The sequence below is a fragment of the Melopsittacus undulatus genome, chromosome 8, assembly GCF_012275295.1.
Source record: "Melopsittacus undulatus isolate bMelUnd1 chromosome 8, bMelUnd1.mat.Z, whole genome shotgun sequence".
Taxonomy (NCBI): domain Eukaryota; kingdom Metazoa; phylum Chordata; class Aves; order Psittaciformes; family Psittaculidae; genus Melopsittacus; species Melopsittacus undulatus.
In genome coordinates, this window is record NC_047534.1 from 9,036,510 (window position 1) to 9,106,965 (window position 70,456).

The 70,456-nt window shown below is 47.8% G+C and overlaps 2 protein-coding genes across 2 annotated transcripts; both read left to right on the top strand.

Moving 5' to 3' along the window:
* Positions 1–491: 491 nt before the first annotated feature.
* Positions 492–39,567, top strand: SYT17 (synaptotagmin 17). The gene is made up of 8 exons (XM_034065568.1): positions 492–537; positions 3,638–3,655; positions 5,047–5,195; positions 10,634–10,782; positions 11,188–11,807; positions 22,561–22,681; positions 23,472–23,627; positions 38,836–39,567. Exons 1-8 carry the CDS (start codon positions 523–525, stop codon positions 39,030–39,032), a joined length of 1,425 nt encoding a protein of 474 aa, XP_033921459.1. The 5' UTR covers positions 492–522; the 3' UTR covers positions 39,033–39,567.
* Positions 39,568–43,862: 4,295 nt separating this feature from the next.
* CLEC19A (C-type lectin domain containing 19A) lies at positions 43,863–52,112 on the top strand. The gene is made up of 5 exons (XM_005143424.3): positions 43,863–44,002; positions 49,193–49,358; positions 49,849–49,942; positions 50,693–50,825; positions 51,558–52,112. The coding sequence occupies exons 1-5, from the start codon at positions 43,912–43,914 to the stop codon at positions 51,635–51,637; spliced, it is 564 nt and encodes a 187-aa protein (XP_005143481.1). The 5' UTR covers positions 43,863–43,911; the 3' UTR covers positions 51,638–52,112.
* Positions 52,113–70,456: the final 18,344 nt, after the last annotated feature.

The window sequence follows — 70,456 nt, forward strand, 5'->3', positions numbered from 1 at the left end:
TATGAAGCTCAGGTGTGTTCATAGCATCTTCTCACAGACAAACTCTTTAGAGGAGAACACCGCTATAGAAACTGCTCTATCAGACAAGGCCACCGCTCCACACGTACGAGCCTCCGCTTCCATCGGCACCTCCCGCGTCCCCCGGGGGCCAGGAGGGGTTTCCAGCCCTGAATTTCCGCGCCGGGCCCTCTGGAGGTCAGTGTTCGCCCGCGCTGCAGCGGACCTGTTGCAGCCCCGCGGAGGCTCCGCGGGCAGGGGCGGGCCGGGCGGCAGCCTGTCCGCTCGCCTGCCCTCGGAGCGCCGGCCCCGCGGCGCCTTCCCAGACCCGACCGGCCGCGGGGGGCGGCGGGACCCCCGCGGTGCCTGCGCGGCCGCGGAGCCGCTCGCTCTCTCTCTCTCACACACACACACACACACACACCCCGCCCGGGGCGGTGCCGCACCGCGGGGCGTACTGCGGCGCGGGCGGGGTGGGGCGGTTCGGGAGGCGCCGTGCGCACCCCGCGGAGCGCCCCGCGGAAGATGGCGTACATCCAGGTGGGTGCGGAGCGGCGGAGCATCCGTGTCCTAGGGAGGGATGAGTGTCACGTCTGGGGCGTGTGCAGGGGGATCCCTGCTCCGTCTGCGGGATGGGTGTCGGTGCCATGGTGGCCCCTTCCCTCCCCGTGCTTCTGGCCCGGGGCGGGTGCGCAACTTCGGGTTAACTTCTGGGGAGGAGTTCCCGGCGGCGGCAGCCCCCGGCGAGAGGGGCAGGCGGGGCCGGGGCAGGAGCGCGGTGGGAGCGGGTTCCCGCTGGTGACGGGGAGCAGCGGTCGGGCCGGGGGGGAGCGGGGTGGTCCCGGGTGCGGGCGAGCCCTGCCCGAGCCCGCACTAGGACTTGGTGGAGGGAGGAGGATGCGAAACCCCCCGGGCAGACCGGGCAGTGCTGGGGGTGAATCGTCTCCCCAAGCCTGAAGGGTCGAGGGGCCCCAGTCTTCTGCTGCCGGACGGGACCCCCGGCAGTGTGAGGCTGAACTGAATTTTGAGCTGGTTTATACCCCGAGCGGTTTCCCCCCCGGCCTCGGCCCTGCAGTTCCCGGCTGCCTGTGCCCATCTGTAGCTCCCGAGGCTGCCGCCCCGTTTTCAGATAAACCCGAGCGGAGCATTGGCAGTGCGGGCACTGGTAGATACCCGCTATCACCGCCACCCGTGACTTGCCATCCCGCGGGGCCGCGTCCACCTCCAGCCACCCCGCTATATCCCCGCGACCGCCTCCCACCGGGACTGAGCCGCCGCGGGTGTGTGCGGGGCACCGGGACCCTCGGCTCTGCGGGGATCTCGAGTGGGGCCGGGAGGGTTCCACGGCAGCGCTGCCGTCGGGGCCCGCTGTGCGAGGCAGGAGTGCCCGGATGGGAGGAGGGCAGCGGGGACACACAGTGTTATCCCCATACTGTGGTGTTAATCACGTTGGGGTGGGGTGGGACACTCTTCCTAGGCTGTGGTGACTGCTGTGGTGGGGCTTGTGAGCCTTCCCTGGGGATGTCACAGCGGGGACCCCACCCTGCTGCAGCATCCCCCTGCAGGGACATGGCCACAGTGGGTTGCTGTAACTGGTCTGTTGACCTGGTTGTGATGGCAGCTGTGCTGACTCGGTGCAGGGGGACCCCTCATGGGCTGGGCAGACTCGGGGATAGGGCTCTGCATCAAGGTGTGGAGATGAAGTTCTGCCTTGCACCCAGAGCTGGGTGAGGGGATCCATCCAGGGCACTCATGGTTGGCCTTCAGTAAGGCTTCACTCATGCTCCCAGCAGGGTTGTTTTCTGCTTGGCTGGTTTGAGAAGACATGGCAGGGCATGATGGTGCCTCCCTGACCCCAAGGGCTGAGCCCTTCTTCCGAAGGTGTTGAGCACATCACAGTGACTTTGGGCCCTGAGATCCTGCTGCACCTGCTTGCCAGTGCATCCTTCCCTAAACCTCTGCCTGTCAGCCCTGACCCTCCTGCCTGGCATGACATGAGCAAGGTGGCTGAACGTGGCTGGCTGTGTTTGTGTTCCTTTCATGGACCCCTGCATTGGAGTTGCTGGTTACTTGTTTACCTCTTCTGCACTACAGTACTTAGTTCCTGTTTCTGCCATCCCATTTCCTGGTGGACATCTGTGGCTGGTCATGGATTCACTCTGTCACGGTGCCCACAGGACCACTGTGCTCTTTGGGCTGGTAGCACACAGGCATGGCTTCATGTTGCTACTGGCTGACTGGGACCAGAAGGGCTGTTTGACACCGTGCGTCCCCATGGACCACTCTGAAATGCCACTTCCTTCCCACAGCACGTGCTACGGCATTCCATCGTGTGGCACGGATCCAGCCTCTTCGTTTCAGAGTGATTTAAATATTCTTGTTGCAGCTTTGCTAAACCACTGTAGCCTTGGCTGCAACTTAGTGTTAATGAGGAATGATAAAGCCCTTTAAACCGTTTAGAGTTTTCTTAAACAGTTGGTCCATGGCTAATCACTGTCTTGTCATACAGCACTGCAGCCTCTTACTTCATACTTCTAACAAGCCTTTTCATCAAGCACTGGCTTCCAGGAATTTTAAAGGGGAGGCTTGCATCAAAACGTGGCCCATGGGAGAGTTCTTGGAAATAAAGCCACCTTTTGTGACCTGATTGCTTTATAAAACACTGCTCTTGTCCTTGTCATGAGCATAAAGCTAGAAGCCAATATCTACACTTGGAAGAGTAGTGTGTAGTGTTTTGTTTTGTGGTTTTGTCTTGGTTTGATTTTGGGGGTTTTGTAAGGATTCCCCCTATGGAAACACAGCCAGGACAGTTGGGAAACTCTTTAGACATTATCAAGGGAGAGTGATAGGAAAGATGTTTCAAGAGGCATCTGAAATGCTACTGAGTCTCCAGTTGTAAATGAAGTGGGTCAAGTATAATATTCTAAAAGCAGTTTTGTGAACAAAACACTGCCTTGCAAGGATTTAGTCCTTTGCTGTAGATTTTCTCTGTGGCTTGGGGGAAATGACTACAAACTGGAGTTTGTGGCTCAAGGTTTAAGCACTTCTATTTTTTGTATTCTTCAAGCCACATCTGAGGATGAGACTGAAGATGCCCAGCTACCTCAAGTGATGTGTACTTAATGGAGAGTATGCTGCATCTCCACTCCTTCCTAGAAATGTTGCTTTTAATGACTTGGCATCAAAACTATGGTTATGTGGGCTGAATCAGGAGGAAAGCTTTTTTCCCAATGTGGCATCTAACTGGAAAAATTTGGGTATCATTTGCTGTCAGCAGCAAGTAGTTGCTGCAGCTAGAGACACGATGTTAGAGAGGAAAGTAAGCGATTGCGTGTGATACCCTGATTGTAAGGGGCAGTGAGGAGGATTTTCATTGCTCTACGATGGGTTTGGGAATTTCAGTCCTGGGGAAGGAGGATCAGAGGGAGCTTGGTGGGGAAGGACTGGAAACAGAGGCTGATGGCTGGTGAGGAGACCTCTCCTTCCTCTAACATCTACAAGGTGCTGTCTGAAATTCAGGCTTATCACAGGCCAGGCCATGTCATGGCAGAAAATTTAAAGTTATTTGAGCATTACTAACCTGCTTTTGTCTTTTTAATTTTGTTCCCCTTTGCTTCATCCTGGATGTCTAAAAGGACAGTTGGAACCAATAAATGAGGTGAGTTAATCTGATGATTCACTCTCCGCTCTGTCTCCTCGCTCCATCCTGAGGGGATTGTCTCGTCTTTTCTGACTCTTTACTGATGTCCTAGATATAAGTGATGCACTGCATTTTGGGCTGGTAATTTTTATTTTTTTTTTCCCCTTCTCCCCCAGTGTTTGGATTTTGTTTATGGAAAAAGCATGTCCTTTACTGGAGCAAAAAGAAATGTTCCTGTGGCATCTTCTCTACAGATCTGTGTTTCTCAGAGGAATCCCCTTTGTGTGGAGTGATAGTGCCCCTGTGTCTGCACACTTGTGAATACTGCAATGTCTCAAGTATTTTTGGGGAGATATCTATGGAGAAGATCTCACATGCTTTATTTCTTCAGCTTCATAGGAACATTTCAAGGTCACATACCATCATAAAGCAATTTAACCCTGTATGTGCACATGCTGTGCTCTTGCAGCTGTGTGTCTACCCCCATTACTATAGTGTGATGCCCTTTATCAGCAGGGCCCTTGTGTTGGCTAAGCAAGCTTTCTCATGACCTGCAGAAGTTGGAGCTGGTGTGGGTGGGAGATGGGCTGAAGTTTGGCTTTCTGCTCCTCTTGAAGCAAGCAGAGCTTTGAAGTGGAGGGAAGGCTGTAGAGATGGAAGTGGGGCAGCAGCCTGCTGCCCTCTAATGGGGTGCACCTCGTGGTTGTAATGTCGTGAAGGAGCACTGCTACAGATGATGCTGTCAGTACCACCATGGAAAACTAAAGAATAAAATACTTTTCTGGGTCAAGTAGCTTCTATACAAAAATACCACTGAAGGTTCTTCATGAAATTAATCATAATTGCAGAGGAAGGCATGTAGACACAGTGCCTTTGCTAATCCATTTTAGTGGCAAGCTTGTTGGGCTGTAATGCTGTATGTGTATGGATCATACGAATACTATGTACTAATGGATCTACAGGGACGGAATGTGTTCACATTGCTGTGTTAATTAAATAGACCCTTGTTGGGTTGAATTGGAGCTTTCACTTACCTTCTCCTTTAAATTCCTTCTGCTGTACATTTGCCGATCTATTAGTTTGTTGATGTCCATGAAAGAATAAGCATGTTTCCACTCTAGCATATTGCTATGCCATAGTGTTTTGTAAATCACCCTCTTGCCAACCTACATAATAATACATTGCTACTAGAGGGAAAATACCTGCGGTGAATGCTTATTTTTCTGCCTTGTTGTGGCATCAGTGAAGTTGGGCTGGTAACTGCATAGCACTTGTCTGTTGATATAGATGGAATAAATATAGTTCTTAATGTTCTGTTGCAGAAACACAAACATAAATACAGCTGAATGTTATTTCCCAATAGCTATTGATGGGTTGTAATCTTGTACTTTGGTTTCCAATGGCTTCAGGGTCTGCTCGCTAGAATCTCGGATCTCTTGCTGTGCCGGTGGACTTGTAGAAATTGTTGTCAGAAGTGTTTCGACTGTAGCTGTTGTCAAACAAATGAAGATGAAGTTGAAATCCTGGGACCTTTTCCTGCTCAAACTCCAGCCTGGCTGTAAGTTTAGATGCACAATTTCCTAGCTTTAACTGAGGAGTAGGGCTGCTTGGCTGTGATGAGAGTATTCATGTGAAATGATGACAGGACGTTCAGAGGATGCCACTTAAAAAGGAGGAACCTTCTGCTGAGGCTGGGAATGTAGGCTACTCAATGGCAAGGTGAAAAAGGGCAGCCCTATTAGCTCAGATAGTAAGGTTAGATGGGTAAGATGGAAGTTATTTAGCAACAAGCTGACAACTGGTTTAGCAGTGCACCCTTTTCTAAAGATGCTTTTCATCTTCAGACTTCCTTCCTTTTCAAATGGACCAGCCATTTGGAGCACTTCAACTTAGCTTAAATGCTGATGAGGCTGTTTTGAAATGTTTTCTTACCCAGCATGAAGGTGATTATTACATAGGCAGATGAAAGGTGTACCTTGTACATGCTCTAAAAAGGAAACGAATTTAAAATTTCATTTAGCAAGACTTGATCTCCTGTGTCATCTCAGTACTCTTCAAGATTTCCTCTTGAACCATTAAAGAACAACAGTGGCAGTGCCAGGTTTTATCTGGAGCTTTGATTAGTGTATTTACAAATCTATTACTAAGAAAGTCAGTTAAGTTGTGCTTGTTTTAATCCCTCTCTTTTGAAAGTCTGCAGCACAAAGGTGACCCTGAGGAGACATTAGTGAAACCAAGAAGGGAGCAGAGGTCTCCTGTCTTTTAGTAGCTGCTCTGTCAGCTGGGCTGAGCTGTCTTCTTTGAAAGCAGATTGTTTGATGGACACAGCTTCAGTGCGTCCAGAAGCTGTGGCGCAGGAGATACCTGTTCAGTGCATCGTTTGATGCTCAGAAGTTCATCCCTAGGCCCTGAGACACTTGATTGATTTTATCTGCTCCTGTGAGTAACTGGTTATTCTGTCAGGTCTGGAAGGTCCGTATCTTGGTGCTGCATAATATAATTTATCTCATGTTTGAATCTTGTCTATATGCTCTTCTGAATCCAGGTAGAACAGGATGGTAATTAATACTAAGCAATAAAAATAGAGATGCTCAACATATGTTAGAGCGGTTTTTAAATGTGGAATAGCATATTTAAGAGTCTGATATATGCCCAGAAATGGATTCACCTGCAGTTAACGGGAAATGGAAGCAAAATCAATGCTAAATAGGAAAGCACTGTGCACAGAACAGAGTGATAAGGGTGCAGTATGGGACATAGAAAGATTGCTGCAGGAACAATTACATACTTGGGAAGAAGTAGCTAGGCTTGTTGTGAGAGGTTGTTTTAGGGTTTCTCTGGTGTGCTGAGAAGCACAAGGGACATTATATGTGTTTGAGGGTGTGCGGTCGTTGTCCTGTGATGTTGGTTTTCACTGCTGGATTCTGTCTGACTAAAGGGGCATTTTAAACATTGAAGCTCTATTCTTCATTTGGTCTCAAAACAAGGATGTATGGTGACTTTGCAGATGAGCTGGACTTTGCCACAGGCAGAGAACATGGAGACCTTTGGACTCATAAAATGCTCTCTTCAGCCTGTATTGTTTTCCCCCAGTCCTGCCCCATCTGAAAGCCTCTACAATTAACTTAGTGGAATGGTCACAAGCAGAAGACAATGTGCTCTGAAAAGAAAAAAACCCCAAGCCTAGTTCTTCACCCATGATGCAATTTATGTTGCAACTGCTCATGCTAGCAGCTCTGCGTAGGGTCCCTGGGACCCCAGCCTAGGTCATGTATTCATCTTTCCTTCCAGCCTCAGGTGATTTGGTGCCATTAGGGTCTCCCTGTTCCACTCTAGTGCTGAGAGAAGCTGAGTTCCCAAACGTAATGCCTGAGAGGGGCAGCAGGAACCAAAGAAGAGGACACACAAGACAAGTCGCCTTGCAAGGAGGCATGAATGCTGCCATGCCTTAGGATCACTGAAGTCACCATCTCCTCTGGCACTGTTGCAAAATCTTGTGATCTCTACGCATGCCTACCAGGCTTTGCTGGCTTGAAGAAGCTTTTGGCTTCTTGTCTTGAGCAGAGATGGACCCAGGGTGGTGCCAGGGTAGATGGTGATGCTTTGAGCTTCGAGGGTGACTTTGCTAGAAAATGGTGAGGGAACCCAGAAATTAGTCAAGTGAGAATCAAAGAATCATAGAATAGTTAGGGTTGGAAAGGACCTTAAGATCATCTAGTTCCAACCCCCCTACCATGGGCAGGGACACCTCACACTAAACCATATCACCCAAGGCTTCATCCAACCTGGCCTTGAACACTGCCAGGGATGGAGCATTCACAACTTCCCTGGGCAACCCATTCCAGTGCCTCACCACTCTAACAGTAAAGAATTTCTTCCTTATATCCAATCTAAACCTCTGCTGTTTAAGTTTCAACCCATTACCCCTTGCCTGTCACTACAGTCCCTAATGAATAGTCCCTCACCAGCATCCCTGTAGGCAAAGAGAGCAGAAGAGATTGAGAGGGAAAGGAGCTGAGGGGATGTGATTGAGAGGAGAGGAGGAAAAAATGAGCCCATAGAGGAAGGAGAGTCTGGAAGATGAAGGGGACAGGAGAGTAAAAGGCAGGAGACAGAAATGATGTCTTTTATTTGTTGATTGATAGGAGTGCCATGCTTTTTGTGTGTGCAGGTTTAAGGTGGAAATGATCCCATGCAGCCTCTGCTGGCTCAGAATTCAGGAGCCCAAGATTTCTACTTTCACTGTGTTGATTTTAAACTCTTAAATCTCTGTATGTGTATTTGGAGGTAGAATATTGCCTGGAGTTAGATGTGTGATCAGAATAAGAGTTTGGAGTTGGTCTAGGAATTAGGTGTTTAATGGGTATATTTTTAAGTGCTCATAAATCTGTGTGTGTCAGTTGACTCTTCATCCTTTTTTTTTTTCTTTTATTTTTTAAAATGGGGCTTTTGGATTCCTAAAATGGAAGATGGATTTGACACCACCATATTCTGCATTTAGATGCATGCGTTAGAAATACGAACAAATCAATTTACTGTATTCTATACTCACGGCCTAAAAGTGTTTCAAAAATAGACCTAGATTTTTAGCTGAGATCTCTCCATCTTGCCACTTCTTTACAGGCCCAGGATGCTGGCATAATGCAGGATGCAATTTGCTCCTTTCTTAACTCCCCACCTAATTCCCAGGGGGAAACTGCTTCTGGGGTTGTCATTGGCCTACAAGCAAACATCTGAACCCCATGCTTAATAATCCATCGTTTATTTCTTGCCTATAAGTTTTCCCTTTGGCAGCTCTGACACACCTCGCTGTCCTGGAAACTCAGGATGGGATGTTAAAGCTGCATGTTTAAGCCCTTCCTCTTGGGAGTCTGTTGAATTTTATCACTTCCTGATTTTTTTACAGTGGTAACTTGGGGGGAAAAAGTTCTTACAAAAGTTAGTCTAATTATATTGATCTGAATGTGTAGTTGCTTCTTGTTATTCCCTGAGGAGCATTTGCATCCTGGTCCTTGCAGCAACGGGCTGGGAATGAGCGTGTATGGTGGAGCTGCCTGTTATGGAGTATTCTACAGAAACCCCGAAGATAAATGGATAAATGGTGCACACTCTGTGAGACTGAATGGCAGTCGGGATGCAGCTCCTCTTCCCAAAGGGTTGGATTAAACAGAAACAGAGCTGCTTTAACCAGAGCCAAAGTTTATTTGAGGAAAATTATTGTGGCTCAGTAGCAATTTCCTTACTAAAGGTCATCTGTATGTTATTAACTCACTATTACGTTTACCCGTTGTAGAACATCCCTAATGCTTTTCTTCCTGATTTCCTTTATACCCTGCCTTCTCCTTGTTTTGTGCATTTTCTTCTCAAACACAAGTATAGCCAAACGCTGCCTATGATTGTGTAGACCTGCACTTAGGCATGAAAAAGCTATTTGTGTTCCAGGTACTGATTATATGTCAAACCATAGGATTTGGACTGCATTTAATGGGCTGCAGAGTTGTGCAAATATTGCATGCCCCTCTTAGCATAACGTTTGGTTTTCATTATTAACAGACTTTGATGTGGATAAGTTGTGTGACTGAATTAGTGAGATTGGCATGGATTCTGCTGTGACCTTTGTGGGTTTGGAGAAGAATTTCCAGTTCAAATCTGTTTTAAATGGGGGTGGGGAGATGGGATGGATATGGCTTTTCTGCAGTTTTACTGCTTTTTGCAAAATATATTTATTGCTCTGCTCCAGTCATTGGTTACTAAAGCAAATGGTTAAAGATATTTCATTTATATCCAATTGTGCCATGCTTGTAGAAAGGGTGAATCAGGAGCAAAACTCACACAGTATTCCCCTTTGTTTTGCTCATTTCATGCTGATGCTTTCCTTGTGATCTGCTGCTATTTTCTTTTGAGTGCTCTGTCTCATGGATTAGCCAAGGCTTATTTTGCACGATGCACTACACGTCATGTACTGCTGAGTGATTTCATCTCCATTGGCAGCTGCTCCCCTCTGAACATGCAGTTGGGGACTTTATCTCCTGTAGTTGTTACTGGTTGCTCTTGCTCATCTTGCGGTCAAGGCTGGGAGGTCCTGATTGCTTTTGTGAGCCACTGTGGCTGTGACACAATGAGGGTTTTAACCAGAATGTTGTTATAAGATACATAATAGATGCTGCTTTCACATAAATTTTTTCTTTATACTTCATATTAGTATATTTGCATATGTATAATTTCATATATATCTATATAAATAAACCAAATTCGGAATTACACGTTAACTTCATTATGATGCCAGTCTTCTGTAGAGTCTTCTCAAAGATGTTACAACTCTCATCAAAACTCCCTTTGTTATTTAGATCCTTTCAACTTCCCTGCTCCTCCTGAGGCCCCAGGGCAGTAAAATTACTGTCTGGTGAGAATCACTTCTTGTTTATGGAAGTGGATAAAAAGCAGCCAGTTACTTAAATGCCCCTCTCCCAATGTCAATAAATAGCTCTTAATGAATGTATTTATAGGATCGAGTTTTGAAACCTTAGTGGCATACCTGCAAAGCAGTATTTTTCTGAGAGAGATGTGTTGTAGGTTTGAGATGTCTGAGCATGCTGGTTTCCCATGCTGGTTCATTCCTAGAGAAATCTGTGCTTCCAAAGTGTACCTGTGAGCTTACAGCAATAAGATACTTTTCAAGTTTTGTGATTTGTGTTTTTTTCTTTCTTGTTTTCCTAAAGACAAAGATAATACTTTTGATCAAGATCTGCCCCTGTGGCCTGTGTTGTGCTCTAATCCTGATACAACTCTGTTTGAAAGCCAGGCAGAAAGATAGAGTCTGTTTTTCACATAGGTCTGAAGTGAGTTGCTCAGCCCTTTGCTTGCCAGATAGATCAGGAGATACCCCACAGTATCCAGGGGTATGCACCTGAGATTAGACACAATACCAGGATGCATTTTTATTCTGTATACCCTTTTTACTGAGTTGAATCACGCAAAGGTCTCTTCTTATAACAGGATAAGCAGCCAAAATGAGGACAAAGATGGGGACTCTGATAATACAATCAGTGAGCTGCCTCCCACTCTTCAGGATGTTTCCCCTGACAGAAGGCGGTCGTCTTCAGATGCATCACGGTCCACTTACAGCCTCACGAGACGGATTTCAAGTAAGGTCGTCCTTCCAACATTAATGTAATTCTTGTGGGGAAGAAAATCAAACTGTAGTGTTTGTTCTTTCATCTTTTAGGCAGGGAATCAATTCAAGTTGAAGGTACATTGATTAAAATCTCATTCTGTTCTGCAGGAACATGGCTAGGTCTGTTTTCCTTGCTCAAACATATGTATGGTAATTGCATGTGAAAATGGACAAGGAACAAAAAGTGTGGGTGGGCTTGGACTTCAGTATAATTAAGGGTTCTACTAATCGTGGTGAAAAGTCCCACTGGGAGGCCTACTGTGCGAGGTGTTGCATAGAGACAATAGCTATATCCAAAGAAGCACAAGTTGACTTGCACCTTTAATGGCTTCAGTTGTGTTTCTAACAATTGCATTTTTGCATTTCTCTCCTTTAGATTTAGAGTCGAGGAGGCCAAGCTCTCCATTAATTGACATTAAACCTATCGAGTTTGGGATAATAGGAGCTAAGAAAGAAATAGTTCAGCCAACAATCCTGCGGAAAACCTACACCCCAGATGACTATTTTAGGAAATTTGAACCAAGACTCTACTCTCTTGACTCGAATAGCGATGATATGGACTCCTTGACAGACGAGGAGATCTTATCGAAGTACCAGCTGGGCATGCTTCATTTTAGCACACAGTATGATCTGTTGCATAACTACCTAATAGTGCGAGTCATTGAGGCTAAAGATCTGCCTCCTCCAATTTCTTATGATGGTTCAAGGCAAGACATGGCTCACTCCAACCCCTACGTGAAGATCTGCCTTCTTCCTGATCAGAAGAACTCCAAGCAGACCGGAGTGAAGCGCAAAACACAGAACCCGGTGTTTGAAGAGAGGTACACATTTGAAATCCCCTTTTTAGAAGCCCAGAGAAGAACTCTGCTTTTAACTGTAGTGGATTTTGACAAATTCTCTCGCCATTGTGTTATTGGCAAAGTGTCAATGCCCTTGAGCGATGTAGACCTTGTGAAAGGCGGACACTGGTGGAAAGCCCTTGTGCCTAGTTCTCAGGTAACACAATTTATCAGATTATTGACACAAATTCTCTTGCTGTTTTTTTTGTGTGGTTCCTCTGCTTGTTGGCAAGTAACGTGCTTTCCAATTAGTCATTGCCATCTTGTTAATACAGCATCTGCTTGGGTTGAAATGGTGTGGGCCTATAACTGGTCTTATAACTAAAACTATGAGGTAGAGGAGATGGCTTTCATGTTCAGAGGAGGTGGCATGATCCTATGTCAGCTTTAATGACAGTAACTCAAGACTGCTTTGGAAGTCTGCACGTTTTAGACAATCTTCCTTGTCACTGCAGTGACCTGCATCCATTCCCAGACACAGCAGTGACACTATCCCATGTGGGTCACTCCTGTGGTGGTTAGCGTGACTGTGCTTTGGGGACATGCCAGTTCGCTAATGATTTGATTCAGTAAAGTCCGAATCTCCACAGACTTTTGGCATAATGCATAAGCAAAAGATTGTAAAGCAGTAGTAGATTTCTTGTCATCATGTCCCTGAAGGAAATAAACTTGCCATGGATTTTGTCTAATGTACGTGGCACATTGCATACATGAAAGTTTGAATGTGTGTCTTGGACTACATTCAAACCTTTGGTGGGATGGGAAGATGCAGAGGGTCTGTGTGCTTCCACATCTGCTCTCAGGAAAGGGCCCTGATCAGTGCCACCTCCTTCCCATCCAGGAAAAGAGTTGTTCAGTCAGAAGGTCTGAGCTTTGCAGCCAGGAATGGCAGTTCGCTACCAGATTTGCTACTAGCAATACCACTTGTATAGCTAGAGTCACAGGACCCCATAGAAAGCCACGCTAAGAGCATAGCATGAGCAGCATCTCAAAATTGATATGAGAGGGTTGTATCTTCCTACTCCTTGCCAGCTCTGGGAATGCAGTTTCTATGTTTTAGAGCCTTTGCTGAATCAAAACCCTGGTTTACATTTTCTTTGATTTTTATGTGTTCACAGAATGATGGTATAGCCAGAGATATTAGATCAGATTAACAGTAAATCATTAACTTCACTGCTGATGTACAGTGTGGATCTGAAAGTCTGATTTGGAGTGGGAACTTGTGATGAGACACTTGTACAAGTAAAATCCACTGAACGGTGTTTATATGTGAAGCCAAATGGGACTTTGACTCTGCTTTGCTCCCTGTCTGTGTGCAGAGGGGCTGGGAGTGCCTTTACCTCTTGCTCAGACCTTCCGCTGGGTACAGGGGGGAAGAAGATCAAGACCTCTGGTAACTGCAAGAGAGCTAACTAAATTCACTGTAACAGAATTAGCAACATTATGGGATTAGCCTGAACAACATTCAGGCAAAATGGATAAGTTTTGAATGCTGTGCACAAGTCAAAATCATGGGGTCCCTGTGCATAGCTTTATGTAGGACATGTCTTTGTGTCATTGGATCTGCTTTGCTCAGTAGGGTGGGAGTGCAGGGTGAGGGCATGGCTGTGTTATGAAGCTGCTCATAAGGGGAATGAACAAGGACAGCTATTCCTGGGCTGCCTTTGCTGCCTGAACCTTCCCCCAAATGTTTACTTTAAAATGCCTGCAATAATTTCTATATATACACCTTTTTGTGTGTTAGGAGTTCATGGGCTCTGTGTTGAGCACAGAGCTCTCCTCTTTGCATCCCATTATCCTCCCGTGTTTCACACCATGCAGCCTCGCTCCGCCCTGCTCCCTCTGCTTTTGCATGATAGATACTTCTCTGTGTTATGTATCTCTGTGTTAGTAACATGGATTCATTCCACAGCTAATACAGACCCTGATTAGACAAGATCATCTCTGCCTTAGTGTGCCAAGCTTAGAGCCAGCCCTTCCTCTCTTCCTCTCTAAAGTTTCATTGAAAGCTGCTGATGTTTTCAGTAGTGCTGTCTGCTTCACTGAGATTCAAGATAAATTTATGCAGTAATCGGCATTTCTGATATTTATAAAAGGAAGGAGAAAAAGATAAAACTCAATTTGGATGGGCAGGCCTAACCTTACGAGACTTTTGCATTTATCTGCTTGCTATCATATGGAAAAACTTCATGTAAGCAGAAAGGTCCTCTGCACCTTGGTTAGTACAGTGCCTTGTTTTGGTCTTTTCATGCTTCCTTGTTCTTTTACCTTGACTGGTAGACTGCAACTGCAAAGGGAACAACAATACTTTTACTAGGACATCCAGAAGGGATGTTTGGTATGGTCTTCCCATGTTTCCTCAATGCTAAGATTTTTAAAGTTCATTCAATAAGACATATTGTATCTTCGTTGGTTAAAGTTAAATTAATTGATCAGAGGGTTAAAATAAAGCCTGGAAGAAGTAAAACAGTAAAGCTTAGACCTTTGAACAAACCTGCTTTTGAATGTCTTTCAGTAACAGTAATGCTTGAGCTAGGAATTTGTGAGGTGTTTTTGATTGCTGGTTGGAAGATTCTGCCTGCAGAATGATAGGCTTGACATGCTGACAGTATTTTTATACTTCTCTTTGCTTGATGATTTGAGGGACAGAAAACCTTTATTAGTTTCCTGCTGGATTGAACTGGAGCCTGTTGAAGTGTGCTTTGTGTTCTGAGCTCACGGTAGACAGGGACAAAAAAAGTCTGTGCCATAGCATTTTATTTTGCAGAAGGTGTCCTCAGACTCTGGAGAGCCACATGAAGCCAATGTGCTGCAGCTCTGATCATTAGCTGATGAAAATTTGCCAGGCTGGGTTGGCTGCCCTGGGCTCTGACATGGAGCAGCAGCTGGCAGCAGCACCCCCCCAGCGATAAGGATCGTGTTGGACACAGTCCTGAAGCAGGTGTTTGGAAAACCAGTAACAGGAGGGAGAGAAAAATAGACAGCCACAGACGTGGTATGTAAAGATGAAAGACACAAAATATGTGGGTTTTTTTACTGGCATATGTAGACAGAAACATCATGAGCTGGAGACATGGAGGAAAATGAATCCAGATGGGAGGAGCTATGGAGAAGGTTTTCTCTTTATACAGGTGGGAGTGGGTAGGGCAAGGTTTGTGGAAGAAAGTGGCCTAAATGGTATCACCCAGGATGAACATCTGTTTGCACTTGCTGTAGCCAGCTGGAAGCCATAGTGTGTGCTGATAAAGTCAGGTGTTGAGTCCTTGTCCCCCCAGCATGCTGAGCCCCATCAAGCCCAGAGCTGGGACACAGCCTCAGCACAGGACTGTGCCAGCACAAGTGAGTCCTGCTAAAAAAGATAGGGGAAGCCAGCAATCTTTTGGTGCTGCAGTGTTGACAGCTCTGGGTGGATTTCTCCCAGTCTGAGGCATGGTCCAGGTTCTGCAGCCAGCAGCTCCATTGACTCCACTAAAAGCTGGACCAGGATAAGATAAATCAGAGGAAGATGCTTAGAGGGCTGAAGGACCTCTCTGATGAAGAAGAAAGGCTGAGAGAGTTGAGGTTGTTCAGCTTGGATAAAAGAAGGCTCTGGGGAAATCTTAGAGCAGCATCCAGTGCCTAAAGGGGTTGTCAGAGAACCCAATATGGGTAAGCATCATGCTGTCCTCTCAGCCTTGAGAATCAGTGCAATAAACCGCTTGATGTAAGCTTCAGGCAAAAGGTTGCACCTATACATAAGTGCTTTTTAGTTTGGATCACTCGTTGAGCACATGGGGGATTGAGTCCAAAGTGGAGGCACAGGCAAGCTGCTGTCCAGTGTATCATCAGAGCCAGCAACTAAGCAGGACTTATTCCTTGTGGAAAATGTCAGTGCAGATATTGCCAAATCCTTTATCCTTGGTAGCTCTGGGAGGCTTTTTCTTGCAGGGTAATTAATATGTTTTCAAAGCACAGTAGGAGCAGCTCTTGGAGTAGCTCTTGAGTCCAGTCCCCATAGGAACACTCTGCTCTCCTTGAATATCCCCTTAAACGTGTGTGGCTTTGCTTAATTACCATGAATGAAGTTGGCAGGCCTTGCTGTAGCTGGGCTCATATTCGTGTATTTCACCACTCAGATTGATTCTGAAACACGTGTTTAGGACCCCAAGTTTTATTGACATATGATTCATTTCTCTTTCAGCAGATTTGAGTAGGCAGGAATAAATGCTGTATACCAGCAGTAATGAGAGCTTGGAGATCATTCCAGAAAAGAAAAAACAATTGCCTGGTCATGGAAACAAAATAGTGTAAAAATTCCTTCTCCTCTCGAATTAAGCCATTTTTGTAGTAGAGAGATTGTGTATCGGACTTGCTTTTTTGACTTTGTACTATGAATGCACTAGAAAGAGCTCTTTGCTTTTTACATTCAAAGTGTGGTATCTGCTCCACAAATGGAGTGGCTTTGTTATGGCAACTCTCTGCAATAGTAGATTCCTGTCTCAGGATAAGCCTACGAGTACTGTGCTGTTCTCACCATGCCGTGTTTGGGAAGGAAAAGGGGGAAGTGAGTTGGTAATCCAGGTAACGACTCATTTTGGCGCATTCCTCTTGGGTGCTATGTTAGTTCTCCCATGCAGCCAGGTGGTTATGGCATGGGCTTGGAGGCCTTCAGCTGTGCGTGTATCAGGTTTGTTCTTAGCACCCTTGTTCCCTGGTTTATCCAATTGCAGCCCTGAGAAGGAGCCATCCTTGGGGAATGTGGATGATGCCCTGTATTTGATAGCATGACATATTATTGAAAATAGTGCCTGCACTCATCTCTCATACAGGCATAAAGCATTGGTCATGCAGAGATTTGGTTCAGAGTATTGGCACAACAGTTGACTCAAGGCTGTGTGTGCCAGAGTGCAATGGGAGTGCAGTTAAATATGGGAAATGAAACCTGGAAGTGAATGGTGTCAGGGATTTTTCCTTTTCTTACTTTTTGCTCTTCTTTTTTATTTTTTTTCTTCTTTTGTCGTGCCCCAAAGCTCAGTGGCTGCTTAATTAAAGGAATAATGCATAATCACTGATGGTGCATGTGGATTGATTACTTAGGGCTATGCTCACTCATTAACGGGATGTTAAAATCAACCTGGCAGTTTGCTTGTGTCAGGCAGGAGAGATGTCCTGAGCAAAGCCTGTCTGGAGGTGGGATGCCACCACCCTGCAGGTCACTGGAGTTGAGGGAACTGTGATGGGATGCTGTGATAGACACTTGTCCTTCATGATGACATTTTTAGCTCCTAACCTGTGCCTTGTTGTCGTGTTTTGGTTTATGATATTCTACCATCTTTCTTTCTCTGTGTGTTTTTTGTTCCCCAGATCTGTTTGTGTTATTTTCCCCCCTTTCATTTTCCAGTGCTCCAGCATAAGAAATGCTTCTAGGTTATTTTCTCTTCATTCTTATCTGTCTCTTCTGCTTCCAGCTGTTGACCCAGTCACCTCATCCCTTCCTCTCTGTGCTGTTCACTCCTTGCCCCTTCTGTGTAAGACCGGGATGCTGTGGGGTGTATTTTACGGAGGAGCTGCCCAGAGGTGGGGCTTGTGGGCTGGGCCTCTCCATGGGAAATCTTCCCAATGTTTTTGCACAGGAGAGGTTTTCTCATGGCTGTTGAAACTGATGCAAAGCCAGTTAGGCTTTAGAAGGGATTTTGTGACTCTTCTCATCATACATCTAGCCAGCTTCTGTTACGCAAGTAACACTGTTCTTAGCCATTGGTAAGTACGTATTTGTTTTCAGGTCCTGGTCCTTAATAGCTCAGCCTTCCTGAAATGATTGCTGTGTGTTGCAGGATGCTGTAGAAAGCCTGTTGGAGCAAACTGTTGTAAACATCAGTTTTCTAATGTGCCTGGAGGTACCGTCACAGATAACCTTGAGGAGGAAAATCAATCTGAAACTTCATTAGGAGCATTGCATAGATGTCTGTGCTGATGTAATGTGCTCTGGTTCCCGTCGGGAACAGAATTTAGCTGCAGAATTGTGCTGGTGTTGTAACAATGCACAACCAACAGTCTGGGGGGGTGTGCTATGAGAAAAGAATTGCCCTGGTCCAAACCAGATGTACAAATAGCCCTAATTATAAACTCCTCTTCCCTTGAGGTGGCCTCTTTGTGTTTCAGAGATGTCAAAAAAGAAAAACAGATTTCTTACAGGTGTCTGGTTCCACCCAGTCAGTAACTGCAGAAGGTTCTGGATCACAGGCGAGCCCGAGGCTGCAAATCCAAACGTCTGGCTCTGTAACACAGCTGCGGAGAGGAACAGCCAGCAGTGAAATGTAAATCAGAGCTTCAGGAGGGTCTCGGATGTCCCAGACTTGGTGTCACTCCTGCACCTCATCAAACAGGAAATTGCTTTTTCAGGGTCATCTGGGATCTGGGCACAAATCAGCACATCATCAGCATGATAATGGCAACTAAAATGATGCCTTTGCACCGTGGTGCCTGAGGGGCACCTCTACAGCTGTGTTCTATGAGCAAAATATTCAAAGCAAAACCAACAGCATTTTAGTTTCCTGATGAAAAGACCTAGGAAAAGTAAAATTCAGGCACTTCCTTTCCCTATAGTGAGCAAGGTGCTGCTGACACCTCTTGTGTATGAACTTACACCCTTCTTCTCAGCTCAACCTTTACATGAGTCTGAGGTTGGGGATGCTGCAGTGTGTGACAGAACAGGAGCCATGCTTCTACACCTGCGGTCCCCCAGCAAGACGTGTCTTAACACTGATAAAGATACCTCTGAACAAGATGATGGACATGAGAGTCCATGGTTATGGCAACACAGAGTGTTTCCAAGGTGCAAGTGAGCTGGATAGGCTCTCTGGTCAGCTCCTATGGCCCCATGAGCCATTCATTCCTCCCTGAGCTGAGTCTCCTGTCTGACCCATAGAGTCCTGTTTCTCCATCTTGCAGTGGATCCAACTGTACCCTCCAGTTATCTATGTTTTGCCTGCTGAGCCAGTCAGTCCATTAAGCCGCAGCTCTGTCTGCATCTCCATCTTCATCTCTGACACACACTGTGCCACCAGCATGTCTTATGAGCAAGACTGTCACATCAGCATAAGTATGCCATGGCGTGAGCTTGCTGGGGAAAGAATGAAGCACGAAAACCTAAGGAGGCCTTGTACCTTGTGCTTCTTGGAGCAACACATTAATTCCTTGCTAATGATGGCAGGTAACTAGAGAACAGGAGAAAGCTAGTGAGCGTGATGCAGTAGAGGCAGTGCTGGGCTGACATGCTGGGGAGGAATGTGTGGTGGCTGCGGGCCACCAATTCGTTTTCTTGAGTGCCTGATGTCCCCTCAGGCACTGTGGCAGGATCTGAAGCATGTTTCCTAAATCCTTCCAGCTAAGCCAGAAATAATGCATTCATAAGAGCAGAGGCAGTTCAGTGCTCGAGTTAAGTGCCTTGAAAAGGCTGAATCACTTGTTCTGGGAGGTGAGCTATCCAGGGATCTGGGTTTCCTTCTGAAAACACCTTTTGTTGTTGCTGCAGACACTGCTGGTGCTCACCTTACAATGGAGCTGCTGCTCTCTGGCTGGCGTTGAGCACACTCATCCTGCTGTGGCTTCTGTGGGTTGGATGTTCCTTCCCTTAAAGTAGCTAACACAGATCTGGGAATGCTTGAAAAGCACTAAGGGGCGGAAGGTTCTACTGAGGTTTAGGAAATTAGCCCAGATCTGAGACTCATTAAAGCTGGTGGTAGTCTATCTTCTGACTTCAGTGGATCACACAGAATACAGCATTTTATATCTCCCCTTACTCAAATTTAAGCCCAGATAGTCAGAAAGATTTCTAGAGGTGCCAATCCCTGTTAGGTTAGGTCCTATAGAAAATCAGGGATTTAGCTTTACTTTTACCTATGGAAGGCTTGTGGGTTAGGCAGCAGTGTGACAGTTACATTATAGTGGCTCCTTCAGTAACCTCTGCAGGGTGACCTGGTGCTAGGGAGGGTTCAGGTGGGGGTCATGCTTGGTTCTGCTAGGGTGTAGATGCCTGGTTCCCCTGGCAGTGCCTTACAGAGTGTTACATACCTGGCCTGATATTGTCGTGCATAAATATTGTCAGGAATTAAATGTGTCCAACGTTAAATGTGTTGGAAGTGTGGAGATCTGCCTTCCCTTGCTGGGCTTCACCATTCCTCCCTGACCCAGGGAAGTCCCTTAGTTCCTGCAGGTCTTGGATAAGATCTACGGGCTCCAACAATGGATGAATCTAGAAGTAATTACCCTAAATCTTAATGTGGGGTTTCAGCACTCTAAGCTTGAGGTGACTTGAAAGGTCCTGCATCCCTACCCAGTGCCAGCCTGCCTCCTGCCTGTGCCAGAAGTTTGGTATTTGCAGCAGGAGCTGTTTGATTGTCTCCTCTCAGCAGGTAATAACGTCACTAATTAGTTTCCTAATTCGTGCTGTCCAAATGTACCTGAATTTCTAGGAATTAAAGACTGCATGGAACCCGACAGAGCAGTAAATGCAAGTGGAAGTAGGACTGGATATGTTGTTGATATGTTATAAAGAATGAGTTTGTGGGGTACCTCAGCTGGATCCTGTTGTGGGCACTGCGATGCTTCATTACTGTCCTGGTAATAGATTTAGAAGTTTCCAACTGTTCTTGGTGATAAATGTGTCTTCAGGCAGCTCCAGCCACAGATTGGAGACCAGAGAGGAGTTGTTTGAGGAAAATCAAACCAAAGGTGATAGCTTGAATTAGACAGATGATGTTTAAATCACCTTGGATATCAGGCTTTCTTAGATCCTAACGTTGTGCAACCATTGGGCACAGCGGTGTGTATAGGTATGGCTTGGCCTCGCGGAAGTCAGGTCAGGTCAGGTTTGTGTTGGGGAATGGTGTTCTGATTGAAAGAACTTACAATATTGTATATTGAACAGGACTTTGATATGGGAGGTGGCAAAGGTAAACAGAAGAGGGGTGCCTTCTCAGTGAAGCAGTATTGTAGCAATGGAAGAAAATGCACATAATGAATGTGAGTGTGTGTGCTGGGTAGTTGTATACTGCAACATCACAAGATGCTGTGACAGAAGGAGTTTGGGTTAAGAAATCAGATGCTTTTCCTAGTGGGGAAGAAGTACTGTGGGGAAGGTCAGGCAGAAGGTGGGTCAGCTTGGGGTGGATGCTACCAGGCTGGCTCCGGGACTGGCTCCTGGGGCAGTGGAGTGTGTGAGGAGGGCTCATGTATTTGCCTTAGGATCTGTGATGTGGATCCACACTTCACCCAGGGCCTGAGTCAGGATGCTGCTGTACTTGCAGCCTTTGCCCTGCTCCCTGCATGGTGCTTCCCTTGTCCTTTGCTCATTAAATGTGTGGGGTTAAACACAGGAGGTTTGCTTTGCTAGCTCCCGAAACACAGTGACCTTTAATATGAAATTGGGCAGCCTATTGCCACATTTTCTATGAAAGCCAAAAAAAAACCAAACCAGAATATTGAATTAAATTGAATTGTATTATGTAGCATCGGGGGTGCAAGACTTCCTCAGCCTGCCAGTGCTCCTGCATGCCACGCACGTCCTGCTGCCTTCCCCGGGAGTAGTCAACAGGAACAGGAGAGGAGACAAAATGCCTCGGGGAGAACTTTTAATACCATTACCCAACGTCAGTTTTAGTGCTTGGCTGGTTAGGTGAGGAGCTGAGTGGCCTGCGGGCAATGGGAGCCATCCTGTGCTGCTCCTGCCTGAGGGATGAGGCTTTTCCCTGAGTGTTTGTCTCCTCGGGTTTGGTCCAAGCCCTCTGGTTCGTCTGTGCTCAGTGGAGGTTGTGCTTTTCCCTTTGCAGCTGAGCAGCTGTAAGCTGGTTGGGTTTCCTGGCAGCCCTACCCTCAGTTTCCCCAGCACTGTCGGTACTGTGTGTGCTGGGATGGGTACTGCATGTGCTGGGCCATCTGCTGATGAACCTGGCTCTTTGGGTCAGTTCAGGCTGTGACTGCATCTCAGAGCTTTTTTCTTTATTGTCTACATAGTCCTTTAGTTTTCGGTTTCTGTAATTTAATATTTGGGGCATCAGTAAAGTTATTTAAGCCTTTTGCTGTGATTGCAATACCACTGAAGCTCCTGTGACTTGGTTTTTGAACTGTTTGGCTATTTGGGATGAAGAACCAGCTCTGCACTCTGACATGGACCTGAGACAAGGCAGATGGATTGGTGCACTGCCTGGGCTGGCTGGTGTGTCTTCAGTCTCCGGAGTTGTTTCTGTGTCTGGATTTTGCATCTGAGAGTAACAGCATCTTGGAGCCAGGTCATGCTAGGGGAGGAGAGGTTACTTTAAGTTGTCATGTCTGAGGAGCAGTGATGTCAGTGGTCCTACTCTTTTTTTGGGTTTGCTTTCTAATGACTAGTTTTAAGCATCATTAAGTAAAGGGAAAAGAAATACTGGCTGAGCATCTATTTGATGTGAGGCTATGGCCATGGTGCAGACTGATGAACAGCAAGGGCACAGTTAAGCTGTGCTGTGGTCTGGATAGAATGGGCTGGATGCCAAGGGGATGTCTCCTCTGAATTGCCTTCCTGTGACCCAGGGATGCATTAACCGTCTCACGCCTGGACTTCCCAAGTGGCTTGTGCGGTCCTTGGGGGCTGGTAGAGGAAAAAGAAGACAAATGACCTTACATTCATTCCTCCTTCTAGGTCCTCTTTGCATGACTGCTGAAAAGCTGGTGAAGGATCAGCAATTAAAGAACAATCTTCACCTGGGGATAGTATTCTTTCTTGTTTCTGCTCAGCACGAGGTACCACCAGATGGTTGTTGGCTGCAGTTTAGAGCCTAACTGAAATTTGGTTTTCAGGCACTTATATAAACAGATTTATTTAATTTCTCTTCCTGCTTCTCCCTTCCCCTCCAAGCTCTGTTCTGAATTTCCATGTTCCCTTTTTTCTGCAGAATGAAGTGGAGCTGGGAGAGCTGCTGTTGTCGCTGAACTACCTACCCAGTGCGGGAAGACTGAACGTGGACATCATTAGAGCAAAACAGCTTCTTCAGACAGACATGAGCCAAGGTTCAGGTAAGGGACAGTGCATTTCTCACATTACCCACGGACAGATTATATGTGCCTTTACAGCAGAGCTGCGGTGAGGCTGCAGTTTGTGGGGGACCCAGGGGATTTCAGAAGCTCAGTTCCTATTAATATAAGGCTCCAGATATTAATTTGGTATAGATAGGCAACAATAATGAAAGTATTTGGAACCCTGACATAAAATGGAGAATGTGAATACCTTTGTCATATTTAAGTTAAAATCTCTGAACCAGGGTGAGGTGAGGAGCTAGGAGCTCTAAATTACCCCTGGGTTGTGTTCTGTGAGGCAGCCCATTTGTGGCTGTGGTGTGCTTTGCAGATGCTGTGTGCTGCCTGACTATTAATGTTGCAGTGGTTTCATTTATAACATCTAGCTGCTCTGTGGATGCTGTGAGGCTTTTCCAGTGCCCATGCTTTGCTCCCTGCTGAGCGTGCTGGCTGATAACTGCTTCATGCATGTCCTCAGGTGGTTTTGCCATGTTCCCTGCCCCAGCTGCCGCTGCTGCCAGAACACTGGCATTTTCCAAAGTGAACAATCCGCTCAGCCTCTGTCAAGGCTGCCATTAATTGTGGTTTTGGCAAGGAGCAGTTTTAATCCACCTGCCTGACTTTTGTCTCCACTGCAAATCCCTGGGAGCAGTGCAGTGGTACAAGTCCCAGTCATTTCCAAGTGCTGTTTTCCAGCATGGTCTATCCCCGTAGTGCCCAACCTTCACAGACTGTGGTGCTGACTCAGGATGCCCATAAAGCAGAGCTTGTGCTTTGTGTTTTTTGCCAGATCCCTTTGTGAAAATTCAGCTTGTTCATGGATTAAAACTAACAAAAACCAAGAAGACCTCCTGCATGCGGGGGACAATAGATCCCTTCTACAATGAGTCCTTCAGCTTCAAGGTTCCACAGGAAGAACTGGAGAATGCCAGCCTAGTGTTCACAGGTAAATGTGGTGGTGTTATCGACTTGGCATGGTGGTGGTTACCTCCAGCATCAACAAAGAAGCAGTTGTGGGTGTTCAGATGAACCTGTGCAGGACGGTGTCTGTCCCAGTAGCCACTCTGCAAGAGGTGACAGTCGGTGGGGTCTCCAGGGAAGCTTGATTCTGTCCTCTGCAGAAGATGGTCCCAGCATTGCCACCTCATGGCTGGAGCTGGCTGGGAGCACACCTTGTCATCCTGTGCTTAGTTGGTGCCATTTGGAATGGTTTTGTGCAGAGGAGGAGGAGGCACTGACTGCACTTGGCATAAAGTCAAAAATTGGAAGAATGAGAGGGAAATATTGAACAATCCCAAACACAGGCAAGGATAACTGCTGGTACTTGACATAATTTGCTGGTGAGGTGATGCAGCTGCAGGTGTTTGATACTGGCATTACCTGTTCTGTAAACAGGTTTGTTCATGCCTTTGTTTAAAGGACTGGAACTTAGTGTCAAGCCCTGAATGGCACAGCTGAGATAGACCAAGTGACAGACCACACAGGCTGCGGGCCAGGAGGAGTCCTAGAGCTAACCTCACTCGGAAGCCCTGTCAGCACTGGGCATGATTGGCTGCGATAGGAATTCTTATTTTTATGCAATTTCTGAATCTCCTATTTTTGTTCTCTGGGCATGAACACAGTCAGTAAAGTTGGCAACTGACATGCTGCTCAGAGCAGGAGTAGCAGAGCACAGCAATGAGGCTTCAGCTGTGCTCTTGCTTGCAGGCTGGGCAGTAGTGCTGGGGCTGAACTGAGGCCATGGACCCACCATGGCAATGGCCTTGTTTGCTGTTCCATGACGGTGGAGCTCATGGGCAGGGCTGCAGGGACCCGTAAGAAGCAGTGGGTTTATCTCCCATGCCATGGCTTCACCCAGGCTGTGTGTGCTGTGGAGCCTGGGCACTGTCAGGACAAGGGTTAGACCCTCTTGTCCTCTGGAAGAACAGAAGGGTTGGGCAGTGGAACCCAGCTTTTCTGCCACACTGGGTTCCCATGCTTCACAAGCATGTTTTTTGTCAGCTTTCTACCCATTACTCACCATCTTTTGAGGAACAGATAGGAATGTGCATCTGAAGGAATATATTTTGAAGTGTTTTTTCATTTTATTTCTTACATGGCAGATACAGGTGTCAAAGCTGGTACAAAGAGCCTAATTCCAACCAATTAGTGTGTTTCCAAACATGTTATAACAAAAGAGATGCTGATGAGCAATTTAAATGTTACCCTTCGTACTCAGAAATTTCCTCAACAAAAAGTCTATAATTAATCACTGCTTTGCATGCACATCACCCTGCCTGTACCTTGCATGTGTTGTGATGAATTTGTTCCTAGAAGCTTCCATCTAGGTGATCTTGTGACTGGCGTGAAATATGCTTTTCCTTGTTTTCCCCTTTTCCTAATAGACGAAGAAAAAGCAGACATAGTAGCTGCTCTATATAGGCAGAAGGGTGAGGGGACTTGCTGCTGTTCACCCTGGTTGATGGAGTTTAGCATTAATGAGTGAATGCCTGATTATTTTTTTCTGTGCAGGTGGATGTATTCTCAAGCAAGTCAGTGGGTAGTTACGTGATTTATAATCACACATAATGCAGTCAGATTTCAGTAGTGCTCCTTTTAAGTGGTGCTTCACTTTCTAAGGGACGTGTTACTCACTTTGAATGTTGCAAAACATAATCCCAGGCCAGAAATGTCACCAGCGCTTCAAAGCTGGGAAGGAGCATGCAGAGCTCTTCGGAGGAGCAGCAGCACCAGGTTCTCATGGCTGCTGTCAGACTGAAAGGTGATGAGTGGCGTGGGCATAGCACTGCAGGCTTCATTGGGCTTGCTGCTTTTGCTGTGGGTGGGACTCTGTTGTTATACATGGTTTGTGCAGCCAATATATAGCTGGAGCCAGGGGTGCTGGTCGTGCTGTTGTGTGTGTACAGTCTTCTGGTTCAGTATCTGCACTGCCTCCCATTGTTAAAGAAGCAAAGAGCTCATCTTGTTGTGAGGACCTTTCTGAATTGGCACTCTGTGTGTCACAAGAGTGAGGTAGTTCAGGGGACATGGTGGTGGTGAAGATGCTGAGCCACATTTAGTGTTCACCTAAGTGATGGAAATGCTCCAGATGTTGGTGGAAGCCTAACCCCAACAGCGAGTGCAGCACCAGTTTCCTCTTGTGTGCATCTATGAGGTTTTAATAAAATGAGTATCAGCATGCAGCTTGGCTGAAGCTCTGGGCTGGGGATGGTGGTATTCTCCATATAGCTGCCTTCTTGGCATGTTAGGGTATTGCACAGCATAAAAGTTTGTAAAGGCCTTTGGGATCTTCTGTTAAAAGACAATAAAGAGCAAATGGTTGCCCCCATGGAGAAGCTGTACCTCGCAGCGTGAGGATCTTTTTATTATTCTGCATCTCCAGAAAGCAGGAGAATGAGGCACATTTTTCTTTTCTAGGTTTTTGCTTTCCCTTGGGGGTTGGGGTTTTTTTGGCTGCAGTGATGGTTCTTTCTGTTGTGTGTTTTGTGGGAGTTGTTTTGTATTCCTTATTTTTTTTTAATCCACAGCTCTAGTCCATTAGGTCAGTTAATTAAATTTGCTGTTGAGTCAAAGTCCAATTGAGAAGGAAAATAGGCCTGCTTGATTGGTGGGTGATGATGCTTTGAATGAAGAGCGAGCTGTAAAAGCAGTCATGGGAGCCAGAAGTCAGTGTATCTTCAATAATTTAAAGGAACCTTTTTTGTGGCTTCATATTTTGGACCTAGTCTGCAGCTGTCTTTACATTGGCTTGGCTTCACTGGAAATCAGTAGAGCTGTGCCAGTCCTTATCAGCTGAGGCTCCTGTCTCCCTCTGGGCGGTTGGTACCACACTGCAAAGTAAAGCACTATGTAGACAAAGTAAGATTAATTCTTTTCCCCCTGTGTGTTTTTTCTCCTGTGCATCTTGAATCAAGCAGTCTGGGTTTGGTTCTTACTGTAGTAAAAATTCAGGCACAGTTTTGCTCCAACTTTAGCAGGGCTGTGTGCACAAACACTGTGGGTAGATGGTTTTCCAAAAAGCGCTTTCCTGGTGATGCTCTGGAGAACTGGACTTTGGACTGAAGTGCAGCTGGACTAGGAGACAGGCAGTGGGTGTCTCCAAGATGAGGTACACAGGGTGAGCTCTGCATTAGCCAACATTTGGAGGGGTTTGGACTGGTTCTTAGCTCTTTCCTAAGGCATACTAGGGTTCAACACTGTAAATTACTGGCATTTATAGACCAAAATGCTGCTTCTTCCACATTGGTGTAGGACACCTTGTGCAAGCAGTCTTTCTGCCTTCCTCTCTGTTTCTGCCTCAGGTGCCTGCTGCAACTGTCACTAACTCACATGTCCCTGTTTAGTGCCTAAGATGAGGGGGGATAAGCTTAGGTGGAGATGTCCTTTCCAGGAGGAATCTTCTAGGATCAGGATCACTGCTGCGAGAGTCACAGAATCCCAGAATAGGCTAAAAACAGGAAAGCAGCTGATAATCATAACGGTATAATGTCCTGACAGAAAAATAGATGATGAATGAGGCAACAGTTAATGAAGAAGATACTTGTTTTTCATTTACTCCATCAAACATGTTGTATAGGTAATGAGCATCTGTACATATGCTGTTGTGGTTTAAGTCCAGTCGGTAACTCGGAACCATGCAGCTGCTCTCTCGCTCCCCTCCTTTCTTCCCCTGCTCCTGGAGGGATGGGGAGGAGAATGGAAAGAATGCAACTCCCACGGGTTGGGATAAGAGCAGTCCAGTAACTAAGGTGTAACTCAAACCACTGCTGCTATCACCAATAATAATAATGATAAGGGAAATAACAAGGGGAGAGAATACAACCGCTCACCACCCACCAACCGATACCCAGCCAGACTGAGCAGTGATCTAGCCCTTCCAGGTAACTGCCCCCAGTTTATATAGTGGGCATGACATGCTGTGGTATGGAATACCTCTTCGGTTAGTTTCGGTCAGGTATCCTCTCTCTGCTTCCTCCCAGCTTCTCCTCCTCCCTGGCAGAGCATGAGACTCAGAAAGTCATTGATCAGACTAAACATTGCTAAGCAGCAACTAAACACATCAGTGTTATCAGCGCTGTTCCCAGGCTGAAAGTCAAAACCACAGCACTGCACCAGCTACTAAGAAGGAGAAAAATGACTGCTACTGCTGAACCTAGGACACATCCTGTAACAGAAATGCACTTTTATGGGTGGGTTTTTTTTTCCACTTTTGGGGGATTTTTGGCAACTTGATACATACCCTCCCTGTGCATCTTCTCTTTAAATGAAAGTAAGTCTGGGTTCACCTCTTGCAGAGAAATGGGGTGGGGTTTAAAAGATGGTATATTCTCCTAACCATGTATACCTGTGGTATATATACAACTGTCCCATGGTGAAGGGAAGGTGGAGTTTGGCTCTGGAAGCAGTGCTGTCAGCTGCTGCCTAAGGTAATTTCCAAGCAGAGAGGAGGATATTTAAAGTGTGACTGAAGCTTCTGAGCTCAGGATGGTTATGTGCCCCGTGCCCTCTCCTCACTGATGGGTTTTGTGCAGGTTATCCTCTAAATCCCAGCCTAATGTTTGGAAAACATGGGCTGTGCAGCAGGAGGTGAGACAACACCTGAAATCTGAGCACTGTGGTATTTTGTTAGTGATTATAATGTTGTTAATAACAATCATTGGTAATGCTGTTTGTGTTGCAGTAAAGCACAGATGGTCCAATAAAAACCATCAGTGCTCCAGGGCAAGCTGCATCTTGGTGGGTCGTTAACATCTTTTGATCACTTACCATAAAAAATACAACCTTCAGTGCTCACAGATAGGAAATATGTATCTCCCTGAGGTCCTGTGGTGAGTCTGTGTGTGTGTCTCTCCATCTAAATAATCTCTTGTTCATGTTTACATGACAGCATCTTTAGGGCTTGTGAAGCAAGCAGGGTCCCCAAAAAGGGAAGAATCATTTTTGTGCTCTGGGTACTGGTCTGTGCAAATCCAGAGGGAAAACCTTCTTTGCTGTCTGAACTGGCTGAGAGCATAGCAGGAGCTGGGACAATAATCAGGGCTGGTGGTGTCTGATGGAGAGCAGTGCTGGGGCTCATCCCACTGCACTGATCCCCTGTGAAAGGTGGCCATGGCTCCAGCAGGACAGGATGCTCTGGCTGGGGGAGGCAAGTGGGCTGGGATAGGGTTTACATGTTGATGGAGCCTTGTTACATGTGTGAAAGCTGGTAAGATCTTCATCTGAAGTACTGGCTGAGGATGCAGCCCACAAGCACTCTCCTTTGAACCATTCATAGGATTTTATATGATTCTCTTCACTTTTCACTATGTTTTAAAAATGGACTGTACCAGGACTGTACTCTTCTATAAAGAGTTAGGATCATTTTTTAAATGCAATTTCTTTACTTATTTTAGTTCCTGAGGTAGCATTGAGCAGTGACTCTTTGCACACCTATACCTGGGGTTTCAATAGCTACTGCAGAGGCACTGACAATACCATCAAGCTGTCTGTGCACCGAGTGCTGTAGCAATGCATGTCTTCAGACCCCCAGATCCCTTTGATGCTTTATTCCCATTAGTTAACTCTAATTAACTTCCCGGAATGGGCAGTACTTGATTAAAATAACAAATTGCTCCTCAATAGCAATATACCTGGTCCTCTGTTGGCTCATTTTCCCTTGGCCTTTGGGAAAATTTAAGGACCATTTAATCAAGCTGGAGTTTTTAGAGGAGAAAAAAGTCACTGTTGGTGTGTATTGCTAATGATGCAGTTCTGGGTAGTTTGGTTTGCTTTCACTGAATGCTGCCTGTTTGAGCATATTCATTGCTTTTGTGGCATTACAGCTTGAGAGGAGAGGAACTGACTCTTCTTTCAAATCCTGACTTCCTGTTGGAGGTGGATACTTTGGGATGTTTCTGTATCTGGAAAAAGTGGTCACTAATGGCCCAGACAGCCCCTGGTGAGCACAGCTCTGCCTACTGTCACCCTTCACTCTTGGGGGTGCTGGGGATGCTCTGCTGCAGACCAGTTTGATTCTGTATGATGTCCAACATTAGTTGGATGTTTTATAGAAAAGGTTTTGGGCTGCTTTAGACCAACATAGCAGAGTTTCTGGGTCAGTCAGAGGTGGTGGAGACGGGGGGATGAGGAGAGCAGCCCTGACCTGGCAGAAAAGGCTGCTTTGAGATGGGCCGAAGTTGATCATCAGCTCTAGACCTCACCTTCCAAGTGAGTCCAGGCTAAGAGGAGGGGAAAGCTGCTGCACCAGAGGCTTACAGCTCACAGACCCACACTTAGTCATTGCAGCTGGAAATAAAACTAACTAGGATTCATTCTGGGTGAGTCCTAAAGTCAGGTCTGTAGGCATTGGGTCTCTTAGGTCCTGGCTGAGAAGAAGATGGCTGAAGTTCCTCCAACCTTTTGGTGGGAGGTGTCCCTGCCCGTGGCAGGGGGTTGGAACTAGGTGATCTTAAGGTCCTTTCCAACCCTAACTATTCTATGATTCTATGATCTTAAAACTGTTCCTGTTTTTCCCATCAGCTCTGGGGGTCAGACTGTGGTGTAGACACTGGAGACAAGGTGATGCTTTTGGTGTTTGCCTGTGCTGCAGTAGATTTGTGAAAGTGCCATGGATGGGATGCAGACATAGCAATGCTTTTCAGTGGTACCTTTGTAAATAACAGGCCATTTTCCAAATGTCCCAATTAGCTGAGCAGGTTGAAGGCTGTTAGTGGGTTTTTTCCTCAGGCTTCTCCAGAAATACCCCTGAATTTTAATTTGCCTGGCTGTGTGAAAACATGACCTTCCAATGCCAGCAACATCTTTAGGTGCCCATTTGCATGGGTGGAAGCCAGGATGTGTTTGGGGTCATTACACATGTACATTTTGACTTGCTGCTTCAGACAGGTGCTCATCTCTCCTTTCTCCTGTTGCTTTTCGTTTCCCATAAAGAAGTATCTGGGTATTTTGCCTTTTGCACACAAGCATGGAGGGTGGAGGGGAATCTTCTCTAATATATGAGGCAAATGATTAGGTTTTTTTCCCCATGCTGGGATGCAGGAGAAAGAAGCGGTTTCTGTTTTGAAATGCTCTCATGTTGAGCACCGTAATATCTCTCAGATGGATAGATAATTAGGCAACTTGCTGCTAGAAAATTGTTTCTTATTGTCTATTAGACGTGTGTTTCTGAAGTATTGGCCTGTCTGTATATTCCACAGATGTGGAGCTCAGAAGCAGAATCTAATTTGTGCCTAAACCTGTGTAATCCTATCTTAGCCAAAGGGAAAAAAAAGAAAAACCCATTGATGTCAGCACTGGATTTTCTGGGGATTTATACCTGTTTAATTTAGATCAGAATTTGGCCTTTGTGTCTGGCGTTATAAAATACTTCATGTATTTATGCACCAGACACCATATGCTCTGTGCTCAGGTCTGGGGAGAGCAGAGTGCTCCCACCCAGCACCCTGTGGCCACACGGGGTGACCTGCCAGGTCTTGTGGGGACATCTCCTGCTCTTGGGGTGGTGGGAGAGGAGCATGGGGAGCTGTGCTTGCAGTGGGAAACCCTGGCCTCCTGGTGACCACCCTGCCTGGAGGAGCCTCTATGCAGCAGGAGTGATGCGTGGGCTTCAGAATCCTTCTCCATTGCCCTCCATCCTCCAGGTCCCCACCTGTGGCTTCCTGGTCTCCATGATAGGTGCCTTTTGTCAGCCTGGAGCAGTGGGCAGCAGAGCAACCAGTGGGGTCAGCTGGAGACACTAAGTGGGGTCCTGCAGCCCCAAGCTTGGTTCAGGCTCACTCAGGGAAGATGCTCCAGGGATGGTTTTGGCATTTTTTGCAGACTCGCTGCTTTAACAAGGAGGAGTGAAACACTGTTAATCCTGGTGAGAGCAAGATGCTGACGCTTCCTGAGCTCATCTGTTGCTTGCTTAGAAGGCAAAATTAGATTCTTCAAGTGGACAGACTTAGTTAATAACCGCATTGCAGACATGGCAGGAGCTACTTGTCCTGGAGCTTTCTGGAATGTTTGGGAATCTTTTTCTCCTGAAGAAAGTAGCAAACCCTCCTCTGTCCAGGCTGCTCGTCAGCACTTGCTCATTTTGCCAAGCCCATTAATTTAAGCAGTGTCATGCCTGTCTCGACCTCGGTGTTTCATCTTGTTTGGCTCATGCCGTGGTGAAAGAAATTGTTCAAACGTCTCACAAGGCCATAATCTTCTGTGTATCAAATGAAAAATGTCAGTGGCAGGAGCCGCTCTGGGCGGCAGAGCAGTGTCTGGAGATGAAATGCCTGTGCCTGGCTCCATGGGTGTCGGAGGAGATACATGGGTTACTGGCAGAGGCTGCCTGTCCTGTGCGGCCATCCCTGCCCGTGTTTACAGGTGCTGTACAGCACTGGTGCTGGAGCCTGTTCCTGTGAGGTGTATGAATATGCATGAAACCATTCATGGGCTTTGTTGGATCTGGGGCTCCTAGTGCCGAGAATGGAGATGCAATTAAAAACAAGAAAAAATAAAAAGAGGAATTGGAGGTGGAAAAAGGCAGCTGTAGGTGCTGCTTTTCAGTATGCTCCAGGCTGTTGCAATAAGTGCATCCAGTCTGTTACTCCAGTGTCTCCTGATGAGCTAATTTCATGAGGTGTCATCCCTGCATGTCCTTGAGACCTCTGTGGTACATGCTTGTGTGTTTCCCCTGCTCCCTGGGTCCCTGCTCTCTCCTATGGGACTTTCCTCTCCCTGTCTGATATCAGACCCCAATTAGCTGAATGCTTGGCTCGGGGGCACCACTGGGTGCATCTGCAGGGTCCTCCTCCCAGGCTGCCCCAGCCAGAGCACAGGGCACTTAGAGGAAGTGGAGGAGGAAAGTGGTTTTCTACAGGGAGTTCCCTTGCTGTGGCAGTGTTACCCTCTACGGAGCAGCAGCTGGATACCGGAGCTGCGGTGGGTTCTGTGCATGGCCAGGATTTGGCCATGTGCTCAAGAGTTACCGATTCCCTATGGAGCTGGGCAGGCACAGATGTTGCAGGGAGCAGCCTCACAGAGGAGATGCTGGGAAGTGAGTTTTACATGCACATCAGAGCCTGATGGAGATTAAATTGATAGATATGAAATCACTGCATCTTCTCTTTCTTCTCTACTAAATATCACGGGCCATGCAGAAGGAGCAAGGGGCAGAATCTGGTCTGTACCTGTGACCTTCACAGTGTGCATTATTAGTCCTGCTGCTGCCTGCTCCTAGCAGCAGCCTCCTTGTGCTAAACAGCTTTTCAATATTGATGTCAAGCAGTTCAGAAGTAGTCTTCAGACCTGCTTAACCTCATAGCTCAGACCCACTATAGCTGCGGGAATTGCTCAGCAGCGAGCATAGAAAAGCCTGGACATTGGTTTCTGCCTGCAAAGGATGGGGGAGCAAGCATTGCCTGTGTGTGGAACAGAGCACTTGAGACCCTGCCAAGTCCTGAGGCTAAGGTGGGGAAGTGCTGATGGGTCAGTGCCAACAGGATTGAGGTTCCTGACAGAGACCCCATGGTCTGCTGAGACCTGAGACACAACAGGCTGTGTGTAGCCTTGGCCATGCCTTTGCTGACTTTTCCCTTTTTCCCTGGTTTGGCTGTACTCCAAGGGTGTGTCTGGGCACAGTGTGCAGTGTGGCTGCTGGAGCAGGATGCTGGTGGATGAAGGTTTCTGGTGTTTTACAGCTTACAGCAGGCATGGCTACAGGGTTAGGTGTGCCTGTGCTGCACAGCCCTTGCAGTAAGAATATCAACTGTGTAGGTGTTTATTCAGTTCCTAGCTTGGTGGGCCAGGGGTACCACACTTCTACAGCCTGTGACAAAGGTAATTGCAGGTTTATGATGGTGGATAGGGTTTAGTTAATGACTTCCATGCCCGATGGTTGACCCAGGCACCAGATACTCTCCTCTAGACCAGGTATAAAAGTTGAGGTGGATTTTTGCTCTCTAATGTTTAGAATGAATAGCTTTATTCTGTAGAGGAGAGGAAGAGAGCAGGGCCCTCTAATTCCTTCAGGGTTTCTTCCACTGGGATGCTGGTTCCTGGGGCTGTGCCTGCAGCAGTGGGCTGGCTCTGTAATTGTGCCAGCTGGCATGTTGTGTGCCAGCGTTGTGTGTCAGAGGGGTGCACATGAGCTGCAGTGAGGGATGCTCTCTTGTTTAAGGCCTTTTAAAATATGCTGGATGCAAGCAAATTGCATTGAAAAAAAAACCCTAGAATGTAGAAAACTTTGGGGACAACTTGTTAGAGAGTGGGTGGTGGTGTGCTGTAATTGTGCTGTAAATAAGCTAATGGCAAACTGAGTGTATAACCCAGTGTATAAACCAGGTGTATAAACCTAGTATAAAGTGGGTGAAGGTGTTCTGTGTGATGCCTACACTGAGTAAGAAGACAGATGAAAATCAGAGGCACATTCCTGCTTGTTATTTTCTTCAGAGCTAAATGGTTTTAATTGCTTTGCAGGTGACTGATGTAAGGGACTGAAGTAGAGTCAAATTCTTGGTGCCGGAGCTCTCACCCTCTCCAGTGCACTCAGGTTTCTCCACCTGGAGATTTTCCCCCTAGAGAGGCAGCAGTGGAGGGGAGGCTGCTGCAGGGGCTCTGGCAGCTGCAGGCGGCAGCAGAGGCACAGTGTGGCTGTACTCAGTGGAGCAGCGCTGGTGTAACTGCTGAGTAACTGCTGGGCTCTGTCTGGCAGAGGGTTTTCAGGAGATGCAGATGCTCTGTGGCTCCAGCTGAGGAAGGTGCTGCTGCTGTAGCCTGTCCCCCATCACATAATGGTACTGATAGCTTTGAAGTTAGCTTAAGGAAAGGAAATGTTCTGAATTAGTGCTTCTTCTTGATCATTTCAAGCAGCTAATGTGTTCAATCAAAGGATGAATTAATATCTGAAATGCCAGCTTAAATTTTACTGTTGCATATAACTCATAAATCACAAATACTGTGCAGTCATGGTCTTTGCAATTACTTGGTTTGCAAGTCTTAGTGTAGAGGTAAAGGGCATTTTGTCTGGATTTGATGCCACCCAGGCAACCTCATGGTTCAGGGGCAAGTGCCAGGTTATGCCGTGACATGTGAAACTGGTGAAAAGCAATTCCATGTGAAGTTGGTAGGGGACAAGGGGAAGCTCAGGCTGGAGCTGCCCCTGGAGCCAGATGTTGGAGCTCCAAGTCCCAGTGCATCTCCTGATATTCCTTGCTGCTGATGGGGTGCAGCTCTGGACTGTTCACTGCCTGGTACCTGCTGTGCTGTTCTGCTCAGCCCTGTGGGAGCAGGACAGGCAATGGGGCTGTGACCCAGCCACCCCTCCTGCATGGGAGCCCCACAGGAACATGTGCCCTACCCCAAAGAAAAGTTTAATGTAGCACCCAGGCCCTCATCAGTCTGATATGGCTCATGTAGGAGCACTGCATCAACGAGTATATAACATTAAAATGGTTCATTTACGTTACGTTACTTGTCCTCAAATTTCAACCCTTTTAATGAATGTGAGTGAACTCAATTTTCTTTTATTTTTCAGCACTTCTATTATAAAAACATTTAATTTTTTTTAAAGAAGTCTTTCTGTTTCCAAATGCATCCCTCAGTAAAGAGCAGCTGCAGAAGGAATTGGTTTGACCTCTGCTTCCTTAATTGCTTTTTGTTCTATGTTAGCCTAGAAATGGATGTTGCTATTGTGTAAATTACTGTGATGGTAGAATAAGAGCTCATGACATCAGGTGTGTAGCTTCTGTCAGGAGAATAGGTTTCTTAAATGGAAAGCAGTGTCTTTCTGTCCATAATCAGAGTCTGGGTCAGTCTGAAACCCTAAATGGTAATTACCTCATTTTCTGCTTCTAAGCAGCTCCATGGAGTTACTGGGTTTTTTGTGGGCAAGGGAAGGTTTAATCTGAAATCTACTCTGAGCTCCTTTCAGGCTCTGGAAGGGGATGCTCAGGCATCAGGGAATACAGCTCCATCTACTTGTACTATAACCTGTGCTCAGTGCGGTGCAGTGCCCAACTGCTGTCCCACGGGCTGGACCACAGGGGCTTCACCTCTACCTGCTGTGGAAGAAGCTGAAAGGAAAGAGCAGGAGCCTTTTTCCTCCTAAGGTGTGAGCTTGGTCTCAGGTCTTCCTGCAGATGCATGCTGCTTTAGCCGGTCCCCTTCAGCCAGGGCAGGTCGCAGCTCCTACAGGTCTCCTTTCCAAGCTGTTCTTGGAAGAACTGGTGACAGCAATGAGGAAAATCATGCTCCTGAATATGAGCAAAGAAAAGGGTTTATTTTTGCAGTACTAGCCTTAGCACCTTAAGTTTTAAAGGCTGGTGAAGCTGGATTTCTGGCACACAAAGATCACTCATCTTTTCAGAAAGCTGCTGCAGTAAAGCTGCAAGGTTGTATAGTGGAGGTTGAATCTAGTGCCACCTCTTATGGTCTGTGTGTGAGCATTTAGCATTTAGCCTTGGAAAATGGTGGAAGAGCAATGCAGCAGCTCACATGTCATCTGTCAGCTTCCCGGAATATATAGAGGACTGCTTCCTCACATGAATGTTAGATGTGCTAACCAGGAATGAGGCACTGCTGGAACCAAGAAAACCTGCCTTGTAGTATCTCAGTTACTGACAGCCTTGGCTGCAGGGGTCCCAGTATTGTGGAGTTTGGGATCAGGCAGAGCATGCCCATGGCAGGGGGGGGTGGAACTAGATGATCTTGAGGTCCTTTCCAACCCTAACTATTCTATGATTCTATGCTGAAGGTTAGTATTTTAGAAGAGCAAACTTTAGCTTGCTCAGAGCTCAGTTGGGAGGGATTCCCTGGGAAGCTTCTGCTCTTCTGTGATTCTCTGGATGTCTTCCCTGTTCTTCAGCAAGAAGTCTACCTCTGTGCTATCTAAACTAGTTAATGATAGAAGCAACAGTGCTTGTATGGTTAGCCTATTAATATCCTAAAGGAATCAACATGCTAATTACCTGACATTAGCAAGATGCATTAGAACAATTCAAAGTACTTGGATCAGCAGTGAAATCAAGGGTAGCACACATACCTGCTTTACAGCCCTGACATGGACTGGCTTTGAAGAATTGGTTCGCCTTGGGTACTTCTCCACTGTTAATTTACCCTGTGATTAACTGATGGCCTTTAAGACTTCTTGATTTAAATTACTTGGTATTGTCTCCCAGGGTTAGGCTTCATCTTCTTTCATCCTACATAAATAAACTAAGGAGGCGTTTGGTTTGGGGGTACTTTTATGCGATTTTATTACAATATTTGTTTCCTCTAGGATAATAAATCATAGCAGGACATTTATCACAGTCATGCTAGTGGTACTTGTGAGGCCTTGCTTTGTAGGAGAACTTGTTAATAACTGACAAGCTGTATACTAGCTGGAGATGGATGGCTTAAAATTCTTCACCACATCCTCAAAAGGCCTTTCCAAGTAACACCAGCCTGGCCTCTTGACAGGGGCACTTCCTTGGCAACATGTCACAGAGAGCTGATAGCATCACCTCTATGTAAGTGATGGTGACAAGCAGAAGAGATGAAGTCTTCTTATCAGAGGTTAACTAGTTTGAAGGTAAACTTACAATGGTCTGAGTTTCAGGATAGTTGCTATTCATTGTGATTGTTTGGAGAAATGATTTAGACAGCTGAACGATTGCCGTTATCAAAAATGTCCCCAGGTAATTTGATGAGCAGTAACATTTCTCCCCATAAACTGTGTGTGCCAGAGCTGTCAGGAGATATAAAGTGAGATGTAACCTTGTACAGCTTGTTTTGGGAACGCACTGGCAGGTAGTACCTGCATCACACAGAGCAAGATCCCATACTGATGCAGTAGCTAGGAACCAATCTTTGCAGAGAAAGGAGATGGTAGAGATGTTGAGTAGCATGCATACTAATTACACTAATTGTGGGACAGGTATGATAGGAAATACACAGCCTTGACAGAGATGTGTGGCTAAAGCAAGGTCGAATGTTTAGTCCTGGGGGTGCTGCCTGCTTGGAAGTGTGTGTGCTGCACCAGGGCATGCTGCCACGAGGGATCCCAATTGTGGCTCTGCTGACAGCGCTGGTTTCCAGCTGCCCTGGGGAGCTGGTGCTGCTGGCAGGGGCAGTGCTGGGCTCCATGCCAGGCTCACGGCTCCATGCCAGGGTGCTCTCCCCCTTTGAACTTGCTCTTGCTGCACAAGCCTGGGTGGATTTGGAGCCCCTGCAGACATTTGTTCTTAAAAATCCCTCTCTTTCCTGAGGAGATTTTGAAAGCCTTGATATTCCAGCCAGTGCCTGTGGGTATTCTGGCTGCAGCTTGCACAGACTCTTTGTTCAACTTTCTAATGAGCCAATGCAGGGCTTCGATTTGCAAAGTGTTTTTGCTCCTGTCCGGTGGGAGCATGCTAACTTTCCTGGGATCAGGCCCATCATTAGAGTTTGCTGCTGTCTGCGATCTTTTGTTCCAGGAGACTGGGCTAATCCAAAGGATTTGGTGTTGGGATGATGTCTTTCCTTTGGTTGCTTTCCTGGACTTTTAACAAGTAACTGCAGTGATAATTATGGCAAGCTGTTTCTGTATAAATACCCTGCTGACAGCCTGTAGGTGTGTGGTTCCTGTCTGGGTCGGGAAGGCTACTGATTAGCTTGGAGTGGTTCATGACACTTGTGTTTGGAGGAGGACAGTTTGAGATGCTGCTTCTTCCTTTACACAGGTGCAGGCTGCTTGTCTGCTTTTACCGTTTCACAGTGCCCAAGCAGAGCTTTTGTCATGCCTTTACCTGATGTATTTCTACTTCAGAGCAAAGATGGATGGGGCTTGGAGCAACCTGGTCTAGTGGGAGGAGTCCCTGCCTGTGGCAGGGGGATTGGAATGGGATGATCTTTAAGGTCCCTTCTGGCCCAAACCATTCCGTGATTCTACTTTACCTACTCTTGCTAAACACCGTGATAACTGCAGATTTGTGTCGTTTGTTTGCATTGTATTTCGGTTGGTAGTACAGCTTGTCTTATCCCTTTCAAACTCCTGATTTGGTCTCTACATTTTTGAGATGCTGAGCTATATACCAATAACACTGACATCTGGTGTGCTGTGGGAGGGGGCATTTGTAGGGCATTTGGCTTTCTGGCGGTAGGGCTCTGGATGGACAAGCAATGCTTCTGCCTTGACCAGTCTCTGTCTCTGCTCCCTCCAGTGTATGGGCACAACGTGAAGAGCAGCAACGACTTCATCGGGAGGATCGTGATCGGGCAGTACTCAACAGGGGCCCCTGAGTCCAACCACTGGCGCCGGATGCTCAATGCGCACCGGACGGCTGTGGAGCAGTGGCACAGCCTGCGGTCCCGGGAGGAGTGTGACCGCGTGTCTCCAGCATCCCTGGAGGTGACATGAGGTGGGGACTAACAGCACCCAGGCCAAGCAGGTGGACAAGACACATGAATAAACCACCAACCGAACCACCCCACCTCACTACACGCACCCCATGGCAGCTCTGTTGGATTGAAGTGGCTGCCGGCACCCAACCGGCCATGCTGGCCTCTGTGAACCATGTCCCACTGAGTCCTGGCTGTTGCCCTGGGACCACCGGTGTCCCTCCTGGCTGGACCTCTTGCAGCTTGCACCCGGCACCACTCGGCTCTTCGCATCCCATATGGCGGAGTGTGGCCAGGCTGTGCGTGGAGGTGCTGCAGCAAGTGCTGAGCGGGTGGAGGAGTTGGGAGTTGCCTCCGCTGTCCTTGCAGTCCAAATCCATGGCTCATCCTCTCGGAGATATAAGTACCTGTGTGCTCTCGTTGGTGAACGTGGTAATTAGGCTAGACTATTTTTTTAAGCAGTAGAACCTGTGGTGAAATTGATTCTGACTCCAGTTTTGTCCTTGTTCTAGTTTAACAGAATTAAGCTCCTGTTAGTATGTACATGTGTGTGCTGGGGCATGCGTGCGGCCCTGCGTCAAATGGATCTGATGTCATGTCAGCGGTGAGACGTGCCACTCTCGATAGCAGCCTGTGTGCGTCCAGTAGATACAGTGATGATGTAGCAAAGTAAACCTTTCCAATAGCATTTGTACTGGGAAAGCCAGCTCATGTCTTTTCAAACGTGTGTTGTGCAAAAGAAACCTGCTCTGGGGACTTTTGCAGGTAAGAAGACCCAAAATACACCATTTCAATTCCCTCACAGACTGCAGTGGCTCTTTCTGTGTTGTGTGTGTTAACCCAGGTAGTTCTTCAGGTCACCAAATGAACTTAGCTACGGTCAAGCTGTCCTGTCAGTTGCTTCTGTACATTTTATTTTTTCATGGCATATTGTCTGGTATTGATGCAGATTGTATATTTATTGAAAATAAAATTCTATTTAATTGTGGCATGTAGACTGGGGTGATACTTGTTGGCAGAATTCATCTTTGTGTTGAGCTCCATTGGTTGTATTTGTGGCACAAGAAAAGCCAAGATGTTGGCTTTTGCCCCCTTGTGTGGTTCACTGTGGGTGAACCAAGAGCCATTTGAGAGAAACTAGGGACCAGATGATGGAAACTGGTTGAGTGAGTGAGCCATTGATCTGGACCTGCATGGTTCCCAACCGGAACACATTGACACACTGCAGGGTGGAAGTGTCAAGTTTCTGCATTAGGCTTTGGGTTTTGGTTCTTTGCAGGGGTGGGCCTATATTATTGTTTTTTATTGCTCTCTTTATCAACATTGAGACTGCACAAAAATCTGTACCTTGCTTACAGCCCATTCAAGAAATGGAACAACAAAGACATTGCCCAGAAGAGAGCTGGGACTGGCTCGTGACACTATTGTCTTTCCATGTCTTAACTGGAGGAGTAGGGATCTGTTCTGTCTTCAGCAGTGTTTATTTGTGTTGGACTGGAAAGCCTCACAGTGTTACGGATCGTTTGGCTCTGCTGCCACATCAGTGCTGCTGTGATGGAACAGAGGTGGGGAAGGGCCCCAGGCTCTGGCTGTATCTGCTCCCTAGGTGACCTGTGAAATTACTGGGGGTAGCCCATGGCCTCTTCTACCCATGCCCATGGTCTGCTCCATGCACCCCCCAGTGCAGAGCCTTCCTGCAGCCACGCTGGTCCTCAGGTTCCAGATCAATAACCATCTAGAGCTGGCATGTGGTAGGGCAGGCAGCAGCCATCTTCCTCCCATATGTTCATCAAGTGCAGCACAGAATGAAGTTCCATTATCTCCTTACTTTTAATATTTTGGTTTTTAGAAAGAAAACAATACATACATGTGACTATTTCACCTCCATTTGTTGTTTGGCTGCTTTAGTCCAGTCTTAAAAAGCTTAGCGCTTGCTTGGGCAGATGTCTGTGTTGGTCAATATCCTTGCTGTTGTCCAGGATGTTAGTGCTCCAGTGTGAAGGTGTGTGTTGTAACTCTGATACCAGCATTCAGCCTGGAACCTCCTCTAGTTTACATTGCAGTGGGTGTTTTGTTCTCTTTTGCACTCAGAGCACTACCATGTGTGTTCTCCATGTAACAGCCGAGTCTGATATGGTGACCCTGCCATTGTGGAGGAAGGAATGCAGAGAATGCAAGGAGGCTACAAGAGATGCTGTCTCTGCTCTGTATCTAGAAGCCATCTCTCAGTGGCTCAGGGAGCTTAAAAGTGTGGACACCCTGCTCTCGAGTAGGGCATGGTGTTGGATAGAGGATGTCAAAAAAGAGCCATGGTGACCTTGTTGCTGAACCTTCGCTTAGTTGCTGTGGCTGGGCATGAATATAGGTAGGAGCTTACCTTGTTGATGTGGTTGTGCATGCAGTCCCCTGGTGAAAGACCTTCGCTTCTTACTGACCACAGCATATGGCTCATGGCTGCTTGGCAACACAGTTGTGTGTATTGGCAGCACAGAGTGGTGAGGACAGTGATTGCTGCAGGGCTGTCCATGGGTATCCTCTTTCTGAGCATATTGTGGATGGTGGGTTTCAATTCTAACTCTGCAAGGTGAAACTCCTCCTCTGTCTTGCAGAGAGGTTGATAGCAAATCTCTGTTCTCTGGCTTCCTCCTGGCTTGTCTTATCAATGAATCACAGTAGAGAGGGAGCCCATGGGGTGTCCTGGGAAAGCACACACTGTAGGAGGCCAGTCTCTTCCTGTAACTCAGGTTCAGACAAGGGGTATGGTTTCAGCAGTCACTGCCATTAACATTAATGCTCTTCCACATGGTATCTATGGGCAGCACCAAAAGCTCTGGCGTCCATGGAAGCTGATCTGAGACCTGCCACATGCTTTGCTCAAGCATTGGGGGTGAAAGTGAACAGAAGGCACTCTTGCCCTTTAGTCTGTCCTTGGAGCCATGAGGTATCTGTTTCACAGGGAGGGGGGTGTTGTGTACATATGATGCCAAAAATTGGTGGGGGAACCCTGAGGAGAGGTCAGTGAAAGCAGGATGGAAGCACGTTGAGGAGCTCCCGACCTGGAGGGCAATCAGAAAACAGTGTGAGGCAGGAGAGGGGCAGAAGGGCTGAGTACATGAGACGTGGCTGTGCTTCTGGGGCTACATCCAGCAGGTAAAGCACACCTCATGCTTTGTGAACTCCGAAGATAACCCCAAGTGCAGCTGGGGCTGCAGCCAGCTCTGCGTGCACAACGTGTGTGTACCCTCCCTGCGCTGGGAGCAAAGCTGGTGTCCAGCTGCTGTGCTGGGCACAGGGAGCTCAGTGCCACCCCTGTGCTGGGGGTCTGCTGCTAGAGACAGCATTAAAGTTACTCTGGTCTCTGCTCCCTGCTCTCTCTTTAAGCATAAACACTTGTGCTTTGGGAGTAGATTAATATGCTCAAAGAGTGTTGTTCCATAGTTTGCAGTTAATTGCTTGTAACACTGGTTTTACCTAGGGATGGCACACAGTTAAGAAGGGAGAAGGCATGCCTTGGTTTCTAATAATCAAAATTCCTTCATTTTTAGTGCTCTGATGCATCAGCAGGCTTTTCCTTGAGACATACAGTTTCAGATGAATGTATGGAACTGCAAATGGGAGGCCGGGGGGGGAGTTTTCTTAGCAGGTTTTACTTAATGCAAAGAAAATTTAATATATGAAAGTTGATTGAATTAGTTCCTGTCTCTGGAGTAAGTCTGGATGCTTCACTATACTGAAAGCTTTGTGCCACCCCAAACCGTTTCTAGTTGAATCGTGCCTGTAAAAATGGGTTGTCCCAACTCAAGTCCCAGAAAATGCCGAAAACTTTAACCTGTAGCTAAGAATAAAAAGGGAATACAATTGTGTTCCTAAGCAGTTCATTCAATGCTCATTTAAGGTGTAAATTGGAAATGGAGCAGGACCACACAATTTCATAGTATTTTGCCTATATTGTTTCCCTAACCAGTGAGTTTTAAAAAATCTGGGGTTTATTTCCCCTTGAAAAAAGACCACATGAAGGAGACCTGGTAGGGCATATAGACTGCTAATAATATGACTGCTGCCTGATGCTGAAGGTTTTCTGCTGTTACAGGACTGCATGGACCTGGCAGACGGGCAGAGTGCAAGTCCCTGAACCAACCTTGGACCTGCGGCACACCTGGCGATGCCCTCTTCCAAGCTGTTTCATTGTGTCAAAGCTTTGCCTGTCCATGGTTATAAAAAAATAAAAGCACAAAATGGGTTAAACCCCACAATTACAGGCTGTGCCAAGCCTGCACAAGGCCGTGCTCCTCTGCAGCCCTGGGCACCATCTCTGCCTGACCCTGGGTGTCCAACTGCTGCAGTTTCCCGTGTTAACACAGCCCTTGCTTCCAGCTTCTAACCTTGCCTTGTGCTCGGTGGGCTGCCAGCCTTGCACAGCAGGCAAAGGGCATGTTGCTCAGTCACCCCAAGGTGGAGGTCTGCCCCGAGCCCCTCTCTGCTCTGCGCATGGCCGCTGATGCCCACCAGCATCCCTGCGGGAAGGCAGCCAGCTGGGTAGTGCTCAAGTGGGGACACATAAATCATGTCTCAGGAAGCAACTGGGGTAGATCAGGGATTTCCTTGCTCGCTTGCAGCGTGTGACAAAGGTTCTCTGGGACGGGGCGTGCACCCCATGAGCCAGGCTGGGGCGAAGGTCTGGGCGCAGGTCCCTCGGGGTGGGATGCGATGAGCGCGGCCGGGATGCGGCAGCGCTGGTGGGAGGTGTGTGTCGCCGGGAGAGCCGCTGCTCTGGGGGAGGGAGCAGCACAGCGCCTATATCCAGCTCCGCGCCGGCAGCCTCCCTGGCACAGCTCGGAGGTCCCGGACAGAGTGGTGACCCCTGCAGCCGTCTGGGAGCGCTGTCCTCCCTCCTGGCCATGGGCACCGGGTGGGATGTGTGCGCGCTCCTCTCCACGGTGTTGTTCACTGCCCAGGCTTTCCCTCAGACCAACATAAAGATCAGCCAAGGTGAGTGCAAAGAATTGATTGCGGCTGGGGGTGAAGGTAACCTTAAACTGTGATGCCTTTAGGTGGGGAAGGAGGGTGCAGGGTCAGCAGCTGGCTTCCTGCTTTCTCTGACTGCTCCACAAACCTCTGATTTGCCTTGAAATCAACGTTCTTCATTGTGGGAACATGACAAGAGCAGCCTCGGTCTCTCTCTCCCAAGCTATAGAAGTTGTCTTTGAGCTGGCTTTGTTTCTGTTCACAAGAAACTGCGCTTTTGCCTTCAGCAACATGTGCTCACATGGCACGGTGCTGTGGACCTTCAGCTGTCCCCATCGTGTGTGGATGGCATCGGGTAGAAATAACTTCAGGGAGGCACATGTGTGAGCGGTGCAGTCACATAGCCCATCAGGACAGGCTGGGGCATCCACTGAGGCTCCCCGTTTATGTACTCACACTTACTGCTTGTGAAAAGTGGACACAAATACAGGATTCCTCCCATTTCCCTCTTATTTTTCTTGAGCTGTTGGTGATTGATAGACACTGCTGCGAGTCACTGAAGTTTCTTGCAAACTTTTTCATGGGGCTGGTGCAAGTGAGAGTCGCTACTCTGAGTTTGTTTGCACCCTGCTTAGATCTGTATGGGAATGTGAGCAGAAAGGGACTCCCGGAATGCCGTTTAGTGACTCTGTGAGAAAAAGGATCAATACAAGCTCGGCTTTCCTGCCAGACACCTAATCCGTGGGAGCTCGGCCAAAACTAATTAAGGAGGAAAAAACCCTGCAAGATAACTCCTATCTATTAATGCCGGCTGCAGGAGGGCTGCTGTGGTGTCTGCTGTAGCCTCACAATGCCAAACATACCTGGCAGAAGATTGGAAGCTGTAAAACCAGCTTGGTTTCATTACAGGATTCTAAAAAGCAAAGCCCTCTGTGTGAAGGATGTCACTTCCAATGTGCTTCAACTGGTGTTTAATATTTCACTTGGAAATTTGTAACATGTGCCTAAAGAAACTTCAGAGTGTGAAATATTGCCCAGCTATTAAATGAGCTTCACGTCCATCAGTGGATACCATCCCCTGCAGCTCCATATGTCCCCCCAGGCACACAGAGGCCAAAACCCCATCCATGATCTGCTTGTTCTGAAGGTCATCTTTGTCATCTTTGTAATCTCTTAATGAAAGACAAATACTGCAAGTAACATGAAGGTGGGACTTTTTGTCTGTGATGACTATAGTGTCAGAGCTTAAAGATGTGCTCCTAAAAGCCATGGGTGACCTGAGGTGTTCCAGTGTCACACAATAGCGCTTAGACCCTGCTACATGCTCCTGCCCATCAACCCCTTGTTTTATTCTTTATTCTTAAGGTTTATTCAATGAAGAGGGTGTGGGCTGGTTGTTGGGTTGTTGTGTCAAGGCTGTGATGGGATGGAGGTCTGGCTCAGCTGGCACTTTGTACCCCCTAGCTGAAGCTGTCTGGGGGGGGGGGGGGTCTTGGGCCTCCCCTGTTGTCTCACCCATCTACTATAATCACCCTCTGCCCCAGCAGTGCCAACATGGGGCACAAGCCATGCTGCTGCCCATCCCCATGGTCCTGTGCTGGTTAGGGGTGATTTGGTGTTGGTGAGCACAGGATGAACATCCTGAGCCCCAGCTCTGAGCATCAGGTGGGGAGCACTGCCCTTCCCACACTCAGCATCACTAGCAGAGGGGCTCCGCAGGCAGCTCTGCCCTGGAAATGACCCAGCCCTCCACGCAATGGGGATCTCCTCAGCTCTTCTCCATTGGCATGAACTTCAGACAAGCCTCTTGAGTGTTGATGGACACTCTCCAAGCCCAGCCGCTTGCCAAGAGCTGAAGAGGTTCACTTGCTTTTTCCAGGTCAGGTGGCAGCATTAGCTTATGCATGTGCCAAGGGAGGGTGTCTCAAGACCATGTCTTTCAATGAGGTGTCTCTTACGGCTCTAAACTTTGTGGTAAGTCATCAGCTGTTGATGAAACAGAGCTCTTCAATGCTCTGCAGCAAGAGGACCATCTGCTGCCAACACTGCTCTGGTCCGCTGTGCTGTCCAAAACTCTCTGATGGAGCTGCAGCCCCCCAGGAGTCTTCTTTGCATGGGCATCTCTTGCCAACCTCATCCTAGCCCCAGACTTTGTATCTCAAACCTGCAGATCACTGGAAGTGAGGCACCATTGCACCTTGGGAGGAAGCTGTCCAGGAAAAAGCCTGCTCTTCGCTAGCTGCATCAGTGGGAGTCACACAGTTGGTATTTTATCTTTTCCAGTAGCATCCTGGAATAAAACCAGCTTACGATACCGGCTGGGATTTTCACAATTAATTATTTCTGACTGGAAAGTGGCCACCTGGGGATGTGAAACTTTCTGGCAGAGCAGGGCCAGCTTCTGCAAGAGGTTCACAAGTGATTTTCCTGGTGGTTCTGCAATGGGTCTCAGCTAGTAAAGACATGAGGAGGCTCCAGTTTTGTTGGCACTGACACAAACCCAGAGAGCACAAAACTCTTTCTGGCCCAAAATTCTTGTTTTCCAGTTTTTCTGAGTTAGTAACAGCTGCCTGATATGAATCTTTTCCTCAGCCAGGTCAGGACACCTATTTTGCTGGTACTATGTTAAAACATGGCCCTGACATAAAAACTGCTGCACTGTAAATAAGCAAAGGAAGGAAGACCCCAGATAAAGCAGCACCCCCAATTGTTCCTGCCTGTAAAACTGGGAGCAATAGTTCTCCAAAGAGACAGCCAAAGTCTCTGATCCTGACCTAAGAGAAAAGATGCTAATTAAACGCTGACCTTCTGTATTTTCCCTTTTGGTATATTTAACCTTAAATTCCTTCAGGCACCTCTGGTTCACTGAAGCTCATCAAATTAATGCTACCTAATGGGAAGCAGTATGGAATAACAAAGCAGGACTGTCTCTGTCTCTGACTCAGTTTCAGCTGCTCTGAACAGAAGGAAGGTGATTTTCCTGGGCCATGGGGGTGCTGATGGAAGTGGCTCGGAGCCAGGGCATTAGGACTCCCACTGCAATTAGCACCTGGGAGCGAAGGGCCCCATTTGCCGGGATGCTGCTGGGTTAAGCCCTGTGAATTTTGCCACCAGACTGCTAGAGGTGAAGAGTTCCTCGAGGAGCTGCAGGGTCTCTACAATAAACCCCTGTTGCTGGGGGAGATGGTGGTGCCTGTCTGCCACAGACACCCGGGATGCCTTCGGCAGGGGGGAGCAGCAACATGGAGTCACCAGGAGCTGAGACCAGATCCCAGTGCTGTCCTGAATGGGAGGGACATGCTTCATCTGTGATTTGGTGGTAAAGCTACAGCCTCATCCCATGGGTCTGACCCTGCTCCTTGCTCTGCTTTGCTTTTGGTGGGGACAGAGATCCCTAGCAAGTTTCACAGAGGGAGGAGAGCTTGGCTCCCATGAAAACACATCAGCCCTCACTGTTCCTGGTACTGTTGCTACAGTAGAATAATTTCCATTTCCTAGGGCTGTCCTAAGGGTTTTCCAAATGCAAAGAGGTCCATGTATGAATCAGACAGCTGAATCCTGCATTGCCATTGAGCTAGCTGCAGGTTAGCCACCCTCCCCTAAAGCTATTCTGCTCTCCCAGCCTGGTGTGCCTATCTTTTGTCCTCTGCAGCCCATGAGGATGGGACAGCCCCTCACTGCTCTTGGTGGGTTTGTTGCTGTGGGGTGCAGAGCTTCTGCCGGATATAGATCCTCAACAGGGGGGTGGCAAGGTCTGCTGAGGTGGGGTGATAGCTCCACAGGGATCTGCAGTCAGCTTGGCCTCTGCCCCTTGCTTGGGAGGTTAAAAAAGGCTCTTTGCATCTGTGTTTGTTGCCTGGGGGCTGTATGTGACAGGAGGGACCCAGGGACTGGCTGGAGGCAGTTTGTGAAATGCTCAGAGATCCCCACGTGGAAAGAGCTGATGAAATATGGAATTATCACCCAGAGCTGTCAGCACTAGCACAGGGAAGGGGTCAGCTCCGGGAAAGCTCCCACTGCTGCTTTAAATTCATCTCGTGCCTCCTCTTGCCCATGCTGATGCTGCCCGCATTGCTCCCACATCCCATGCTGCCGCTGGCAGGGTTTTGCCCTCCGGACCCTCAGGGAAAGCTACAGGAAAACTACCCGCGGTCCTGTAGCACCACCCTGACCTCTCCAGGCTTGAGCCTGTTAACTGCTTGGGTAATTTCATGGCATTTGACGTCTGCCATCACCCCCTGCTCCCCCTGCCCTGCCTGCCTCACTCTGGCAGCAGCCCTGACCCTGGACCAGGACCCCATGGGGATGCAGGAACTGACTGGGATTGCTGGCAGTTGCCCAAGGCTCAGACACCAACAGCTGAGAGAGTTAAGTCACGGTGACACAAGATTTGGGGGTTAGTGCTGGGTGGTGTGGTGTGTGTGTGTGCTGCATCCTCCCTGCTCGATGGGGGGAGCATGACTTGGGGGAGGTCAGAGGATGTGTTAACACAGTGTTTACACAGCGGCAACTGCAAAGGCTCCAGAAATGTGTCCTGCCCCTGAATGGCCTCTTTTTGGGTGACTTCCCCTCTGTGCTGACAGGTAGTGAGGGAGGAGGATCAGCTCCATGGGCTCCAGCTCTTATCTGGCGGTGGGAGGCAGATAGGCTGGCACCGCTCCCAGTGGCAGGCTCCTCACCCAGCTATTTATGGGGCTGAAACTGAACACGTGCATATGTGCACGGCTGTGTCCGGGCCCAGGGACACAGGGGATGGTGAGGGGGTTGCTCAAGGGAGGAGGTGCAAGGGGGCCTTGCAGGAGGGCAGAATGCAGCCATAACCCTACAGCCTCTGGCTATCAGCTCCCATCCCAGCACCGTGGTTCTGGTAGTGCCTGGCAGAGGTGACAGGAGCCCTTATCTTGGTTTCCCCAGCAGCAAATATCAGTGCCTCTATTTCAAGCACTGTCTAAACCAATGTCAAACTGGCTTGAAGTGTTCATCCTGATTTAGGCAGATGCTGAAACAGAGAAACCCATTTTACAGATGTGGGTTGGCTTTTGCAAACTTCCTCATGGCTTCTGCAACAGCTGGTTTCTCCATGCATGTGTTTGATAGCTGTTTGCCGTGGGTGAGGGGGAGCCAGGCTGGGAACTGCTGCCTTCATTGCCTGCTTGGCTGCCCAGCCATGCTGCTTCACCATCAGCTGCTGGATGTCCTCTGCTCTGCCCCCAGCCATGCCGGAGCCTGTCCATGCCTACTCCTGCCCACTCTTCTGGACAGAGTACGAGGGCCATTGCTACCGGTACTTCCCCATCAACAAGACCTGGGCTGAAGCCGACCTCTATTGTGCTGAGTTCTCCATTGGCATCAGATCAGCCAAGCTGACCTCCATCCACAGGTGAGGGGTGCAGAAATGTGTCATCCCACCCTGGCACAGCCTGGGGAAGAAGGAAAATAGGGACAAAGTCCCACACCCACAGCACAACCTCTGGGCCAGCTATAGGGTCATGTCCCAGCTTCAGCATCCCTCTGCGGCAGCGACTTGGTCAACTCTCATGCATTGGGCACAGTAAGGCAATGTAAAAAATGCCTTTTCCTGGCCTGGCAGGAAAACTGATGTATTATTCCCTAAATTTCCCCAAACCTGTAGGGTTTTACTCATGAAAAAGGAAAGAAATACAACATGATTATACAGGCTTTTCCCCCCCTTCCCTCTCCCCCAGCTCTTCCCCACACTACACACCTCTTGCACAGACCCAGGAAAGCAATCAGCAGCAATTAGACAAGGGGGACCCATTTGGCCATGCCACAGGGTGAATGCTTAGGGACATGACTGACCATTTGCCTGACACACTCCCTCAGTGGCTCTGCATTGCTCTGTTTTCCAGCTGGGAAGAAAACGTCTTCGTGTATGACCTGGTGAACAGCCGTGTGCCGGGAATCCCCACTGACATCTGGACAGGACTCAATGACCTGAGGCAGGTAAGAACTCCCTGCAGCCATGTGGGAAATGGCTTTGACAATTTCACTGCCCCCTGGGAAAGCCACTTGGTTTTATTCTTTGTTCCCTATAGCCCCATTGATCAGGTGGTGGTGTAGGGTCTGTTGTGCAGCACATGGGGGAAAGTTGTAATTTCATTCCCTCTGGTTTGCTTTTGAATGAAAAGTGTTACTAGAATTAATAGATTGATAGTTAGTGGTTATTCGCATCATATTTTAGGAATGGATTAATGGAAGGAGTATTGTACTGCTGGTCCAAGGAGAGCAAATGAACTGAAAACGAGATGTCAAATGTCAAATGTCAATGTCAAAAATCACCAAGTTTCATTGCTTTCTTGTGATATCCTGTACCTTTTCAAAGCTGACATGTTGGAACTATATAGTCTAATATGCAACAAAGAAAAATTGAGGCCATCAGGAGAACAGTCCCGTGCCAGCAAATGTTTTGTAGATATTGGGAAAGCAATGGAAAAGGAAAAATAAAAGGAACACAGGATTGGGTGGGTGTGTTAAAAATAAATGTGTTCAATTTCTGCCCTTTCCCTGGTGAGACATGGTGAATGCTGGCGCATTCACCTGGTGTTTTCAGTTGTAAAATGCAGAAGAGCTGAGTGGCCTTTGCTGAGTGGTGGCAGTCTCTTCCCATGGGGAATGGGTGTAGATGGGAGTGGGACCCCCACTCTGCAAGCACGGCTCTGCAATCACGGCCTTTCTCTGCTCACCCTGTGCCAGGAGGGTCACTTTGAGTGGACGGATGGCTCCTCCTATGACTACAACTATTGGGATGGCAGTCAGCCCGACGACGGGATCCACTCCATCCCAGAGGAGGAGGACTGTGTGCAGATCTGGTACCGGCACAACAGTGGTGAGTGGTGGTGAGGTGCCCAGTATTGAGGGCACTTTAAGTCTCATTTGCATGTCAGTACATTAAACCCACTGCAGCTCATCTATTCTGAAGAGCTTGCTGGTAGGTGAGGATTTGCATTTTAATTTTTTATTACTATTTTCTTTTCTTTGCAGAGAAGGGATGTGTTTTCTCTTTCATCACGTACATACACACACATATGCTTGCTTTCCCTCTGCTCAGAGCCCAGCTATCCCTCCCATAGCAGCAGCAGGAGGGGAGCATCATCCACTTGGAAGAATTACCAAATTTAGCCAAAGATCAAATTTTCCTATTTCTCCTCCCACACAGGAGGCACATGGAAACACCCATTCCTTTGTCAGCTTTTCCCTCCCTCACTCAGGCCAGGGGCATTTCACTGTGCAAAAATCCTACTTCCCACCCTCATTGCCAGTGAGACCAGCCACGTGTATCCAGACCCCCTGGACATACCCTAAATGCCTGGTCCATGGACACCCTGCTGATGTTTCATAGGGTACAGAGCTGTGTTTGCAGCTGCCTCTGTGCTACCATGTTTGTGCCTGGGTCAGGCATCTCTGCTAGCATCCCCACGACAGGGATGGGAGCAGTGCAAATGGAAGCACATGCAGGAAAAGCCTCTTATGATGGCAGGAGGTTCTGGTCCCAATGATGGTGCATGGATACCCCCTCATTCCTTTTGTCAGCTAATGCCTTGTTTCTTTTGTGGGGTAGCACTGCGCTCCTGGAATGACAACGCCTGCGGCAGAGCCTTCCCTTTTGTCTGCAAGATCCCCTCGCTGGCCCTGGACTGAGGCTGCTGGTGCTGCCCAAGCTCCCTTCATTTTGGGTCACCTCTCCAGTGGCAGGGAAGAACAACCAGGACATGGCACGGGTGGTGAGAGCATGGAGCTGCTCGGCATCCCCAGCCAGACCCTGGCTGCAGTATCCCTCCTGGAGTGCTGTGGGGGTGAACCTGGTGCTCACCCTCCCCAGGGGCAAGCAGTGATGGGAGCTGTGTTAAACAGCAAAGGAGCCCCCCATGCCTAAGCCCGGCTTTGGGTTTCAGATCAACTATTGCAGTGTATTAGAGGAAACCCATGATTTTACCAATACACCAAACTGTTAGCACCATAGAGTAGACATGTGTGGGAAATTATTCTGCCAGTTCACCTGTGAAGGAAGAGTGGAGGAGAAGTGTTATTTTCTGTTAAGTTGTACAAAATGCCTCTCATGTGTGTTATTTTTCTTTCCTCTAAAATAAACAGCAAACAGCAGGTGGAGGCTCCTCCAGCTTTCTAGTGCTCGAGTAACAGTGACTGCCTGGGATATGGGGTCTTGTGCCAAAGGACCTGGTTTTACCCTGGTCTGCTCTACATTAAAAAGGTGTGTTGGGGGAATCAAATGCCTGAGTTTGTTTCATTGACTTTGCTGGTTGGGGGGACCACTGCAGCCTGGGAAGGACCCTGTTCTTCACCTGGCCCCATCAACCAGATAGCATCACCAGCTGGAGTCACTCAGCACCACACACCTGCACAACATCCCTACCTGCAGCAGGTGAGTGGGGTTTGGTCCTGGCTTCTTTGAGCTGTCCACACTACAAGGCAGGTGGGTGAAGGCTGATGTGCACCAGCTGATGGCCAGCTTGCCCTCACAGACCTTCCCTGGGGTGGGGGGCACAGCTTTTGGTGTGACCCTGTTCCCTACTGAGATACCAGTCGTTCCCACAGTCATTGCTGATGTCCTGTTCCATGCCGGCATCACAGAGGTGCTTTTATCTTCCAGGTATATCATGTCTGGGGAGATGTGTGTGGTTGTTCTGGTGGCCCTGGTGTGTTGGAGTTACTTAGCAGGGAGGTGGGACCCTGTCCTTACATACGGGTGAATTTGCAGGGCCTGGGTGCAAGTGGGGCTGTGATGGTGCCAGGGCCCAAGGGAAGGGCAGTGCTCTTGAGACAAAAACATGCTTCTCCTTCAGAGGATGTGGGTGCAAGGGCACTGCTGGACCCAGTCAAACACAATAAACCCAGTGCTCCCTGCAGAGCCCCTGTGATGTGACCTCCAGTCCCACACAGCCCCGTGGCATCCAGGTGGCTTTGCAAGAAGCTCTGTACAGAGGGGGCTGACTCCCCATTTGGCCCCTGCCTTCTCTTGAGAGTGATGTGTCCCTTCTGTCCCTGATCCAGGAAAGCCCCAGGGTCTCACAGCACCAGAGCAGCCAGGACAAACCTGGGCGGCTTCATCTCAGCCATTGCCTGCAAAGACGAGCAAAGGCACCCTCGTAAACTTGTCTGGTCTCCCATGATGTCACCACCTTAGACACATAGGGTTTCAAATCTAAGGTTTTCCAGAGTGATTACACCGGATACAATGAAGTAAATAACTGAGGCTCTGCTGGGAGCTCGTAACTGCTTCCTCAGTGCTTCCTCAGCACAGCTTTCAGCTAAAATACACTTCCACTCAGGGAGAAATGGCACAGCTTGGTGGGCATAGCAGTGATGTTTGTTGTAAGTGGAATGTGTGTGTTGTTAGGTTTCTAAAATAAGGAAATACTGTCACCTCTGATTATGTATTTATATATATATAAATATATAAAAGGATAATACCTAGAAATAAAATGGTATTATTTTTAATGGTTTATATATATATATATGCACACTTCCCATATATTTATATGGAAAGCGAGCAATTTGCATAGTTTTCAGTCCTAGGCAGGAGACAGCATTGAAGGTGGTTTCTCTGAGACTTTTGCTTCATCTGAAGACAATAAATTACATATGGATGATAACAGTATGTAAAGAAACCAGCTGTAGGAAAGAATTGTTCTTGTATCTGACCAGCTAACAAAATACTGATGAGTAGGATCTGATCTGTGGCAGAAAAAGGGCTTAAGGAAACATCTTGGTCACTGCTCAAGAGATTGCCCATGGATGGGTCCTGTGCCGGCTGCTGGCATGAGAACAAGAGGGTTGGGAATCTGCATGGCATGGGACGTGTCTGATTGACTCCTGGTTCTGAGTGCGGGAGCTGAAGCGTGGTTCAGTCTCTGTGGTGAAGATCAGCCTCATGGCAGAGACCAGAGCCAGAAATCCCATAGATCCCCCTGGGGCTCAGCCATGTCCAGAGCCCATCAACTGGACAGGGAAGATTAGGGTGCTGATGCCAGGCTCTGCCCTAGGCTGCCTCTCCCCAGTTTCTTTTCCCTGTTCCTCCCGTTCCCTGTTTCAAAGGAGCCAGAGTTCAGCATGGCTGGGGCTCAGTGTGCCTTTTGCCAAAAACTTCTCTTTTTTTCCCTCCAAGTGGTGTGAGATGTTTCAAAAGAAAGGTTAAAACCTTCCCTTGGGAAACTGTTTGAAGACTTGGGCCCTACTGGGGCTAAAAATACTGCTAATGGGGAAACCTATGAAAGCTGTCAGCTCCAATTAACATCTTCATTTCCAGGTAAAAAGAACTGAATATGTGTTGACCTGAAAGTCAGGACCAAAGTTAATAGGGGCTTTGTTTTGTACCCCAACTCAGCTTTCTTCCCTGACTGCAGGGTCCTTGCTCGAAAAACAGCCCTCTGTCCTTGACAGTGTCTTCTGTTTCACAGGAATCAAATAAAATCCAGAAAACAACAGGAGTTTTCACCTCCTTAATGAACTTCCAGTGGCTCTGGTGAGGTCAGTGCTCAATGGAATATTGAACGTGCCCTTTCCCTCAGCATGGATGGTCCCAAAGTCAGCATGGACTTGGGTGGCCAGGAGTAGCCTCTGGCTCTTCAGGCTGAACTTAACTTTATTTTTCTGTGCTGTGTGTCCCATAACCCCTGACTCCCCTGTTATCCCGAATCTCTCCATTCTGACTTGCCATATGGTGTATATAGTGGGAAACCTGGCAGCGGCAGGGCTCTCCCACAGCTATCCTATGCATCACTTGCAAGTGACTGGTACCTGAGGGCTCTTTTATATCATGGTTCTTTAGGAGCTGAACATCTTCCTTTGTGGTGCATGAAAGCTGAGGTTGGGGTGGTGAGTGTGTGATGTAGCCGGGGACTGAACAAAAACAATTGCCTATTGGTGACAAAACCCTTTACCCTCCTATACCCCATTTCTAGGTCTATAGAGACAATATTAGTCCAGCCCTTGAAGAGAGAGTGGCCTTGTCATGGCAGGCAGGAGAGATGGGCCTGCCTGCACCATTTGCCTTCTGATTCCTTTTTTTCCCTACTGTTATAATTCTTTATTCCCTGAAATATGCTGCTGATGTGCAGGGATGGGAAGTGGGAAGAGAACCGCTGCACTGGTGCTTTTCTGCCCTGGTGCAGGCAGCCTGGTGATGATTTTCCTCCCCAGTTCCTAATCTTGACTGCTCAGACAGCTGGGCTGAGCTGAACTCTCCTTCCCTCTGTTTATTCATTATGATTTCTCACCCTGAAATGTGCTAGGAGGCTAAGGCCTGCGCAGCTGAACTGTGAGCTTCTCCTAGTGCATCCCCTTCCCCCCTCCCTGGTTTCCCATGGTTTTCATTGCCTGAGTAACGGCGCAGCTCCTGCCCCAGGGCAAGGATGCTGCAGAGCGTTTCCCTTTGACAAGAGAACAAAAATATCTCAGGGCCAAAAAAAGGCTTCCAGCGGCTCAGTGAGAAAATTACAGACATTTAGTGGCTGTGGCAGTGAGGTTCATCACCAAACAGAACCCTGAAACACAAAAATGTATGATGAGTGATGGTACCTACCTGTGTGATGGTGTTAGCATCGAACCCCTCAGCTTCAGTGCATCCCAAATGTGTGTGGCAGGGCACAAAGAAGGCAGGCAGGATTTGGACCTGTGCTGTGTGGGTCCCAGCAGATGTTGGCTTAACCAAGATATTCTTTCTGTTCTGCGGGAGGGTTTTCCCATCCCACCTCACACCAGCTGCTCCCTGCTGCTGCCAGGGAATGAGTGAGATGGTGAGAGCCAGCAGGGACAAACCTGCTGGGAAATGCATCTCCTGGGCATGGCTGAGCTCAGCCACCCCTCGGCTGGGCAGGGGGCTCAGCTGAGATTGGCTGTCAAGAGAAGAGCCAGAGGTGTGATGGAAGGTGGGTTCATAAACATCACAAGCTGCTGGGGTGTGATTGCACCTCCATTAATGACAAAGGCTCAGTGAAACTTCAAGCAGCACCAGCTTCCGGCCCCCCTCCACGGAGAGGGGGCTGGCTCAAACAGGAGCTCCCACATACCAGCACCAGGGTTCATTTTGCCTCCTTATCAGCATCTCTAAAGTCTCCCCCTCTTTTGTAGCCAAGGATTCCCAGGCTTCCTGCTAAAACTGGCCATGGCTCAGCAGCCCTGTCCCCCTTTTTGGTGCAGGTCTCCATAGCACAGCTACACAAAAGAGGATGGTAAAGTTTTTTATTAACTGCTTTTGCTCTTCAGAGACTTGGTAACGTGGCTGGAAACTCATTCCTGAGTGCAAATTGCCAGAGACACTGCTGATCAGAAGTAAGGGGCAGATCTAACAGCAGCACAATCCGTGTTGTGGTTCCTGCTTATAAAACTGGTCAGTCTTGAAGGCCCCAGAGCCAAAGTGTAGGTGATGTGAGAGAAATGCCTCCCAACTGGCACCATGAGTGTGAATCCCCTCAAGTCAGTGACTGTGAAGCTTCTTTGGGCAGACTGCTGGAAGACTGCTGGTACTCCTCAGCTATACCTGCTTGCTGTCCCAGGATGAGGTCCCTGGTGCTGTGGTCCTGCTGCACTGGCAAAGTGTAGCTGAATTGGGTGCTGTGCAAAACTGCAGTCCAGCTCCTGGGGTTACCATGGCAACAGGGTGTTTGCTCATTTGTATTTCTTAAAAATTATGCTGGGCTGTTGATTGCATCGTTTGTGGAGCTCTTTGTCAGCAGGCCGATAGATCATTGTCTGTCAGGGCTGTACCGCAGTGAGTGGTGATGCTCGCAAGTTCCCATTAGGAAACCTGCTTTGTTGGAGTGTGGTGTGTGTTAACTGCATCCCTCCTGCAGAAACCCAGCATAACCCCTAGCCTAGAAAGTATGTGCTGGCTTTGCTCATCCCCTCTGACAGCCATTTGTACTCATGGAATTGCTTGGGATAACACAACATCTGAGTGACTTGCAGTGGGAGAACTCGCTAAGGATGGGACAGGGGAAGGCTTGCAGGAGAAGCTTTCTTCTTGCACCTCTGTAGCAAGAGGACTTGAGTAAAATATCCTCCTTTGGCTGTGCATGGAAACCTGCCACGGGGTAGGAAGGAGAGGAGGTTTTACTAACTCAGAGCTAGTGCAAGGAATCACCAATCTCCTTGTGTGACTGGGGGATGAGGTGGGAGCTGCATGGCTGGAGGAGCAACACCATCCAGCTGTAATGGGAAGACTGCGGTCCTGCTCCTGGGGAAATAACCACCATCCTCCACTTCCAGAGTGCATGGAGACTTTGAGGTTTGGGGAAATGCAGGTTTAGGTCAAATGCTTCCTGATTTGTTGTATTGCAAAGATACCACTTGCTGCAGAGCACTGGGAAAGGCTGATGCTGTGGGTCTGGCTTGAACTTCCAGAGGAGACTGTAGAACAGCTTAGGGAAAGCTTCTTTCTTTTTTTGAATGCTGAAGACAAAATTGATTTGATTTGGATGCCGTTCAGACTCAATGACCATGGGTTCCTGAAAGTCAGTTGACCCACAATCCAGTAGCAGTTTAAGAGCTTGTTCTCAAGTATTTGCTTAATGGCAAAAACCTACTTGCCACTAATTCCTCTTTTATCTCATTGATATAATCAAATTAGGAAGCAGGACATTGTGGCAGATCTGTAGACAGAAGCTGTTTGTGCAATTTGTCTGCGTGAGGACATGGTACCTTTGTGGGCTCCCAGTCTGCTCAGCAGTGCTGGCAACACTGTCCATGTGGAGCACATGGGCTGCTGGAGCTCATGCTCTCCATCATGGCCAGCCTCCTCCATCCTCCCACCACCAGCCATGGGTTGCACCCAGCAGAGACCAAATGTGAATGTCACAGGCAGAGAGAGAGGAAGGAAATGTCAGGAGTGAGGGTTAGAGCAATTAAATGTGGTATTTCATCAGTGTGGAGGGCAAGCACTCACAGGAAAGGGCTGTGGCCTTTATTAATCTCCAAAGCACCACATCAAGTCATGGTCCCAAATAAATGCTAAATGCAAATGATGAACGTATTAATCTAGTATGAATAGTTACCCTGGATTTAGCTGGGTTGTGAAAGTGATTAGTATTTGGTAATAGCAATAAGAGTAACATCTCTTATGAAATTTTAAATGCCAGCTTTGTAACCTGCCTTTTTTCTGCATTGATTCCATCAAGCGATCTGCTGTAGCTGCTTGGGGGGCTGCTTATAGCTTTGCACAGCATCCCTCCGATTCCCCATACATACCTGGCCTGATTAGGGTTTTAATGTTATCTATTACCTGTGCCCCACAACCACACAAGTAACACAGAGCAGCTCCCACTCTGGCAGTAATGCAGGCAGGCTACTGAAAATACTTGCTTGGATTTGACATTTTGGGGTCTATTCTGCATCTACAGCAAATTAATCCTTCATTGCACCTTATCCTGAGCTCCTGGGTGCTTCCTGCTGCATCTTACAGGCAGCAATTGCCAGGGCAATAGCCATTGGGCTCCCACAGCATCCTGGTGCGGCTGGGTTTGGTGCCTTCAACCCTGGGATCCCCAGGATGTGACTTCTGGGGGAGGACTGGTGAGTGTAGCTTTGGGTGGAGCGGGTGAGGTGATGGTGAAGAGTACTCACAGTTTGTTCCACTCCTACTTTTAGCATACAATCTCACAAGGCACAAAGTGCCTGTAGGGGTGGGGTTTTAAAACCACCAGTTTTAGAGTGCTCATATCATCTGGCATCTACAGCAATGGCATCCTTTCCTGTATTGCTTTCCCCATTTTTCTGGTTTAAACTGAGCAGACCCAAAAAAAGCTGCTGTTTTGTTCAGGCAGCTCAGTGCAGTGAATGACCCATTTTTCTTCCCAATGAGTCACGGATCCTCCTTTGAAAGATCTCATTATTAATATGCCATTTGGGGGATATGTCTGAATTTTCCAGCATTGTCAGCAGTCTTGTCTGTGCTCACTAAGGGAACCTACACAATTAACGGCACGTGCCAAATGGCTGCACCCTAATGCAACGGATTTAGTATCTATGTATTTTTAGAGGATATATTGCTTCTTTTATGGACATTTTTGGGTACAACATTCTTAACACTTTTTCCTTATTTGAAATTTGTTGCAATTCTTCTCACACACAGGGTAAGGGGATCCCTCCCCAGATGGTTTGTCTCACAAAAGAGAAACGGAAGAGGACAAGGGAGCTATTTTGGGATGTGCAGAATGGTCATGGAGTAGGACTGCGGCTCAGAGAGAGAGCAACCATCACTCCTCAACTGGGCTGCCAGGGCAGCACCATCCCAAAGCCCTGCTCTTTGTTTTAACACAGACCTTGTTCAGCTGTTGGAGAAAACAAACCCTTGAGGCAGATGCCCCCTGCAAGGGAAAATGTAGAGTCAAACAGGAGGAGAATGGCATTGAGTTTATTTTGGGAAGAGGCCAAGTCTGGGCTGTCTGAACTCCACCTTGGATGAAGGCAATATGCTCTGTTTAAAATGGTACATTTATGTACAAAATGAGATATGTTTTCCTTAATGTTTGTGGAGCTCCTGCCTCCAGTACATCACCTGAAGTGTGACTTTAAACAACAACTTAGACTATCAGATAATACATTAGTTCAAGGGTAACAAATGCAGGTTGAAAGAGGATAATGTTCCTCCCGTTTCCTGTTTGTTGTTTTCCCCTGAAATGCACTTTCAAAATGATTTCTCTGGAGCATCCTGCAAATGCTCGGTCTCTAGCAAGCCTAGTGAAAACACTAAACCACACACACCCCCTTCCCCCATTACATATGCATGTTTAACCATATATAAAAACACATGTAGATATTTATGTATTGCATTACTATTATATCCTAACCATTACATGTATAAACAGCACATCCTCTCAGAGTCTCACATCTCGCTCTTTTTCCCACCCTGCGCAGTGTAACCAGCACTGAGGTCTCTCCCATGGACATTTCTTCTGCTGAAGAGTCCAATTACATCATTTTGAAGTTCCAAGTGACATACTTAGTAAGATTTACACTAAAGCCTAATTTCAGGCTGATTATACACTGTAGGGAGTCATGGTGTGTATCGCCTCATTAGCCTGATTAGCTGGCTGAGCTGAAGGACAAGCACTCTGTGCTCTCCTGAGAATGGCTTATAGGAAGAAGGCCCAATATCCAATAAGGTTTTTGGCAGCAATGAACATTTATGGGTTTGGGGATAATTCTGTTTATGGGGATTTTGTGATCAGCCAGGAACTGGGAACAGCCTTGTGGATAAGTGGCCATTTGTGTGGTTCAGCTCTGCTGGCAGACTAAGACATCCCCCTGACTAGTTTTGCATACTGAGCTCTGTCTTCTCTTTTCTCCTCTAATCCCATGCCTATTACTGTGGATCTACTGGAAATAACAGGTCTTTGCTGATTTTGGAGCTGGGTGTGTGTGGGGACAGAACCTGGCTGCATTTCTGCCCTCCCTGTCTCACAGGGGAATGTCTGGGTGTGCAGAAAGGCTCAGTACCCAGGGAGGTTGTACAAGGGAGCTGAGGCCACAGAGTTACAATGATTGTAACCTGTAGCTTAGCCACTCACTTTAGAGGCTTTTTAATTTTAAATGGAGCTCTATACGTGCGCCTGCCTGCCCCAAGGTTCTTAATGTGTGCTTAAAGCACCACTGATTCAGTGGACAAACACTAATTTAGTGCATTTAGTGATGGTGCTTGCTCAGGCTCCCTGAAACAGCACCAAGCAGCTTGATGGTGTTGGGGGCTCTGACCCTTGTTCTGATGTGGGGGGAGCTGTGGGATAGCAGCTTACCAGGCAGGTTACCTCTGAGATGTGCGAGAGGTTTCTAAAGAAGCAGGTGACAAGGGAGCCAGGCATAGAGCCCTAATGGCAGGTGGCACCTGCCTGGGACTGTGCTGGGGTCTGCTGAGGATCCATCCCATACAGCAGGCTCAGCCCTTCATCTCTCCTGGGAACACAAGCACCAGCTTTCTGGGGGCAGCTCCTGCTGAGCTCTGGTGTCCCCTCCAGCATGGTGAATGAACCTTGCACTTGTCCATCCTAGGAAGCAGAGCAGGGGTTATTTCACATTCAGATTTATCAAACAGAAGCTGATGTCAGCCTTGATTAAAAGGTGAGCTCGAGTCTGAGAAATAAACGAGCCTCCGTGGTGCTCATTACCCTGGGGAAAGCATCCCTGGGAGTTTGCATCACTGCTGCCTCCTGGAGTCCCAGGCAGAGCTGGACGACAGGTTTGACATTGCATGCTTCAGGGATCAAATCCTGGCTGGATAAACCAGAAATCCAATCTGGCTACACTCTGGCCAGGAGGTTTATCCAGGCCCTGCTTTGGCTGAAGCCTGGATGGGGATTGCTGTTTGCTGCAGGGTGCTCAGCTCTCACAGATTCAGTGTCCTCAGAGAGGCTGTGGCTGTTGTAAGTTATTGTATGGCAAGTTATCACCATGCACATAGCATGGCACATCTCCACCGCATCCCTGGCAGTCTCTGGCACAAGTATGATTTCCTCTGGCCGGTTTCTGAATATGATTTCGAGCGATCAGTGTGTGGCTCTGCAATAAGAATGCTAATTAAGTGCCACTTCCACAACCGCAGGGTTAAATTAGTTTTGGCCATCACTGATGAATTATTGAACATTTGTACTCCTGGATGCGCTTGGTGATTTTCTTTAAATGATTTAGTCCCAAACCCAGAGGAGTCCCATTTAAATGGGATTTGCCCCAGCTTGTGCTGATGTTGCACTGGGGCTCGCAGTGGTGGTGCTGAGCCGGAGTCCTGTGTGCTGCAAATGCAGTCCTCAGAAGAAGTCACTAAGATGTGTAGCAATGATAGATCATTCCTGAATAAAAAGATTAGGAGAAGTCAAGTGCAGTGACGCATTGATAATTCATCCATCCTTGCCCATGTCCTGAGCAGATTCTCATTTCTAGCATGCTGGAAGGAACCCAGAACAACTCTGTCAATGGCAGTGAAACTGCTTCTAGATTTATGTTTGTGCAGTTGAAACTACAGTATGTCTGCTATTTGGGCTAAATCTGCCTGTCAGGAGAAGTGAGACCATCCAGGACAGGAGAAGGAGCCACCTGAAGACTTTTTGCAAGGTAGAATCCCTCTTAATTTCCCAAGAGATACATGGTTTGCTGTGGGTACCTTCTGACTTGGATTCACCATTAAACAGTCAAGCACACTGCGCATTCCTAGTGCAGCTCATATGGGTGAGACAGCAGGGATGGAGATGAGCTGCGGTGGCTTTCCCAGGGTCCACGTGTCCCTGCGAGGCACAGAAGGATGCATGGCTGATCTGCAGCCACGTGTCGACTTCATCACCAGATGGGTGTCTTGCCACACTCCCTGGTTTGGCACGTGCTGTCTCTGCCTCTTTCCATCCTGGGTTTCTAAAAAAGCATTGCCATATGCTGTATGAGCTATAGGCCATAGGGGATGAATCATGGCTCCCTCCACTGAAATGAGACCATCTCCAGCTTGGATCTTGCAGTTGTCAATAATATGCAACCATTTAGTGTGATGATGTGGTGGGGGGACTGGTACCATGGGGTTGAGCCCTGAAAGAGCAAGGATGGACTGGGAGTACCCCTGGTCCTACACAAGATCTGGTCCAACAGCAGTCGAAATCCCATGGGCTTTGCTGGGGCTTGAGCCAGACCACAGGGCTGGAGGTGTATCTCAGCTGGGTGGAAATCAAGCTACTGCCCCTATTTAGTGGGTTTTCATAGTGTGGGAGAGAGAATCCTGCTTGGATGGCAGGTTTGGCTCTATAGCAAAAGCCTCAGCTTTCAAAACTTCACCAAGCCTTTTGAAGCAGAACTGACCCTGAAATGTCCTCATTCTTGTGGATTATGGCAGTTTTGATGAAATCCACTCCCCTTCCCTGGTCTCTATGGGTCTGAGAAATCAAGTATGGGGGTCTGAGGGACTGGGAATTGGTGCTAAAGCTGGCCCTGAATTTCATCCCAAACTTGATGTTTGTGGGTATTTTTTGTGTGTGATTAAAGAGGGGGGTTGTTTTTTCCTATTATCACCTTCAAGCAGCCATGAAAGGACAGGAAAAAAAAAGATAGGGCTGAATTTTTCCAGTTCCTTTGCCATCATCCAAATCATTTGTGATCTGAATTTGGCCCAGTGGCATCTTTTTGCTAAGTGAAGGATCCAAGATAAGATAAGAAGCTACAGCTTCTTGACAGGGCTGTTACAGGTACCTGTGCCCTGTACATGCCAGACTGTGTAGTGCTGTCTTGGCAGTGACAGTGCAGAAAGCTGTTTTACAGCAAGGACTTCTCAAACGGTGGGAATGGCAAAGGATCACCATTTGTTAGCATTTTCTTCCTTTCATACAAGAATTAGGTGAGGGGCTAGAGTTTTCTGGCTGGAGTAAAATTAAAAAGCAGTGGTTTGGATAAGATGCTGCAAGTGAGAAATTGGAGGCAGAGGTACAGCAAAACAGGAGCTGCATCAGAGCAGGGATGGGGAAAACAAACCTGAAAATTAAACCTGATTGGGATCTCTCCAGCAGACAAAGTACATTAAAAATTAAACAGAATTAAGCATTCTGCATGGGAAAATGCCCAGAGTGAAAAATCCCTGTGAGGTGGGGAGTACTGGTGAGCAAGGGCAGAAGAAGGCAATACAGTTGTCAATGAAAGTGGTGATGGAAAACCAAAAGCAGTTTCCTCTCCAGTTCTCTGAACTGCCCTTGCAGTGATTTCTTCTAGTTAAATGGTTTGTCCCCACTAGCTGTTTTGGGGAACTGGGTTCTCTACTAATTACAGACTTTTCATGGAGTCAGGGTCTAGACTGATTTACCTCATACTCCTTCTCTGACTTACCCAGCAATGACCAGGATGCAAAAGAGCACAGCTTCCATATGCCAGACTGAGAAAGAACCCTATTTTCATTATAAAATCCCTTCTGCAGTACTAAATAAGCAGTTTAAATACAGAGCCTAAAATTGCTGTTATTTAGCCATGACTGCTGCTGGCCTCTACCTTTTCTTGAAGGTTATTGATTGCTGCCATGGATAACAATTTTTCCTGCTTAGGCTTTCTCTCTTCCCAGGAAGCTGAGCTCCCAGGGAACCCATATTTATCTGTGGCATTCTTGCACCCAGGGCATGGTGCTTGCCAAGGTGTCCAGGATGAAGTGTAGGGTGTCCTATGGAGGATGTGGTAGCTCCTGCAATGGTTGGTTCAACCAGTGCCTCTTGCCTTCCTGCAGAGAGCTGCTCTGCAAAGCCTGAAATGCTGCTCAGTGCCTGCCTGGAGTTGCAGCCATGCCACACTGTGATCTGAGAGAGGCAGTTTCCATCGCTTATAAACATCCATCAGAGATTAGATCTGTTGGTCTTTTTTCTTAGGAGAGCGGCTCAGCTCTCTGCTTTGTCTGAACACTTCAGCACAAGCTGGGCATCAGAGGAGCCTGTAAGATAAGTTACAGACGTGTATTGTGATAATGTTCACTCTGTTCCTTGCAGCACATCTGAAAATACACAGACAATATTGCACTCCTGTTTTTCTATTATGCTCATTTTGCACACATAATTTCCAAATGGCTCTGTGTGTTTGGTTTTTCCATTAACCCAGACAAGGCATCCTTGAGTACCACCAGAGACTAAATGAAATGCCTGCCAGCGTAAGCAAATCGAGGCAATGTTATGCTCTGTGTTTTGCAAGAGAGATGATAAAGATCCTATTTCCATGGCAGGTTGCTGTAATGTTTGTTGCTGCTCATCCCCTAGCGATGCTGCTGAGGTCATGCTGGGGCTGCAGGCCAAATTCAGCCCGGGTGGAAGCACTGGGCTCTCCTTGGCTTTGCAGAGGGTAAGGCAGTGGCTTGCTGTGTCCTTGTCACTCCTGTAAGTGCTGGACCAGTGCAGGGACTTTAAAGGAAGCCCAGAAATCAGTGGGGCCAAGATATTCTATACACTGCCAAAAGCAGTTCCCAAGTGTCACAGAGGCTGCCCTGCTCCTGGAGACATTCCCAGGCTTGTGGCACTCCACGTTGCATCAGAGCTACCCCATGGTGAAGCTTCCCAGGTAGCAGAGTGACCTGGCTGCACAGCCCCAAAGGGGAGCATCAGCTTGGCTTGCCCTGAGGGAGACAGCAGCATGCAAAGGGACAGTGCACAGATGCTGGCCCTTGGGCAGTGTCCAGATCCGGGGGCTGCTCAAACAGCATGGAAAATACCAAGAAAAAGGAGGAGAAAGGAAATGACTGCATGGGGTTGCATACATGGCATCTGCCCCCATAGCCTAGGGAGCCTTGTAATGGAAACTCATCAGATCCGTGGGAATCAAGGAGAAAACACTGAACCAAGCACACTCAGCATGTTTCCTGACAGCTTTTATTTGCTGTTGGTCCAAATCCCAGATTCCTTGTTTTGTAAAGACTGGATATGGGTTTTTAGCACACCTTGCTCCAAGTACTTGCGCTGGAGAGCAGCAGCTGAGCCAGTAATGCCCTTGCAGAGCAGAGGACAGAAAGGAGTCAGGCTTGATGAGCAGCTGGCACATGGCAAGTTTGCTGTGCTAAGGAAAGCATTTGATGAGTTTTCTTTAAGCAAAGTGCCCTGAGGAAATGCTTCCCACCAAAGCTGGCTCCCACAGACTGCTGGAGGAGATGGATGCCCTGTGGGAAGGTCCTTCCAGCTCTGCTCTTCCTTCCTATAACAGTCAAGGAGGCTGTGGTACAGTGGCATTTAGAGGTGAGGCCACGTTGCTGCCCCTAATTAATGCTGTCATTAATTAGTTTTTTGTCCCAGGTGCTTCTCCACTCACATTTTCCATGTTGGTGGCAGTGGGCTGTCTGCTGCAGGAATTCAACCCAGAGGCTCCCAGAGTGATGGAGAGGAGCTGCAGGTCTTCCTAAAACCCAGTCAGTGCAAAGGAGCATCTCTGATTGATGCTACCCCTCGAGCAGACACAGCTCATCTCAGAGGGTCTTCTTCATACAAGTCTGTTGTAATTAGAAGGTATTTCCCTCCCCAGCTCCCAGAATGACACCTTTCAATGTTGCTACTTCTGAGTGACAGCATTAATGTCAGGTCATGCTCATGGTTCACACTAAGTTTGCCTATGGTCATGGTCAGCAGTGAGTGGGGGTAAGGGATCTGTCCCTTTCCAAAGCAGTGACCAAGTCTGTTCTCAGAGAAATGAAGGTTCTTCTTCTTCATCCAGCACAAGCTGACTTGCAGAGCCAGGGTAGCTTCCCTGCTGCGGGCTTTCTGGATCTCCTGGGTTGGCCCCTGGGGGGGGGGGGGGGGGTGGGGTGGAAATGCTCAGCCCTGGATTCGACCTTAATGCACAGAAGATGTGATTAACCTAACAGAGCATGGCTCCTGTTGCGCCATTATGTGCTGCTGCGGATGGGCTTCTTGCTATAAAGTGGTTTCCTCTGGGTGCAGGCACTCACATTGCCCGTGGTGGGGACAGACTGCCGCCTCCAGCCTTTCCCCTGCATTCAAGTGCCATGATCTGCAAATATGAATTTCCCTGCAGCTCTCCAGCTCTCTTAGTTCCTTCTGTTTTCATAGGGATTATGAAGCAGATCTCTGCATCAGACTTATTGAAATCAAACCTTGGTTTCTTCTGTTTGCATAGTGTTGGGAATGAAGGAGGGATGGCTGCGATCTCAGGTAGTGGCAGCAGCCTTGTGGGATTCCACAGGAACCAAGACTTGGCCAGGGCCAGCAGGTCAGTGCACAGCAGGCTCCTGGGGGTGTGCATGAAAGAGCTCAGCAAAGTCAGACAATAAATAGGTGCAGGGTAGGAGGAAAAAACCAAAGGTAAGTGGATGGAATCCTGTGGTGGATTCATCATCTTAGGAAAGACAAAACTCAAGACTGAATGTTTTCCCTGAGTTTCCCTGCTTGTGTGCACTGGGGGCAGCTGGGACCTGCACCACACAGGGTGGCAGGGGAAGCAAGGAGAAGGAAGAGTCATTCCAGATGCCAAAATCTGGCAAAGCATGCTGCTGTTCTTATTTTCTTCCGCAAACACCACTCAGAAGATGAAGAACAAATCCTTTCACTGACACCTAGCAAACACCTTGGATGGACAGCACAGCACCCACTCCATGCTGATGAGGATGACCAGGAGTACATGAAATAATTGCTGCTGCTCCTTGCCTGCGTGGCAGTGCTTGGTGGGGGCAAGGCTGGTGTTGCTGTACAAGGCACTGGACACAGGCAGCAGCAGCAGCAGCAGCATCCCTGCTCTGCCTGTGCTCACAGCCCTGCAGCCCCATGGCAATTAGTGTGGCTGTGTGCTGCAGCAGACCAGACAGGACAATGTCCCTGTGATGTGCATTGCCACTGGATTAAAGTTCTACACGTTTGTGTTCATTTGTAGGGGAGAGGGAGCTTTTGCAGCAGCACATATGTGAGAGAGTGCTGCCATCTTTTGGCTATGCAAATCAGGAGAGATGTAGAGGAGTTACAGTGGGAAACTTGTACTGGCTTGGAAAATGTTGCTTAAGAACTAGTTTCCTCTGTGTGTTTTTACCATTATCCCCATTACCATGTGTTATTCCCTTTACCGTGTGAAATGACCCTGGGTGCGAGGGGAAAGCCATGACCTGTGCTCAGTGCTGGCCAAGGGGACACTGTAGTGGCTCACAACAGCCCAAGCTGAGCATCCAAGCAAGCATACTGTGTTGTGGGACACTGGCATCCAAACAAAATGTTTTATCAAGTACCTGGTTTTAGTGTGTCAGTCCAATAAAGAAAGATTTTCTGTAAATTTGAGAATTAACTATTGACTGATGGAAAGTCTCAGGCTTATCTGTTTGCTTCAGTGGTGCACTGCGATGTCTGCAGTCATGTAATTAGCATCTTCCTGGGTTTAAACACAGTTTACAACCAGCAAACACATGAGCACTCTATTTTATATACAGTGTTTACTGTATGTGTGTTGCCCAGGATTGAATGGTAGCTGCTACCACTGGGCAAAACAGGTTTCAGAAATGAACTTCAGAAAATGGGATATCTGGTTCCCTTCTGGTGAGCACCATCCAGAGCTAAGCATGAATCATTCCATCCATCCATTCATCCATCACCACAAAATCCACCAGTGTGATTTCTCTCAAAGGAAATGGGTTGTGCTATGTCAGCTCCAGGGTATCAACAGCTGTAGAAGTTATTTGTTGGTATGGCAGCCTTTCCTTCTCATCCGTGTGGGTCTAAATAGCTCATCTGTGGTTCCTTGCCTTTGAAAAGGAAAAAAACCTGGAAATTATTGAAGAAATACAAGTGAATACTCGTGGCTGCCAAGGCTGGATGTAGCAAACGTGACCTGATGGTTTCTTTCCCACCTAGGCTGGAGCCAAGCTGCCACCCCTACTTCAGTGCCATGTTTTTAACCCCATTGGAGTTGCTTTGTGCTGTGTGATTCTTTCTCTGGCCAGGAAGCATTTGCTGCAGATGCTTCGTTCAGCTCCATTGTGGCTATGGTCCTGCCCAATGTTTTGGCTGCAGCTGTGTGGTACTGGGCTGAAATAGCTCCCTGGGAGCTCACCCTGACATAAACATCTCTTCTGGGGTGAATGCTTTTGGAGAACAACCCTGCAAAAATAGCCTTCAAAAGCTATCATGAGCACTTGCTCTAGAGGTAACTCCTTCCTGTGGTGATAAAGCCAATGTTTGAGAAGCCATGAAATAAGAAAGAAAAATTGCCAGGGGAGATTACAGGGTCAAACTGCACCAGGTATTTTGTTGATGCAGATGTGATCTATTTGAATGGGACATCTCTGACAGTGACATAAGCTGCTTTCCGAAATATAAAGGCTTTCAATATATCACTTTTCCAACACAGAAAAACAAATTTCAGTGATGCTGCACAGAAAGAAGGTGAGGGGGGTTGGGTAGGGACCTGCTCTGAGCTAACAGCCCATCACTGACAATATGAATGTTGAACTGGCGTGTTTCAGGCTGTTTTTCTTGCCTTTGCCCAAATCAACAGCAGTGAGTCATCAGGGCAGACAGCATCAGCTGCCATGGTGCTTGCAGCGGTTCACAGCCTAGGCTGCTGAAACCTGCTGCTTTCCTCTGCTGCTGACAGCAGCAGGACTCTCCTCCCAGACGTCCTCAGCATAAAAATGACAATCTCTCAATGGAAATGTGGTTTGAGGAGCCAGAGACGCTAAGTTTTATTTTCAGTACCAAAAGATGCAGTGCCCTGCTCCCACACTAGGATGGGGATGCACCCCAAACAAAAGATTGGGCAGAACCTGTTTAAGCAGATACTGGGGAAGAACTGCTATGAGATGGGCAGCCCTATGCTTCTGCATGGAAAATCCCACAGGCACAGTTCCCTGAGTGTCTAAGTGTCATGGTACCAGTGTGATAGTGATACGGGAACTTTGCAAGAGGTAACAAAGCAAAGGTCTGATTTTAGGCTTCCCCCATACTTTGGCCACCATGGCTGATTCCAGAGCACCCCAGTGGATGCAGATCCAGTATTTCCCCTACTGTACCCCAGGTCAGCAAGGATTAAAGCAAAGAGGAGCCATAGCCAGCTGGGTTTTGCCACAGCACTCTTTGGTCCCTGCAGCCCTTTGCCTGCACTCTTTGGTCCCTCCAGACTCATGGAGACCCTGACTTTGGGTAGGGAATGAGGAATTTGGCACCTTGGTGTTCTGGTTCAGTTCGAATTTAAGAAAATTCCAGGGCATGTTCCTAGACCTGTGACTGGCGCTCCCCATGTGCACTCACTTACACGGAGCTGGTGTAAGGCTGGTGGGGTCCAACTCGCTTTGCCACCTGAAAGGAGATTGTATTGGGGTGGAGGGTCAGTCTCTGTCCCAGGAAACAAGTGACAGAACAAGAGCAAATGGCCTCAAGTTGCACCAGGGGAGGTTTAGGTTGGATATTAGAAAAAATTCCTTCACTGAAAGTGTTGTCAAGCATTGGAACAGGCTGCTCAGGGAAGTGGTTTAGTCACCATCCCTGGAGGGATTTAAAAGACTCTTAGATGTGGTGCTTAGGGACATGGCTTAGTGGTGAACTTCGGTGAACTTGGCAGTGCTGGGTTAACAGTTGGACTTAATGATCTTACAGGTCTTTTCCAACCTAAATGATTCTGTGATTCCATGCTTAGTGCTCACCATGGCCCTGCAAGTAGGAGGCACCACTCAGCACCTGCTCTGCCAAAACTACCCCTGCCCACCCCAAAACCTCCTCATGGTGGCTCCAGGAGGGCCAGGATGGTGCTTGGCAAGGGCACCTGGGGCAGTGAGAGGGCTCCATGGGCCATGCAATCCCTCTCTTCCAGCCCAGAACATGTCCCCAGCCAGGGACTTTGGAACACATGGATTTCTCCAGGAAAGCTACAGGACGTGGATGTCACTGAGCAGCTTTTGCTGAGCAGCCTGATGTGATTTAGAAGGAAAACCTCAGTACTTAGAGTCATTTTCCAGGCTTGACCAGTGCAGCTTAGCAAAAGGTCAGTCTATGGCTGGAGATGACTGACAGTCCTTGGGGTGCAGGTACA

Bases quoted from the DNA above. Each gene is read 5' to 3' on its own strand.
- SYT17 (XM_034065568.1), top strand. The intron at 10,783-11,187 runs GTAAGGTCGTCC...TCTCTCCTTTAG, and splicing joins CCTCACGAGACGGATTTCAA to ATTTAGAGTCGAGGAGGCCA. The intron at 11,808-22,560 runs GTAACACAATTT...TTTTTTCTGCAG, and splicing joins CCCTTGTGCCTAGTTCTCAG to AATGAAGTGGAGCTGGGAGA.
- CLEC19A (XM_005143424.3), top strand. From the start codon at position 43,912: ATGGGCACCGGGTGGGATGTGTGCGCGCTCCTCTCCACGGTGTTGTTC. The intron at 49,943-50,692 runs GTAAGAACTCCC...ACCCTGTGCCAG, and splicing joins GACTCAATGACCTGAGGCAG to GAGGGTCACTTTGAGTGGAC. The intron at 50,826-51,557 runs GTGAGTGGTGGT...TTTGTGGGGTAG, and splicing joins CTGGTACCGGCACAACAGTG to CACTGCGCTCCTGGAATGAC.